Genomic DNA, 72,089 nt, shown 5'->3' with positions numbered 1-72,089 from the left:
TCCTTTGTTGTTCTAAATGTAAGCCGCAGGTGCTTCCGTGCTCTCTCATCTAGCACAGACCTGGTGTCTGACACAGAAGTCTCATTCTTTTCCTTTCCTTGGATGACCTCTGAAACTCTGGCATGCAAAAGCACACATGTCTATATGGCTCTTTCAGATACATCATTTACAGCGCTGTTAATAGTCACACTTGGACACATACACCTTTATTGTTTCTCAATTTTTTTTTTTTTTTTTTTGTGGAGACAGAGTTTCACTCTTGTTGTCCAGGCTGGAGTGCAGTGGTGCAATCTCAGCTCACTGCAACCTCCACCTCCCAGGTTCAAGCGATTCTCCTTCCTCATCCTCCTGAGGATTACAGCTGCATGCCACCATATCCAACTAATTTTTGTATTTTTAGTAGAGGCAGGGTTTCATCATGTTGGCCAGGCTGGTCTTGAACTCCTGACCACCTGCCTCAGTCTCCCAAAGTGCTGGAATTATAGGCGTGAGCCATCGCGCCTGGCCTATCTTTTCGATCTTAAAAGCCACGCATCTAGCTGCTGTTGTCCAGCATGCAGGCAGCATCCCCGATGCCGGTGCCGCACTTGCGGCTGCTGCCTTAGACCCCCAGGTGGACAGAGACTCGGATGATGGAAGCACCAGGGTGGAGGGGGCTCTGCATCAGGGGTGCTGGCAGGAGACTTTTCATGTTGCCCCCGAGGACAGCCACCACCATGGAGAGGACCAAGTGGCACTGAGGGACATGTGCTGTGCACATATGGATGGACCTTCATTGCTTTCCTGTCCCCCGCAGAGATGGATAGGCTTGTGGTCCTTTCTCTTTTCTTCTTCCTTAAGCCAGTGAATGTCTTCTAAATCTTTCTTCCTCCATAGTTCCTTTGTCTTTGGTTTCAGTTTTTCTACACTCTTTTCTGAGGTGTAAAATATTCTAGATAGAATCATAACGCTTTAATACCATCTTCTTCACCTCCGGAGCCTCATCACCTGGCACCTGGTGTGCATGTTAAAAACATGCGTGGTGAGTGAATAAACTACTGAATTTGTTTTTTGTCCACACACACGCACTATCCATGCATACCAAAGCCACAGCAATGACGACATTCATGAATAGAAAGCTGGAATATATTTCACCATGGGAAAAATGTTCTTATTGATTCAGAATCAAAATGGAGAAGCAAGTACAGGATGATGATCTTAATGAGCTCTTTTAGAGCCAAAGAAAGGTACTTATCTGGTTACTTTAAGTAAGGAGGGTTTATTAAAGGGACATGTGAGGAAATAAAGAAATGAGGAATGTGTCACCTGGCAGGGGTCAGGAGGATAGAGGGGAAGCTTTCTCATTCTGACTGCACAGCAGCTCTAGGGACGGGGCTGTGTGGTTCCCGGGGCAGCAGGAGCACTGACGTCCCTTCTGTGTGTCAGCGCCGCTCCCCTCTCTGGTGCTGGCACTCCCTCTCCACCCGGGCATGACTTATTTCTCCAGGGATCCTGTGTCCGCTGCTTCTTCGCCTCGATGCTTTCCCAGGCTGCGGGGCCTCCAGGGCTCTGCTCCTGCCTTCCCTTCCACTTTACCGCCCCTATTTTCTAACTCTCTGTATTTCACATTCAAACTCCCCAAGAGGAGGATCTGATTCATGTGTGACAGTGGTGAAAGTTAAATTCACCCCCGAGCCCAGAGCATGGATATTCAAACTAATGAAAACAAGCCACACTATAACGTGCTTCAGTGATCGTCAGAAACCAACTAGTTTAGAGACGCTCCTTCGTTGGGGCTCTCCCACCACAGGCCTCTTAACGTGGACGTAACCTCCCCCTAACTAACTTCCTTTCAGGAGAAAACAAAGAGAAGTCCAGCCTCTAAGACTGAACCTGCAAACCCAGAGGAAAGGACCCTTTTCCCCTCCCCATTCTGCCGTCCCTCGCCACCCTCTCTACCTCCACTCACCATTTTCTCTCCCTTCCTTCTGGATTCAACTCTCATCTCATTGCCCTCTGAGTCTGCTCCTCAGGGCTTCCTGGCAGCCGCATCTGCAGATGCTGTAGGCTCCTACACCCCTCGCTCACACTGTTCTGGCGGATTTTCACCTTACCTCCCCACTGCTCCTTGTACGTACGCTAAAGGCTGTTTGTGTTTTGTTGTTGTGTCACAGCCATGTTGGTCCTTTGTGAGTGCCACAACCCCCTACGCTTTCCCCTGCCCCGACTCCATCCATTCCCGCCTCCCTGGCTCAGCAGACCCAGGCTTCCATCTGGGGAAGTTGAGGCACAAGCAAAGCCAGGCTGGCAGTGTTCCCCAGTGAGGGGGCACTGCTGGAGCCCCGCCCTGCAGCTCCGGATCTCATGTCCTGGAGTAGCACCGGGCCTGTTTCCCACTCTTCATTCAGCTTGTTCGGCACGTCAGGGCACAGGAGGCAAGAACAAACCTCCTCACACTGGAGAACTCAGCTTCGTTCCTGTCACCGCAATCACGTGCGTGACTGGTTTCAACTCAGAAAGACTGGTGAATGCGGTCTTAGAACTTGCCTTGGGCAGGGCTACGAGGTGGAAGTAGGCGGTGTTTGTCTTTGGTGCCTGTGGTGACAGTGTGGTGGCTCACCAACAGCCAGTCCCCCCCTTTCCCTTCCTAACAAACTCCCAATTCTGTTCTGGAATAGGTTGACTGAGGGAAGATGGAAGCAGTTCCACAGGAAAAATCATGATGAGTCTAAACCCACCATGAGAATCCCAGTCCCCTTAGAGAGGGATTGGGTTGGAGCAGTGGGGAGTGGGGATATGGGGCCCCATTCTGGCCAATGAGATGTAAAGTCTGTTGGGGAATTTGGCGAAAGGTTTTCCATTCTGTTGAAAATAGAGTTCCATGAAGAGGATTTACCCTTTCCTTCCTGCCTTGGCATATTGTCGTGTGAGGATGTGATGCTTGGAACTGTGGCAGCCATCTTGTGACCAAGAGGGAAAAATACAGAGACAGCAGAGAAGCTGACACAGAGCCTGGATACCATCAAATCACTGGATCAATATGGAACTGTCTTCTTCTGTACTTAGTATATGGAAGTATATGGAATAACAACCCCCCTTGCTTTAGCCACTCTTAGTCACGTGTTCTGTTACTTGCTGCCAAAAGCTCCCTGACTGATGTAGCAGACACCAACATACCTCTGGACCTCCTGGGACAGGCCCACAGTGGTGGATTTAGCCTGGGGAAGCCTGCTGCACACAAGACTGAGAGGAAGGGTGGATAGGAGGGTGGATGGATTCCTCTACTGACAACCTTAGCCAAGAAATGGCACCAGTCCCCAGAAGGTGACAGGATCTGCTGTTGTCCCCACTTATGACGCCAGATGCCACCCCAGTCAAGTGTCCCTATTTGTATCTCTCAGGAGATGATTTGGAAAGGAAACAAATGAGGGGACTCAGAAGTCAATCTCATTGCTGAGCCATTGGGCTAGGATGAGGTGTGGTCCCCACGGAAGAGGGAACCCACCCAAAGCCATTGTAAACGGCCATCATCTGAGAAGGCCAGGCTGGAAACCCAAATGCGTGGGGCTGTGGGGTGGGGAGGGGGAGATAACCAGTGGCCAGCCAGAGGAGCTGATGCCCATGCTAAGAGACCTGTGGGTGGAAGAGCCCCAACAAAGGAGAGTCTCCACAAAATAAAGTAAAATCCACCCAACCCTGAAGGAAAAGGAGCTATGACCTCTCCCAGGCCCAGAAAACACCAACCTTTGATCACAAAGGCACCTGTTGGGTGAGGAAGTTCCTGTCCTTACTTTTCCTTTGGAACACTGGGCAAGGAAGAGATGGAAAGCTTAGGGAGAAACGGGAACCCCTCTTTTCCCTCTACACCTTCCAGCCCAAAGAAGAAGCAAGCTGTGAGAAGCTTTAACATTATAAAAAGTTTTTAAAATTATTATGAAGGTTTTCACATATATACAAAAAGACTACAGGAATGAACCCCCATTCACTCATCCCCTACTCTCAACGATTATCAGTATTCCGCCTTTTATGTTTTATCTATTCTGCCCTGACACTGTTTTTCCTAGAGTGTTTTAAAGCAAATCCCAGACATTGCATCACTTTACTGGTATGTACTTCAGTATATGTCTCTAACAGATAAGGATATTAAAAAAAAAACATGACCACAATAACATTATCACACCCAGCCGAACTAATACTATTCCTGTAATATCTAATATCTAATAGGCAGTCCATGTTCAATTTCCCTGCTGGACTCAGAAATGAATTTTTCAGCAGGTTTCTTCAAATCAGGGTCTAAACAGGACCCTTGCCTTTCATTCATGGGATAGGCCTCTTAGCACCTCGCTTTTCTCCTGATGGATTTTAGCAGCCACTAATGATTGCCGCGAAGCTCCACTATTTCTTTTGGGGGTTGCAAAATTGTGATTTTCTAACAATGTAATTACTTTGCTATCAATTAGGTGGGTTCTTCTTTTAAGCAGAATTTTCCCCTATTGACTGTTTGGTTACTCTGAAATGCAGTCTGTATATGAAAAGCAGAATAGGGCCGGGCGTGGTGGTTCATACATGGAATCCCAGCACTTTGGGAGGCTGAGGCAGGCAGATCACTTGAGGTCAGGAGTTCCAGACCAGCCTGGCCAATATGTTGAAACCCCGTCTTTACTAAAACTACAAAAATCAGCCAGGTGTGGTGGCAGGCGCCTGTAGTTCCACCTGCTCAGGAGCCTGAGGCAGGAGAATCACTTGAACCCGGGAGGCAGAGGTTGCAGTGAGCCGAGATGGTGCCACTGCACTCCAGCCTGGGTGACAGAGCGAGACTGTCTCAAAAACAAACAAACAAACAAACAAACAAAACAGCAGAATAATGCTGGATTCTTCTACGTTATAGACCGATTTTCAGAATAATGTGTAGGTGCCATAGCAGCCTCCAAAGGGAGCTGATAAGTTTGGTATTTTTGTTTGTTTGATTGATTTAGTGTTACTATAAGCCCATGAGTTTTTCCTATATTTGATTGCCACCATCTTTCTTTTTATGGTGGTCAGATTTTCCTCTTTGGTGAGCTGATGCACCTTCAGGTTGGGTCCTGTGTTGTTTTGAAGATGTGGTCTAATTATGTCCTTGCCTTCAGGATCAAGAAATCTTAGGCTCATCTTGTACATTTTCTGCTCCAACTCTGACACCAATCATTTCTCCAAGGAGCCCTGGTTTCTTTTAGTGGAAATTGGTACTTACAGACCAAATCTGTCTGGAGAAGCATTTCCCTTTAAATTAAGTTGGAGGTTCAACTATAACATGAAATTGGACATTTTTAATTACAGAAATGAGACTGTACTAAAGTGAATGGAAAGACTTCTGTTTTCTGAGGCTGATGAAAGTCTTGGGACCTGCCCTAACTCACGTCTAGCTCTGGGCAAGTGAATCACCATTTCTAGCCTCAGGTTTTCTCATTTGTAAATGGGAATAGCAACACCTACCTCAGTGGACTATGATGAGAATGAAGTAAGAGAGTTCATGTGTAAGGATCTTCGTCTAATACATATTCACCCAGCGGTGGTAGTCGTGATAGTTGTCATCTTTGAAGCCCAGAGCAGAGACCCACCCTGCCAGAACACCAGGGAATGCCTGGGTACTGGAAATTACCCAGAGGATGGAGGGTTCAAAAAGGATGGCCAGATGGGGACTGGCACAAGCCATCTCACAGCTGAACAAGGGTTCACTGTGCACATGTGCAGATGTGTAGATACACATGCATGGGCACAAACACTGCTCTGAAGCAGCATACCCCACACTGCAGGCTGGGGATCATACTGAGAGCACGTCAAGCATTCTGATGATGTGTGGGCTATTATTAATAGTAATTGCAGTAATCACATATGAACCCAGCATAGGAACTGCTACTATTGCCCTGAAAATGTGTGAGTTAGCAGCCAACTCTTTGGAATACTGAACACATGATTGTACCCGGCAATGAAAGAAAAGGGAGAAACGGCACGTGTCTGGCCTCACTCAGAGGCTTGGTGGTGATTTTACCCACTTCTTCATGTGCTGCTGCTGAACATAGCTGGTCAAGTGACCTACAACTGAGGAGACACAGGGCTTCAGATGACAAGATGAAGCCAAATTCCCAGCCTTTCCTAGGAGAGCACATCAGGTATGCAAAGTAGTTATGAGTGCCAGGAATATTTCCATGTAGAGAATGAAATAGAAAGGAGCATGGCCATGAGGGAAGGCGTGTGTCTGTGAGGGAGAACTGTTTTTGGTTCCTGCCCACTGAGATTTGGGGTTGTTGGTTATGAATCACTACTGCAGCAGAAGCTCACTGATACGTGGTAGTCTTTCAGAACGCCTGGCACTTCATGGTGAATAAATATTATTAATTAAAAAAGAGCCTAGATGCCAAACAAACTATGCTCTCTCTACTCACACAATTTTTCTCTGCTGAACAGATCCTCTGAGCACATTGGATGGGAGGCAGAGGGTGCATGCTCAGGGCAGGACCTCAGCAGGGTCCAGGCCCTCTGTCCCTCCAGCTCCCTCAGCCCCTCACTCAGGATGTGCATTGGACCTTTCTCTACATCGGTGCTGTTTCTTGCCAAGTCTGTTTTTACTCCTGCCTCTGGTGGAGCTTAGGGAGGACCACTTGGGGCCATGTCTCCAACTTCAGCTCCGTGAGCCTCCCGCCCACCCAGTTCTCCCACCTGGAGGGCACTGCAAGGCCCGCAGTAATTAGGGTTCTCCAGAGAAACAGAGCCACACATATCTGCAGCACCCTACACTGACAGGATGGGTGTAAATAGAGAGAGGGATATATTTTAAGAAATTGGGCTGGGTGCAGTGGCTCATGCTTGTAATTCTAGCACTTCAAGAGGCTGAGGCAGGTGGATTGCTTGAGCCCAGGAGTTTGAGACCAGCCTGGGAAACATGACAAAACCCTGTCTCTATGAAAAAAATACAAAAATTCGCTGGGTGTTGTGGCACACGTCTGTAGTCCCAGCTACTTAGAAGGCTGAGGAGGGAGGATTGTTGCTTGAACCTGGGAGGTCGAGGCTGCAGTGAGCTGTGATTGTGCCACTGCATTCCAGCTGAGATTGCACCACTGCATTCCAGCTTGGGAGACAGAGCAAGACCCTTTTCCACAACCCCCATCCCCACCCACATAAAAAGAAATTGGCTCATGTGATTGTGGGGGTTGGGAAGTCCAAATTTCATGGGGCAGGAGACCCAGGCAAGAGTTGATGTAGCTCAAGTCCGGGGACAGTCTGGAGGCAGCATTCCCTCTTCTTCAGGAGGCCTCCATTTTTTACTCCTTTAACAGACTGAATGAGGCCCAACCCCATTAGGGAGGGGCATCTGTTTTACTCAAGTCTACTGATTAACTATAAATCACATCTAAAAATGCCTTCATAGCAACATCAAAACTGGTGTTTGACTAAATATCTGGTGGCCTGGCCATCTTGACACGTAAAATGCACCATCCCAAGGCCTTCCTCAGCATGAGAGGAGGCAGCCACCAGAGTTGATCTCCATCGCACAGGTCTACTGAAGCAGCTGGAACACGGGTGACAAACACCGCAGCAGTGCTTCTCTGACTCAAAGGCATTCTGAGCTGGAAACAAACCTGGTGCCTAAGTCAGGTGGAATTGCCAGTCACCTGAAGAAGCAGTGGAGGCAGGAAGAAGTCGAGGTGTTTGTTCACTGCTAACTAACATGCTTCTGTGTTGGGCTCTGCAAAGGTCTGTTTGGTGAACTTCACTCAGGGCTCCTGAAAGCTGCCCCCAGCCTGAACGCAAGCACTTGAGGAGACACGAGGAACATCTGGTGAAGAAGCGCATGACACCAGAAAGGCGATCATTTTGTTTACACTTCGCCTTGGGTGAATGAGTTTGAGGGCAGAACTGTGGCACACTGTGGTGGATTAAGGATTCTTTGCCACTTCTATCACTGAGAGGTACAGGCGACTTCCCCTCCCCTTGAATCTGCACTGGCCTCGTGACTCACTTGGCTGATAGAATGCAGAATCACTGTGCCAGTTCTTGGGAAAGCCTGGAAGCTTCACGTTCGTGCTCGTGTTACCCAGCTGCCATGGTGTAAGGAAACCCAAACTGTCCTCCTGGAGACAGCAGCGACATGGGGGACCCTGGAGGATGAGACACTACACGGGGACAGTGGGACCTGGGGTGGGGAGCGAACCCACGATCTTCAGTGTACAGCCAGCACCCAGCCCTCAGATGTGCGAGACACCTTCATGGTCCTTCTGGCCAGCCCAGGCCCAAGACAGACACATTGGTGTGAGCAATGCATGGGGACACCCAGGAAGAGCCACCCATGCAGGTCACAGAACCATGGGAAATCATGAAGTGTTATTTTGAGTCACTGTTTCATGGTGATTTGTTATTCAGCAATAGGTCACTGAAACACATACACATAGAATGGCAAGATGAAAACAATTTATCCAGGAAAACATTCTGCTCTCAGAAGACAAAGGAAAACCAAGATTTGATACAAAGAAGTGACCCACTCATGACTTACTTTGATGGGAACTGTGCAAAGAATGCAAAAGAGTCTAATGATTAGAGAAACAGAGCAATTTGGTGGCACAAAAGTTTCTGGGTGCTGGAGAGAATCCCATCTTTGTCATAGCTGGCTGCAGACTTTGGGCTATAACTTTTCTGACTTGGGGCTTGGAAGGCACCCCTGGAGTTGTGGCTCTCAGAGCTCTGATGGAGGACAGTTTACCATGCGGGGGGCATGCAGAAGGAATGGTGTTGGTGGAAACCTGGAGGAATGGCGTTGGTAGAAACCTGGAAGAACATCTGAAATGAGAGCCCAGCCCCTCGATCCTCGTGGGCCTCTGAGTAGTGGTAGCAGGAAGTTTTGATGAACTAGGAAAGGATGAAAACAAAGGTGTTCTGACTGAACTTCATGCTCCTAGTGTGATGACTTTAGCAACCTGGAGCCCAGGTATAGAGAACTCAGGGCAAGGCATGGCGGCTCACGCCTGTAATCCCAGCACTTTGGGAGGCCGAGGTGGATCACCTGAGGTCAGGAGTTCAAGACCAGCCTGGCCAACATGGCAAAACCCCATCTCTACTAAAAATACAAAAATTAGCTGGGTGTGGTGGCGCACGCCTGTAATCCCAGCTAGTCAGGAGGCTGAGTTAGGAGAATCACTTGAACCTGGGAGGCGGAGGTTGTGGTGATCTGCAGAGATCACACCACTGCACTCCAGCCTGGGAGAGAGAGCAAGATTCCATCTTAAAAACAAACAAACCAGCAAAAACAGGAGGAAAGTAAACCCAGGTCTGGTTATTGTCAGAGCCACATGAAACCACAGCCAGTGATGTACCCTCCTCACAGGCAGCCTGGGCTTCCTGACCGGCTACTTTCTTCCCATCAGTAAGAGGTTAAACTCAGAGTGATGAAGGCAGATGGGAAACAAGTGAAGTTATTAGCTGCCTACAGTGAGAAGCAATACCTGCCCTGAATCAAAAACGAAAAAATGCCCAGAAAGCTCACTAATGCCATAACCAAAGGAAATACTTTGTAACAGGCCCTTCCAGCCAGGACAGGAAAACCAACGGATGCTCGGGCTACCACAGGGGAGAGGTGCTCTTCCTTCAGGATCCAGAGAACAGCATGAATGAGATCTGAATCCTGCTGAGTTTCTTAGCAGCCCTCTCTATGTGGACATGAAGACCAGTTGATGTTGATGGTTTGGGGAAAAGTTGTTTGTGTTGAAGCAAATGTTGTGGGATTGGGGAGATTACATTTGGAACAGTGAAAATAAATGTTATAATATTATAATTTCAACATATTATGTTTTAATGTGTTTCTATTTTTAAATGTTTAAAATGTAAATGTATTTTAAAGTGTTATACTTTTCATTTCATTTTATTTATGGTAATATTTACTGAATATAAATTATTAATTTTTATATAATCAGACTTATTAATCTTTTCCTTTCCTCACTATACATTTTTAGTAAACTATTTTTTTAGAGTAGCTTTAGGGTCACGGCAAAATTGAGTTGAAGGTACAGAGAGTTCCCATATATCTCCTGCCGCCCCACCCCCACAAACCTCCCCTTACTATCAACATCCCACAAGAAAATGGTACATTTTTTACCACCGATGAGCCTACAAGGACACATCATTATCCCCTAGAGTCCATAGTTGACATTAGTTCACCCTTGGTATTGAACATTCTATGGGGCTGGACAAATGTACAGTGACATGTACCCACCATTATAGTACCATACAGAGTAGTTTCACTGTCTTACCAATCCTGGGCTCTACCTATTCATTCCTTCCTCCTCCCATTTTTAAATTTTTTCATAGTTGTGACTGTTCCAGAGTATCGTATAGTTGGAAATCATGCATTATGCAGCTTTTTCAGGTTGGCTTCTTTCACTTAGTAATATGCATTTAAGGTTTCTCCATGTTTTTTCATGGCTTGATAGTTTAGTTCATTTCTTTTTAATCCTGGATAATATTCCATTGTCTGGAGGGACCACAATTTACTTGTCCCTTCACTTACTGAAGGACACCTTGGTTGCTTCCAAGTTTTAGCAGTTATGAATAGAGCTTCCATAAACATTTGTGTGCAAGTTTTTGTGTGGACATAAATGTATTGCTTTTAATGCATTGGGTAAATACTAAGAACTACAATTGCTGGATTGCATGGTAAGAACATGTTTAGTTTTGTAAGAAACTGTCCAATTGTCTCCCAACCTGGCTGTACCATTTTGCATTCCCACAGCAATGAATGAGAGTTCCTGTTGCTCCACATCCTTGTCAGCATTTAGTGTTGTCAGTATTCTGGATTTTAGCCATTCTAATAAATATGTAGTGGCATCTCACCATTGTTTTAATTTGCATTTCCTTGATGACCTATGATGTGGAGTATCTTTTCATATGCCTGTGGAGTAGCTGGGACTACAGGCGTGCATCATCATGCCTGGCCAATTTTTGTATGTTTTTGTAGAGATGGGGTTTTGTCATGTTTCCCAGGCTGGTCTTGAAATCCTGAGCTCAAGCGCTCTGCCCATGTTGGCCTCCCAAAGTCCTGGGATTACAGGTGTGAGCCAACTCACCTGGCTATAAATATTTGTTGACTGAATAAATGAATGAATGTGGTTATATGTTTGTCAATTAATTCACTCTGTTTTGTATGGATTTTTTTAAAGATTATATTTGTTTTCTTTATGAGATTGCACAATTTAAAGGCAGAGATCATGCCTCATATGAACTATGTCCATTCATATATTCATACATTGAACAAGTATTTATTGAGTGGCTACTATATGCTAGCTGGGCACCGTGCAAGGCATAAAGGATACAGACAGATTTGTTCCCTATTCCTGTGAAATTTTCAGCTGAGTCAGGAATGCAGATAACAAAATAAGGAATAAAATTAAATAGAGTGCTTATTTTACTAGGAGATCCCTATGTTAATTCTCTAAGATTAACGTAGTGCCTGACATACAATTGTTTTTGAGTCAAATAGTTCTTCAATATGAGCTCTACTGATATTGATGTCATATGACTACTGAGAGATTATAAAGAAATTAATTTCATGCTTGTTTTCGCAATTGTTCCCAGTTCAACCTCAAAATTAATATGGAAGTAAAAAATGTTATTCTAGTGACACACTTAAACCAAGCTAATATAAATCTTAAATCAGCTTAAGTAGTAATAAGATTCAAGCATCTGTTGTCTCCAGAAGACATTATTATGTGTTAACTGCCCAAGAACAAGCACTTGTTCTCAGCTCAGCAAATGACTCTGCCCACGGTGAAGTACTATGTCTCTCTTTGAACTCCAACCCAGTTCATCTCTCCAAGCTCAACTGCGTTCTCCTCTTCTCTGCCTAGAATCTCCCTTGTTGTGGATTTCAGACCTTGAGTGTACAGCTCCCCATCTGGACTCTCGTGAAGGTCGTGGTAAACAACACACAGAGCATCTCTTTGTCACGGGCTCAGCTGACACATCTCCCTCCTTCACCACTGCCCCGCCAGCCTCCAGCAGCACATCTGCGGTGGACAATGAGTCTCATTTCACATTTTGGCTCTGCGGTAGGCATCATCATGGGGACAGAATACACACCACAGGATAATAAACAAGGGACTGTTCAAGAACAAATATCAAAATAAAGACAAAAGGAAAGACGAGCTGTTTGTCTCTCTGTTCTTCCAGTTTCCCAGCATTTCTTCACAGGTCATGAAAACCTCCAGTTCCATCCACTGTAATGTTTTCCACCTTCAAAGGCTTCTCTGAAGAGAGACTGTAGTGTTTGTCTTGGGATAAAATTTGCTTTCTCCGGCATGTCTGTCCTGTTGAGCTTTATCCAATGGCCCGGGCAAGAGACAGCAGCGTATAGGGAGGACATTGCTGCTGGGATCACCAGCAGGAGGAGCCCAGAGTGGCAGGGGAGGCTGGAGTGGGGTCCAAGCAGAGCCGTGGCCCCTGCTGCCTGCTGTTGGGGGAGTCAAGTGTTGTGGGGTGACGCTTGGGAGTCAAGTGTTACGGGATGGTGGTGGGGAGTCCAGCAAGAGAGAGAAGGGAGAAGAGTCAAAGGGTGCTCCCAGGGGGTCCTCCCAAAGCACTGTCTCTCATGTGGGCAGCTCTCTTCTCCTCCCCACCCACAGGGCTTCTGGAAGGTCTCCTGCAGAGCCTACCTTTCCCTGAGTTGGTCCTTATTCACCTTATTCACCTGAGTCTTAGGGACTCAGAGCTCAAGGTATGCATCTTGAGCATGTTACTGAACCATGTAACTCATTCTGCCTCCATGTTCGTGGGGTGCACACAGAAAGGTCCACAAAAGCCATGTGTTTGTTCAGACAGAGGCCCCACAAACAGGGCTGTGTGTGCTGTATTTTCTTTCTTTCTTTGTTTACAGACAGAGTCTCACTCAAGTGACCCTCCTGCCTCAGCCTCCCAAAGCACCGATATTACAGGTGTGAGCCACCATGCCTGGCCCTGTGTACTGTATCTTCTTTTCCACATACACAGTAATGCTATTTACTTTTTAATTAGTAGAATAACCAACTCCTCCTGGTTTGCCAAGAACTTTCTTGATTTTGAAGCTGAAAGTCCCATATCTTGGGAAATCCCTCCGTTTCAGCAAATTGAGATGGTTGGTCACATCTTATCAAGGAAATTTGTAAATTACAAATTTACTCTCAAGAAAATTTGTAAATTACAAATTTACTCTCAAGAAAATTTGTAAAATGTCCATATGTCCTCTTTAAGTAGGGTCTGTATTTTGCTGATTTTTGTGTCCCCTGGCTGGAGCAGCCAGCCTTGGGCATGATAAATAGGTGTTCACCATTCACTTGAGAAGTTACTCCTTTCCGCTAGTAGAGGTGGAGTGTGCTGACTGTCCATGCACTCTCAGTGGTCGCTCTGAAATGAAAACCTTGCATTTAGTACTTAGCTGAGCTAGAGGTAAAGTGAGAGGCTGTAGGACAGAGATTTCTCCTGCATAAAAGAATCTGAGGGCTGGGTGTGGTGGCTCACGCCTGTAATCCCAACACTTTGAGAGGCCAAGGCCAGCAGATCACCTGAGGTCAGGAGTTCAAGACCAGCCTGGCCAACGTGGTGAAACCCCATCTCTACTAAAATCACAAAAAACTGCCGGGTATGGTGGTGCATTCCTGTAACCCAGCTACTCAGGAGGGTGAGGCATGAGAATTGCTTGAACCTGGGGAGCAGAGGTTGTAGTGAGCAGAGATTGAGTGCAGTCTCCAGGCTGGGCGACAGAGCGAGACTCCGTCAAAAAAAAAAAAAAGTAGCCTAATAGTTGGATTAATACGTAAAAGATTTGGTAAATAAATCAATAAACTCCAAAGGGGGTAAGAGTGACTTCATTTCAGTTATTTGAAAAGGAGGTAGAAATATTTAATAAAGAAAACTCTTGATGGGAAGAAAAATGGAAGGATTAAACAGAATGACCCTTTAGCTTTTGGATTTTATAGGCTTTTCCAACATTATGAAGATGTATGTGTCTCAGGGAAATAACATGATATAGTTTGAAGGCTAACCAGTGAAGTTTCCTCATTTGTAGAATGCGAGGCTAAAGGAGGGAGACAAGACTCGCTCTGCACTTCCCCAACCTCAGCCTCTTTAGGCGACATCTGTGTGGTAGCATTTATTATTCATGAGTGTTCTTTAAAGCAAGAAAAATTTGAGGATCAAATAGGATCTTTCAAGGGTAGGAACTATTGGGCATGACTTGTTTATGGCAGTCAGTAAAGGATGGTGAAATAGAAGTGTGATTGATTGTAAAAGCACTACAATTTCGCTTCATTTTAAACATTGCATTTGGCTAAGGAAAATCAGTTCCTTTCCCAAGCTTTTAAAAAAGGATATGAAGATGTTGCCTGGCTTACATATCACCAAAAAAAAAAAAAAAGAAAGAAAAAGAAAAACAAAAAACAACCAGCACACATTATTTTTTCTCAGCACACATATGCCACAAAGTCACAATTATCTATTTATTCTGGGATTAGACATAGGGCTGCACCAAGAACAGATTAAAATGCTCTGACTTCATTAGTTTAATTAGGGAGTTCCAAATTAGATTTTTGCAGCTAAATTCTTTGGCCATGCAGGGTGAGCAGCTGTTGCCCAGACACTATCCTCAAAGGTAAAGCTCCCAACGCCACGGTCTGCAGAGCACTTGCTCCTCCCAGGCTGGCCTCAGTTAGCCATCGTCGGGGAAGCCCATGGGACCACATCCTGCAGTCCCAGCTTGCAGGACCTATAGAGCCACTTCAAACATTATTTCCAAGAGAGATCCCATTGACCTCTTCTGTTATTATTCAGACATATGTTAAGCTCTGCAGCAGGACTGGCTAGATCATATGCAGTGCCCAGTGAAAATAAAAATTCAGGGCTCCTTGTTCAAAAAGTATTAAGAATTTCAAAACTCACCAGCGGGGCATTAGCCCAGCATGGGCCTGGTGCAACTGATGCCACATGCCATGAAGCAGTCCTGCTTTGCAGTCTGAATCATGCGTATGATCTGAGCTGGGGTTCTTTCTCTCCGTCCCTCTCTCCTCTCAGGTTCTACCATACTCTTCTACACAGGAAGCCAGGCTGAGGTCAAGAGTCATTGTGTTCTGTACACAATGCATACATGATGGATTATTTACCAGGTGAGGGTCTCTTTATTTGTACCTCATGATATAATCCCTAAAAGCTGCTATTCATGAAAGGAAGTGTGCTATTCCTGACTGAAGAATACCAAAATGTCCTCCAGCCTAAGATTCAAATATTGTTGAATGTCTTTGAGATCCTCAGCCAGGAAGACAAATGCTATTTACAGAGATCTGAAAGACTCACAATGCAGAACTATGGTCTGATTTAAAAAAAAAAAAAAAAAAAAAACCTAAAATGAACAAGCTCTAATTGCATAACAGAGATTTTGTAAAAGATCTTTCTCAGCAACAGTATTCTGTTACTTGGGCATCATAATGTCCAGAAAAGTAGAGACAAGCAAGCTGGAGGTCATTTGGAACATTAGCAAGCCAGCTACGATGTCAGGGTGGCACCAAGTTCCAAACAAATTAAAGGTCTACAGAGCAGAGCTATCAACCAACCTCTTGATCACTCCCCTGCTTAACCTTCTCCTTCTTGACCCTTAGCTGTGGGTTTTCTACAAGATGATTCCTTTACCCCCTTTCCTTTCCTCCTCTCTGGTTCTTCATTATTTTTTCTCGTCAATTGCATGCAATCCCATTGCTTTGACTGCTGCCTCTAAGGAGAAGGCTCAGAGAATTATTCCAGTCTGGTTTCCCCCAGCGTTAGCTGTGCATCTCCATGTGCGTGCTGGCCACCTTGACCCTCCTGTGCCAGATGTACCTGAAATTCAATCGGAGAGAAATGAACAGCAACTCCCAACTCCCCTAGTCATTAAACTTCAGCATCCTTCAGTTCTCTTTTCTCTCCTCTGTTCACCCTTCACGTTCAGCCAGGTAATTACAATGTGGCTCTATGCCCACAATGTTTCTAGAATTTACTCTTTCTTCCTGTCTAGCAGCAGATGGGCGACTGAACTCCATGCTCATGTCCCGGTTTGCCCCCTGTAATCTGCCTGCCTACAGACGATGATAAACTCCCACCTGCCCCAAAACTTCAATATTTCCCTCTGCCCACAGAATAAACCCTTTAATTTAGCATTTACAGCCTTCCTTAAACTAATCTTAATCTACCTTCAAGCTTCCCCTCCCAAAAACTACTCCTTTGTGAATTGTACCCTCCAGCTCAAATCAGCATTCACACCTTTTGAGGACGCTGCACGCTTCCCTATCCCCAGCCGTTCCTGTCCTGCCCCATAGGCCTCTGCTATGTTAGGAAGGCCTCCTCTCCACATTTTCTCACCCACACCAGGGAAGCACCCCTGGTTACCCCTGTCAGGAGTCATTGTCCTCGTTTGGAGGGTCTGAATCCCACTGAATTGTGCCTTTCAAATGGCACTTGTTTCATCTGGTCATAGGCAAAATTTCTGTCCTAGATTCTGTAAGCTACTTGAGGATAGGACTTGTGTCTTATTTTGCTTTCCTGAGCTCAGTAAATAACTTTGAATATGATTGACTAGATGCAGATGTAGTTATCACAGCTGTCACATCCAACTATATAAGTGGCTCTATCAACATCGTGTTTAATGTTAACATCATGTTTAATGTCACTGACGATGATGTCTGAGAATGTGGTCTGTTAACACACGTCACCACCACCACCTCTTGCTGTCTCTGTTGCTACCACCTTAGCCCAAACCACCAGGAACCTTCCTAATTGGCCTCCCCATGCCACCTTGCCCCTAGATCCAATCTCCACATGGCAGCCAGGTGAGATTCTTCAAACGTAAGCTAGTTCTCACCAGCCCATGTTTAGAACCTTCTAGAATTTCTGTAGAGAAAAGGCTCAGAGTCCTAACCTTATAAGAAAAGATAACTAGAAGAATTGTTTTGATGCTGTATTTGTACACCAAATGCACAATGTCATTATACATTTAGAGGGTATAAAAGTCAGGGCTGCTTTGGGATGCTGGTGGAGAAGCTCAAGTATTTCCCAAACCACCTAAGCTGCTGGTACCTGGGTTCCAGCTGGAGCGTGTTCATGTGGGAAGAATCAGAAAGGAGTTGGGGATCCCTGCATGTCTGGGTCCTGCTTTGGTTTGGAATCTACTAGACAGCCAGTTCTTTGTCTCACGCCCTCTTCCACCCTAGCCACTAATCCCTTCCACACTCTCCGGTCCTGCCTTCTCCCCACTTCCCCGCAGGGCAGGCTGCAGGTCTAAATGGAGCCATGGCCCTTTCCTTCCAGGAGAACTTTCCTGTCTCTTTAAGGACAGAGAATTCTTGCCTGGTTTCCTCGGGCTTCGTTCCTGCCTGAGAGCAGAGAGTGGGAGACAGGGAAACATGCACTGGGGTGCCTGTTGTCTCCAGCCATCTGTGTACGAAGTGAGAGGACAAGAGGCTTGTACTCAATGTGAATACAATGCTTCACAAGGGCATGAGAAAAATTCTGTTTAGTTAGAATGACAAACATCATTTTCACAGGTGTGAGAAGAAATTGTCAGCATACAGGCCAGGCGCCATGGCTCACACCTGTAATCCCAGCACTTTGGGAGGCCGAGGCAGGCCGATCGCCTGAGGTCAAGGGTTTGAGACCAGCATGGCCAGCATGGCAAAACCCCGTCTCTACTAAAAATACAAAAATTAACTGGGTGTGGTGGCAGGTGCCTGTAATCCCAGCTACTCGGGAGGCTGAGGCAGGAGAACCGCTTGAACTCAGGAGGTGGAGGTTGCAGTGAGACGAGATTGCACCATTGCACTCCTGTCTGGGCAACAGAGCAAGACCCAGTTAAAAAAAAAAAAGAAAGAGAGAGATAGAAAGAAAAGAGGGGGCCGGGCGCGGTGGCTCACACCTGTAATCCCAGGACTTTGGGAGTCTGAGGCAGGCGGATCATGAGGTCAGGAGATCGAGACCATCCTGGCTAACACAATGAAACCCCATCTCTACTAAAAATACAAAAAAAAAAAAAAAAAAATTAGGTGTGATGGTGGGTGCCTGTAGTCCCAGCTACTCGGGAGGCTGAGGCAGGAGAATGGTGTGAACCCAGGACGCGTAGCTTGCAGTGAGCCGAGATTGTGCCCTGCACTCCAGCCTGGGCGACAGAGCAAGACTCTGTCCAAAAAAAAAAAAAAGAAAGAAAGAAAAGGAGGGAGGGAGGGAGGGAGGAAGGGAGGAAGGAAGGAAAGAAGGAAGGGAGGAAGGAAGGAAGGGAGGAAGGAAGGAAGGAAGGAAGGAAGGAAGGAAGGAAGGAATTGCAATGAAAGAATAGTGTCGCGTTGACCACCTACAAGAAACTTCTCGCACATTAGTAACAGGGAGTTATTCTGGTGCTTCATGTTGTTGGAGGGAGGAAGGGAAGAAAGAAGCTTATTCAAGTACAACCCACCTGCAAGCCCCTTGTCTGTTCTCAGAGAAGCTGTGAATAGCTGTTGTGCTTCTGAGACCTTGGAAAGATGTGTGCGTGACCGCATGTCTATGAAATTTCAGAGATACCGCTTCAGATGGAAATATTAGGAGCCCTTCCCGGTCTTCATGAATTCACGTGTGTCAGCTGCAGAAAGGCTGCAGTGGGGTGATGGTTTCGGATTGATTAGTCAGAAGCTAAATGTTTAACAGAGGTAGCAAGATGAGCACTTTCTGTGGGTAGCCCCCCGAGTTTTGCTAGTCTGCCAAAAAGGGAACCATCTGTATTGGAAAGTGTGGTTCACGGTGCAGGTCGTTGCTGAAGGTGAGTTAGGAATCTGTAGGGCGGCCCAAAACCAGCACGTGCACCAGGTGCGCACTCGCAGGCCACAGAGTCCTCACCCACCCTCCTGGTGCCTTCTGTGCCCTTATAGAAATCCTGCCGGCATATCACGGAGGCAGTCTACCAACAGGACGAGGAGAAGTCAGAACACCGAGATCTGCCTTTTACAAACGTTTGAACTGTCCAGCTTCCACTTTGAGGTGGTAGTTACCAGCGCAGGGTAGGGAGGGCAGAAGCACCCATTGGCAGGTGCGCCGCCTGCGCCTGGAGGGAAAAGGAAACCGCAGCTGTCTTTCCCACACTGGCTGCTCCCTGCTTTTTGATTTTTTAAAATTTTTCCAAACAGTAAAATTTCCATTTTCCCAGGCACCTGGGCTCCAAATATGCGTTATCTTTGAAGACTTGGTAAAGACAGCAGATTCATATAGAAGAATACAAATCACCCAGCGTCCTAATCCAGAGCTGGCCACTGCTATTGTTGATTAAATTTCCCTTGATGCATATTGTTTTACATGGTTGACACTATCCTGGGTGTAGTTTCAAGATTGTGTGTTGCTTTTTCCTTGCTCCGAAGGGAGTGGGGAGAAATGTTATCATAAGCATTTTCCCATGTCATGAAAAAATTCTTCATACAATAATGCGAGGGGAAATGTATATTATTAGCAACTGATATGAGAATTCCTTTTAGGGGAAAACTTGCCTTTTTAAAGAAAAAAAGCTCTGAGGAGAAGCGTGGGGAATCATTTGTCAGTTGCTCCACGGAGTAAAGGAAGCAAGAGTGAGTAAGAGACAGAGCCGGACTGTGCAATCCCAGCCCCGTCCAGGAGCCGCACAACCATGGCCAATCACCCAAATCGTGAAATACTCGAGGGACATAGGAGCTGAATTAAAGCAGCCCTGGGCAGGGCATAGCCAGAAAAAAGCACTTGAAAAGAAGCTCTTGGTAATCTACAAAGTTAATGGGAAAGATTTGCATTTCATAAATTGTGGAAGGGAGAATCAGGGCATATTAATCAGACATCTGAGAGACTACAGGGAGGGCCCCTCTGGTCCCTCAGCTGGCATCAGGTTGATGTTCACAAAGTCTTGGTGGTTGCTCTGTGTTCCATTAAACAGCAATATCATTTAACTAACACTTTGAATAAGTTTATGTTCAGATTATTTACTTGAACTTTGAAATCACAAGGTTGAAAGGCACAAGCATTTTAAATGAATACCTGGTCATTTTGAAGAATGTCTATGAATTTCCAGATCCACAGGCAGCGGTATGAGAGCCATTTCTCTGCATCCTCGCCATCACCTACCTGCTATTTAGAATCTACTCCATACGCCACTGCCTCCATGAAGCCTTTTGTGACCTGCCCAAGTGTAAATAATGTGTCTTATAAACCCTATAATGTCTCATGTTCCCTGCACCCAGGCAGTGAGTGATTCTATTTTGTTTCATATTCTGACTATTAGCATGTATACCTCCTCCTTGAGCTATGCTGTAAGCAGCTTGAAGGTAGACTCTTGAGGCTTTCTTTTGCTTATTGTAAAATAAATAGTGAAGGGGAGCAGAAGCCCATGTTTCTTAAAGAGTGGGAAGCCCTTGCTGCTCTGATTTCATGTCTCCTGACCCAGATTCATAAAAGGATCAGGTTCTAAGATCCTGCTGTTATAACTGATTTGGTGCCTGCATCAGTGAGGTTATCTCTGGAGAACTCTGGAGAATAGAAAGCTGCAAATGGGTGAACAATGTTGAGGCAGAAAGGGCATGAGGTGGGGTGAGATTCCAGCATGGAGTGTTAAAGAAATTATTTGAGAAGGGAAGTTGTGATTGCCAAGAGTCAGCAGGGCCTCAGTAAGAACATCCTGGCCAGACACAGTGGCTCACGTCTGTAATCCCAACACTTTGGGAGGCTGAGGCAGGAAGATGACTTGAGCCCAGGAGTTTGAGGTCAGCCTGGGCAACATAGCGAGACTCTGCCTGTACAAAAACACAAATTTAAAAATTAGCTAGGCATGGTATTGCATGCCTATAGTCCCTGCTACCTGGGAAGCTGAGACAGGAGGATCACTTGACTTCAGGAGCTGAAGGCTGCAGTGAACCATGATCTTGCCATTGCACTTCAGCCTGGGTGACAGAGTGAGACCCTGTCTCTAAAACAAACCAAGACACATCCAGACTGACCTAATTTCTTTTGCTGCCAAGATCATGGGTGAGCACAGTGCTGGTGATGGTTCTTTTGGCTCCTGAGTCAAGAAGTAAAAATGTGTGCCCAGACAAGTTGGTGGATCCAGAATTATCTGAACAACTCTGCCTTAGCAGTTTGCACAGGTTGCAGATCAGTGTCTGGATTTTAATATGGACAGAGGTTTTCCATGACGTTCCTCAGAGCTCCTTCTTGTATCTGAACAGGCCAACAGTTTTATCGATGACTTTGAAGAAGTTGTGGAAGGAGGAGGGAAGTCATGAGTCAAATGCAGGTTTGACTGAAAGCTGAGTGGACCATGACTGCAGTGGAAGATGAAATCAATAAGTAAGACTGCTAGGCCAAATTTCATAAAATATAATTTAACTTTGGTCTTTCAAAGCAATTGCACAATTACAGGGTGGGGGGGCATCACAGTTTCAAGTAACAGGATTTCTATGTGTTGGTCAAGAATTCCTGTTGATTCAATCTCCATATTTAAAGACAGGAGATGATGGGCCTTCTGTTCTCACCAGGCCAGACATACCTTGGAGTATGACATTTAGTTCTGCAACACATCAGAAGAGAGGGACAGTACCATTCCACATTTTATAAGAAACACTTGAAGAAAGAAGAAGCTTGAAGAGCAGGAGACTTGGAGATACTTGATAGCTAGTTTCAAATACCTAGAGAGATGTCATTTTGTGTATGCATGAATTAGTTTTCTAGAGGGGCAGTATGGTGTTGAATTTTCTGGTTCTTGGAGTTTCTGCACATGGATGCAATAATATATGCCACCTGACATGCTCTTTTTTGTTCTCCAATAAAGAGGCAGAACTTAATTACCCTCTGCTTGAATCTGGTCTGGCTCTGTGACTTATTTTGACTGACAGAATAAATATGTGAATGTAATGTGTATAAAATCTGAGGCTAGGTCTGAACAGATATGCAGTATTCACCTTTTCTGATTAAAATGCTTGCTTTTGGGGTCCAACTGTCAAGAAAAGAAGCCCAAGCTAGTTCTTTGGTGTGAGCCACATGGAACCTCCCAACTGTCCTTGCCAGATGTGTGAGTGACACCATCCTGGACAACCTGGTCCTAGTGGCCATCATACTGCAATCCATGAAAGACCTCAGTTGATGCTGTGTGGAGCAGAAGATTCGCCCAGCTTAGCCCTGACAAAATATCTGACCCACAGAATTGTGAGCAAATAAAATGATTACCATTTAAAGCCATTAAGTTTTGGAGTAGTATGTTACTCAGTAGTAGACAATCAAAACAGTGATTAAGAAGATATATTATGAGGCTGGGTGCAATGGCTCACACCTGTAATCTCAGCACTTTGGGAGGCTGAGGAGTGCAGATCACTCGAGGCCAGGAGTTCAAGACCAGCTTGGCCAATACGGTGAAACCCCATCTCTACTAAAAATTTAAAAATTAGCAAGGTGTGGTGACATGCATGTGTAATCCCAGCTACTCAGGAGGCTGAGGCATAAGAATCACTTGAACCTGGGAGGCAGAGGCTACAGTGAGCTGAGATCACACCACTGCACTCCAGCCGGGGCGACAGAGTGAGACACAATCTCAAAAAAAAAAAAAAAAAAGAAAAGAAAAGAAGAAGGTATACTAATGGAGACAGAGTGCTTTGCCACTCAGTAGTTACTGACCTTGAGCAAATCACTTAATTTCTTTGTGCCAGTTGCCTGATCTGTAAAACGGGAGACCCCACCTCATGTGATGACTGTGGGGTTAAATGACTGAATGCATGAAAATCACCTGAAACTGCATCTGGCCTATAAAAGCTGCTCAATACAGGAGTATAACTAGAACTAAGGCAAGAAGCTGTGAAGATTAAAAAAAAAATCAGCTCTAAAAAGAAAACTCTAGTGGGATTGTCAGGACATGGAGTAAACTGCCTCTGGATGCAGTGAAGTGCTTTCCCTGGAAGCATTCCAATCGTGACTGGCTGGCTGCTTATACAATTTTGGGATTGAGGACCCTGCTGACCTTGAGATTCTATGTTTCCGTGGTGCTGGGGATGAGGTAGGCATTCTATGTGCTCAATAGGCTTTTCTCGAATTGACTTAAGTTAGATATATAAGAAAGAAGTACTCACCCAGCTAAATCATGACAATTTCAAGATTACCCAACATATTTTATTTGGCATAATGTTTTCTCATCAACCATTAATGTTCCTGAACACATCCTTTATCTGTAAGATAAAGGACTTGAAGCAGACCTAAGTGGCTTATTAATTATTGAATGGACTGCTTATACTACCTTCCTGCCTGCGAATTCAAAGCTGGAACATGAGGCAAAGCCACTCTGCCTCCCTGCCCAGAGAGGGACTGTCCCAACCTCCCCAGTGCAGGGGCGAAAAGGCACAAAGACACAGATCTCACTTCACTCCTCTGCAGCTTCTGAGAACACTTAAAACAAAACAGCCCCATTGTAGCCCCTGAAATGCAGAGGTTCAAGAAAGGAGAGGTACCGATTTCTTCAGTAGTTCACAAAGGAATAGGGAGGTCTGAAATGGAAATCTTTCTGCCTGTGACAGTCTCATAAAGTGTCCCCAGACCGTTCCCAAGGGCCCTGGGCAATAACAACCCTAAAATCACTTGTAATTCAGCTGAATATTTCTTACCAGGTCAGTCTAGGGCAGGGCTCCAGATAGGGACAGAGACTCAGGAGAGCAGTGCTTCTGGGCCAGACAGGGGTGGGGCCCCAGCTTGCTTCCTGTGCTATTCAGTTTCTCCACACTCAGACATCAAAGACAGTGATGTTCAGACTCTAAATGAGGGCAGACTGACCCAAGAAACAGGGACAGGTGGTTACTTTGCTACTCACTCCGAAACCCCACATGGGGTATTTTAATAGTGTTCTCCATCTGTCCAACCTCAGGGGTTAATCCCTTCCTAATCTGAGCTGTAATAATTGGGTAATCAGACAAGACACTCCAAAAAGCCCAGGCCATAGTTTTGCTGTTCTTTTTGGCTAGACTTTTCTTTTATTAGAGTGAAGTATAGCTGACCTAGAAATTTCCTGTTTCAGCTTCAGTCTTCCACTAAACAAAAGCAGACACTGCTAAGAAGGATGCATGTTTAGAAAGCACAGCCCTCCTTCTTGGGGGGAATTTCAGTCACTGCTCACTGAACACACAGGAAGGAGAGCTGCTATGCGCAAATCACATGATCCTGCTTTTTGCTACAAACTGAAAAAAAAAAAAAAAAAAAAAGGAAAGAACAGAAAAAGCCCCCAAAGGCCCATAGTTAGCCTGGGCTAATGAGCTCACTGGTGTGAGTCCAGGAAACATCCCAGAATGAATACATCTGCTGAGATTTCTGTCTTCTGAAAAAAGTAACCTTGCTGTGGTGGATAGCAAATGAAACATCAATGAAACCTGCATGAAACCGGATCAGGGACTTAACCTAAAACCCACGAAGAAAACCTGGTAGGTGGTTAGGATCCGGGACAGAAGTAAGCCTGACTATTTGAGGATTAACCATCATGGAGGAAAACATAGATTTTTTTTTTTTTTTCAAAGAAGAAGAAGAAAAAACTAACACCCAAGCTGCTGAGGCCTGATCACATTGACCTACAACCCGGGATGGAACAATGGTACTGTCGGCCTGATGAGCTGGAGAGTTCACACCAAACCAAGTCTCACACTGACGAGCCTCCTGGTCACCGTGCAGGGCAGGCATTATGATTTATTCATGGTAGCACCCAGCACATGGGAGAGACTCTATAAATGCTCACGGAATGGAATGGACACCATGGGGGTCCTTTCTAAGCTACTCTGGAGGTGGGAAAAACCACAATCAGGTTTTTAATCTAGGGTATTTCAAACATTTTCTAGACGTGTTTGCTTTAACCAAAAAATACATTCCCCCAAGGGAAGGCTGAAGGGTAGGGAGAGAGCTGGGAGCAGGCGATAGAGATTGGTACAGGGAGGTCTTGAGAGGGAATGCACTGTCTTGCGGGAGGGGGAAGCGTGGAGGAAAGTGAACCCACTAGGGAGATGGAATGCTTCCTTTCCCCAGCACAGCTACTGAGTAGGTTGATTTGTAGCACATTCTGCCAGCTGCCTGCTCTAATCTGTTCTCTCCTTCTGTAGTAATACGAATGTGGCCAGGCACGTGGTTAGACCATGTTTCCCACTCTCTAGTAGCCAGATGTGGCCATGTGACTAGATGTCACCCACAGAAGTGAGAGGAAGTGATTTGTTCCACGTCGGAGTCAAGCTTCTTAGAAATGGATGTGCTTCTTCCGGGATCTCTTTCTCCTTCCACCAGCTAAATGCAGATAGCAACAACCACACAGTGGGGACACAGAGAAGTGAAGCCTGGGGCCCTGAATGATCACATGGAAGAGACTCACCCTTCTGGTTTCAATATTTGACTTATAGGTGAGTGCTATGATCTGAATGTTTGTGCCCTCCCCAAATTCATATGTTGAAATCCTAATCTCCCAGGTGGTGGTATCAGGAGGTGAGGTTTTTGGGGAAAGGATTAAGTCACAAGGGTGATGCCTTCATGAATGGGATTAGTGCTTTTATAAAATAGGGCCAAGGGAGCTCATTCCCCCTTCTACTATGTGATGACACAGGTAGAAGGCACCATCTGTGAACCAAAAAGCAAGCCCTCACCAGATAGCTAATCTGCTGGTGCCCTTGACCTTGGACTTTTCAGCCTCAAGAACAGTGAGAAATAAATTTCTATTCTTTATAAGGCATTCAATCTATGGTATTTTGTTATGGATGCCCAAATGGACTAAAACAGTGAGTAAGAATAGACCTCTATTGAGTTGACCTGTTTTATTTTGGGATCTATTTGCTACACAAACTAGCATGATCTTAAGTAGCATATTTGACTACCAAGGGAAGTAACCCACCCTGCCATGTGACTCAAAGGGGGAAAGGAGGTCATGACCCAAGAAAAGGAGTCATCCGCCTCTGATTGAGATGATTGAGCCACTCAAGTGCAGCTCTGCTGGTTGGCTGATGTGCCTGTCACAGAGGGGAAGAACTGTACTTCTCACTCTCATCACAACCCTCTTTCGGTAAAAGTCAGAGCCAACTTATGGGAAGTCAGCCCTGGGGCACCATGATGACTGACACTGTATAGAAATTGGCCTGAGCATTTTTGTGATGTATCATGGGAATATGCTGGGCCTCTGACGGAAACAGAGGATCTGGGGTCCCAGTCTTACATGAGAAATGCATAGGAATTCATTAGCTGCACAGAGAGGGTAACAGCATCTCAGATGATAGCTGCAATGTTTAGAAAAGCAAGAGGACAATAACATATTCAGGAAACATGCTCAAAATTGTTGGAGCATAGACTGTGAGAGCAAGTATATTTGTGTATTGTTTGTAGGAGGTTAGGGATGGGGCAGGGCTGAGCAATTAAACTGGAATAGGTAGGCAAAGATACAGAAAAAATGGTAAGACTCAGCTTTCAGAGTTCAAAATATGCTTTTGAAGTCCATTATATCCTTGGGGAAAAAAAGGGTTTTTTGTTTGCCAAAGCTACGGTCATTTGAACTTCAGGAGCCGAGATCTTGACCTAAGCGATAAGTTTAAACAAATATGTAATTGCTCTGAATGTGGTTTTGTCTGCTATCTAGACGAGTTAAGATCCCAAGACTTTAGGAAATGGAAGAAAAGAAGTTGCAGAGGAGGAAAGTGCAGGACAAGTCCCCAGATGGCCTTGGATAACCAGCTCTTCCCCCATTACTTGCCTGTGGTTCTCAGAGTAACTGTAGAATGTGCTGGGAATGCAACATCCTGAGAAAAGGAGGAATTGGCTGGGATAGCCTGGGCTCTGTTCCCATCACCCCTAGAACAGGATGGCCTGCAATACTTTATCCCAGCGATCCCTGGGTCCCCTGGCCATAAAACCTAAGGCAGAGTGTGCTTTCACGGTCCCTCAGCTGTGGTGCAACATAGGGCACATGCAAATGGGCTCCATGGGGCCCGGGCAGAACTACTGAGCCTTGGAAGATTGCTTCACTTAACTTGCTGTGTGAGTTCTCTGTCTCACTGCACTTGTGCAAGTGGATTGCTACTGGTGCATAGTTACCGGTGAAGTGTTTAGAGTCCTCCCCTGGGATTGATACCTGTGCACTGTGAAACTGCTCCACAGAAAGAATGCAAGAGCCTGCTGAGGGTCTTTAGGAAGGGGCTCTGCTCCCTGCACCCTCCATCCAGATTAGCTCCTAAGGAGTGGGGATAAGACACCCCTCCCCTCATGAGCTTAGGGACCTGAGAGTAGAGAGGACCCTGCTACTGTCTGAAACGCTCGTGTATGTCCTCGGTGCTGCCATGGCAGGGCCAGTGGAGGGGATCTTAAGATAAGGGGCAGGGGCAGACCTGGAGCGGCATGAGAAAGCTAGAGAACGTTCCCATGTCTTTTTGATAGAAGTGGAAGTAGCTGGGAAAAGGGGCCATGATTCAGAAGGGTCGCACAGTTGTGATGTGGGGATGCCATGGCAGAAAGCAGCTTGCTCATATGGCTGGAGACTGGGGGCAATGAGAAACCCGGGCAGAAGGCCTACCTTAGCTACACAGGGTGGTTCATGCTGTGTGTACGTGCTGGGTGGGCTGGACCAAGGCCTGAGTGTGAGGCCAGCTTTGTGTCAAGAAGCAGATGCAGAGTAGGGTTTCTTTAAGACGAGCAAAAGTACACCCAAGGGGCAGGGACTTGGGCTTCCTATCGGTGTCCCACTGTGGTGCAGATCATTTCTGCAGCCCCCCTGCAGCTTCCCAGTCTCGAATCTCTGAGCCTGGCCTCCTCATTAACAACAGAGGGCCCTCATCTTGGGCTCTGGTTCTGGTTTGCATTCCTGCTGGTTAGATGATTCCCACTGTTTATTTGGCTGCTCTCTAACAGGGCATCTATCCATGCCCAAAGCCCTGGCATCCAGTCCATGCACCCTCTGCTATCTGACCTCATTCTGCCCTGTTTTTGGCTGCACTGCACCCACCTTGGTGCCAACAGCTGAAGAAATCCCACCCCCTGTGCAATCTGAGATACAATGTTTTCTAAGAGTAGCTCTAGCTAAATGGCAGAGCCAGAGAAAAGGGAATTATTGGGAGGAGCAGTTATGGTGTGACATGTTTCCCAGCCCATTCTGGCTTCCATGCAGGGACTAGAGAACAGGAAGAGCAACAGTAGTCCTCTTGTTCTACCCTATCCACTACATGGGAACTTTGATACCCGTCTTAGTTTCCTCCTAGAAAATCCTGAGAGACCCCAGGGTGTCACGTGTGTACGCCAAGATCTACCCTTCTTGGTCAACACTGTTTTCCTTCTTGCTTCCTCTGGCTGGCAGTGGTACTGTCCCACACTGCTGGCAACCCCAGAAGTGCCATCAGTGACCCCGAACCCCGCTGAAGGCCTACACCTGCTGAAGAAGCTCATGCCCAGTTTGAACCCACTCATGACTGAGCCCAAGGACAGTCTTGTCTGTGCCAAGGGTCTGGCGGCTGCGTTGAAGGACTGAAGGTGAGGCGGATGCTGTCACCGTTGCTGGTGATGTCGTTTGCTGTAGGTTGCATTGTGTCTTCCAAAAGATCTGCTGGAGTCGTAACCCCAAGTCCCTGTGAATGTGACCTTATTTGGAAATGGGGTCTTTGCAAATGTAACCAAGGTGTAAGTTAAGATGAGGTCATACTAGAGTAGGGTGGGCCTTTAATCAATGTGACTAGTGTCACTCTAAGAAGAGGTGAAGAGACACAGACAGGCACGCAGAGGGAACATAACATCTCTGCCTCAGACCGAGGCAGAGATTGGAAAAATGTGTCTCGAAGCTAATGGATTCCAAAGATTAAACAATTGGAAGCCTGGGGGGGACATGGAAACTGCCCAAATACCAGTGCTGTCAGCTGCCACATGGCCTGTGCCCCCTTGGTGCCTACCAGCATTACAGGGAAAAGCTCATTTTGCCGTTTTTGGTCTTCTGTGGCACTCCCCTTGCCTAGAATCCAGGTACAAACCCATGGGAGGTGGGCAAAGGTAATGTCCTATGAACTTGGAACACCTCCCCTCTGAGCTGCTCCTTTACTCTGCAGGCTACATGGGGTTGTAGCTCCTCCTGGGATGGGCTCTTTCTCCTAGCAGCCTTGACTGTGCACTAGGGTTAATGTGGAAAATCATGAGTTGCAGTGGGCTTTTCGATCGCATATTACTAATTAGAAATAAATTTATCCTCTTAATAAGCATATATCCAGAACAGCTATTAACTCATAGTGAAAGCTGATGTTTGGGGAAATCAGGAATCAAAATATGCTAAAGAAAACACAAGAACTTCAATTTAGCTCAGGGCCTAGTATTCTCAGACCTGTAGCCCTCATGCTGCTCATCCTAGCCTCCAGCCTCAGCTTCCCAGGCAAGGGGGTCACGGGAACATGCCGGCAGCATTGCATCTGGGGCCAGGCTTTCTGCAAGGAGCATCCACACATTTCTCTCCTGGCACCTGTGCACTTCACATTGTGGTCTCAGCTTCCATGAGGCCCACGGAGAGCAAGGACAGGCCTCAGATACAGGAAGAGAGTGGACAGCAGGGGACTTTAAGACCAGTGGCTCTGAGCTTTTTTCTGTTCATCTCATAAAGAGGAACTTGGGCTGGACATTTGGGGGTTCTCACTGGCAGCACAGCTTCTCAAGTCCACCTTGGAGGATAATCCCAGGTGGGAATGGGCATGAGCAGGGAGGTAGACATTTCAGCCTGGGGTGAGGTCAGGAGCTGGCCAAGTGGTCTGCAGATGGGAGGTGGTAGTCTCAACTCAGGTATTATTTCCAAACCGTATTGATGAACCATTATGCCTTTAAAGACCCACAGCAAGTTTAAGGTAAAGCTAGCAGCCTCCTTAAGCAGCAATGCTATGACATATGAGAAGTCCTTTAGCAGCAGCCACACAGCAGCTCAAAGGGAAGCTCCTCGGTGGCTCCCCTAGGATAGAAAATTCCACCCAGTGCTGGGTGCGGTGGCTTATGCTTGTAATCCCAGCACTTCGGGAGGCCGAGATGGCCAGATCACTTGAGGTCAGGAATTTGAGACCAGCTTGGCAAACATGGTGAAACCCTGTTTCTACTTAAAAAAAAAAAAAATTAGCTGGGTTTGTTGGCGTACACCTGTGATCCCAGTTACAGGTGAGGCAGAAGCAGGAGAATTGCTTAAGCCTGGCAGGCGGAGGCTGCAGTGAGCCCCGAGATCACGCCACTGCACTCCAGTCTGGGTGACAGAGCAAGACTCTGGGAAAAAAGAAAGAAGGAAGGAAGGAAGGAAGGAAGGAAGGAAGGAAAGGAAGGAAGGAAGGAAGGAAGGAAGGAAGGAAGGAAGGAAGGAAAGAGAAAGAAACAGAAAGAGAAGGAAGGAAGGGAGGGAGGGAGGAAGGGAGGGTGGGAGCGAGGGAGGGAGGGAGAAGAAGGGAAGGAAGGGAAGGAAGGAAAGCAAGGAAAGGAAAGGAGAAAGGAAAGGAGAGGAGAAAGAAAGAGAAAGAAAGGAAAGAAAAGGAGAGAAAGAAAAAGAAAAGAGAAGAAAGAAAGAGAAAGAAAGAAATTCCACCCAGTAAGCTTTGGGCAAAGGGCTGGACTGCTTTGAAGGCACCCTAAAAAAGGAAATGATGATGTGATGATGATGTGATGATGATGATGATGATGACGACGTTAAGTTCTCAAATGGTTCTTCCTGTGTTTCTCTTGTTTTTTTTTTTCCTTTGGAGTACCATCCTCCAGAGAAGCTCACTACCTAGAGAAAAAAGCCTCAACAAAACGACAAATACTTCCTGGTGCCAACAAAGAAAAGCCCACACATGTCTTCCAGCAAAATCCACTTGCTGTTTGCATTTGTGATACGTCTTATTGTTTTGGAACGGCTTTTCCCTGAAATGTTTCCCCTCGGTCCTGTTCTCTATTCCTTTCTACTCTAATTTTCTGTTCACTCCCAAGCTGGGGCAGGATGGGGGAAAAGAATGAAAGAAGAAACTATAAACAAAAATGGGAGTGCTTACGGTAAAATTATCTTCACTGTCATGTTCTGTCTCTCAGGGAAAAAAAAATCACCATTTTGCTTTCTCCACTCTTGACTGTGAAGTTTAATATAAGGTATGGCTCAGTCTTTGTGATGATTCATAACCTGGCTCTAACCATCAAACCATTGGACCGTCCTGCGCCTCATCTCTCTCCCCTACAGAGTCTCTCCTTACCTGTCTGGCTTTTGGGGTAAGTTCCTTTCAGCTGACTTCACCCTCGTTTTTCCCACTGTCTCTGTAACAAGGACTTTGAGTAGGACGCTGGAGGGTCCTCACTCACACCGCAGCCTCTACAGCTCCCACGCCCAGTGCCTTCAGATTGTTCCAGGGGTCCCTGCTTTCTTCTATCTCAGGGCCAGTAACTCACAGTGAGGGCACCTTCCGCAGGCTGAAGACAGCTTTGTCTCTTTCTCTTTGTTTGAGTGTTGATGTCCCAAAAGAATGATATCCATCCCGAAGTCCTCTATCAGATTTCTCCCAGGAGGCCCAAAGATTCTCATGTAAATTAGAGTCACATTTGACCTGTCCTGATGGGTGAATAAGCAGACCACTTTCTGCCAATGGAGAAAGGGAGATTTTTTAATAGGCGACTTACTTTTCCTTGATCCCAGTCACAAACTCTTCCAAACTGACAGAGCTACATAGTAATCCACAAATCTAAGCAACTGTATGGGTGTGTGTGTGTGCGTGTGTGTGTGTATGTGTGTAAAATTGAGAGACTTTCTATTGTTCTTCAAAAGGTTGTAAAGACATAACAAATGGGTTTCTCTTTACAGTTCCTTACACGTGGTCTCCCCAGAAAGCACTGAGGACTCTGATTCATCATGCCAAGCGGTCAATTAGAATCCGGGAAAGCCTCTCTCTGGCCTCACCTTACTTCCTGTCCCAGGAGAGATGCTCATTAATAGTGAGAAAGAGTTGATGGGATTAGAGTCTGGAAGTGACAACCTCTCCTGAACCTGAACTCATTGATTTCTTCGTTTTACAAAACAGTGTTCTTGAGAAAAATAAACAAAAAAAGGAAATAATACAACTAATAACTCCAAGGTCTAAATTTAAACCAGCTGTATCTCATAACAACAGAAGCTGCAATGGCCAACATACGTCATTTATAAAACGCCAACTTATGTGGATGGGGATTGGGATTTCTTGGCATAATGCAAAGAGCATATAAAAAATGAGTAGGGAAAAGACTACTGTTTGTGTATATATGTAATTATTACATATATTCTTAAATGATATTTAATAAACAATCAAATGATTAAATAATATATACTGTATATACATGTTATATTAATATATGTATATGCTTCTCCAAATTTCTTCTTTTTGCTAAAAAGCACTCAGCTGGGATTATGAAATCAGATGTCAAGATTAGAATATTAGCAGTCACTTTTTAAATCAGAACACAGAACAGATCCCTAGACTGAGCTGTTCCCAGAAAAAAGGTTTTCCCTCTCCCCAGACCAGGCAGGTGGGAATGTCTGCAGAGATCCCTGGACACACAGGGACCCCTGCCAAGCTTTTCCTGCTCTGTACATTGGGGAAGGGGACTACAAGTCAGCCCTGGTGGTATGGGGGAGGGGAGTGGTACAGCAGTGACAGGAATAATGCCACTGTCCTGCTGAGTGGGAAAGGAGAGGGCAGAACCCGGACTCGAAGGCCCACCTGTGGAGTGGGTCTGAGATTCCCAGCCTGTGTTCTCGGTCAGCTTGTCTATTGTTATCAGATGTGGGCTGGGCCGCAGCATCTGTGACTTTATCCCGTGGTGGCTGGAGTCTGGGATAAAAGTCATGGTTGTCCCAAAGGTGCAGGCAAACTCCACCCCGGGGAGCTGTTGTGCTTGCATTGCTGGGCTGCTGATAGACTGATTGAGTGGTGGCGTGTACTTTTGTCACAAGAACCATAACCACAATGACAGCCACACAGCATGGACCTAGCGTGTGCTCAGCTCTGGACAAGACATGGATGTAGGCAGACATGCTTCCTGCCTGCTGGGCTTAGTGCACCAATGCTAAGGACAGACATGAAGGGCTTGGGAAAGGCATGAAGATGCATGGAGTCTAGGAGAGAGGATAAGAAAAACAAGCATTTTGTGGTGGGTTGAATTGCGTTGTCGTTTGTAGAGGCATTTCGTGATCCATGGTTGCGCTCCGGTGAAGAGCGAGTCTAGAGAAGGAATCGGAAGGTGGGTGAGAGTTGAGGGAATTTGAATTCCATAATTACGACTCGAATTTCTGCAATCAGCTCGCGGCTGTGTTGCCTGCTCCTGCCACAAAAACGCCATGCAGCGCCGAGCCAAGTCGGATGGAAGTGGGTTAGGGTATTATATAAGCCCTTGCGGGAGGGAAGATGGTCTTTTATGTGTGTTTCTTTTGCAGCGGCGGCGGCGAGCGCGGCTCAGGTTGATTTAGAATACGGGTGACAGTGGCCTGGCGCGAGCCCACTGCTGACGAAAGCGGCTTATCCCGCGCGGTTTCCATGGAGACGAGCCGGAGCCGCGGCGGCGGCGGGGCTGTCAGCGAGCGCGGCGGAGCTGGCGCGTCCGTGGGGGTCTGCAGGAGGAAGGCGGAGGCCGGGGCTGGGACCGGGACCCTCGCGGCAGACATGGACTTGCATTGTGACTGTGCCGCCGAAACGCCGGCCGCCGAGCCGCCGTCGGGGAAGATTAATAAAGCTGCCTTCAAATTATTCAAGAAGAGGAAATCGGGTGGCACCATGCCCAGCATTTTTGGGGTCAAAAACAAAGGGGACGGGAAAAGCTCGGGTCCGACGGGGCTGGTGAGGAGCAGGACCCACGACGGACTCGCCGAGGTGCTGGTGCTGGAGAGCGGCAGGAAGGAGGAGCCGCGCAGCGGGGGCGACAGCGGCGGGGGCGGCGGGGGGCGGCCGAACCCGGGGCCCCCCAGAGCCGCAGGGCCCGGCGGGGGCTCCCTCGCCAGCAGCTCGGTGGCCAAGTCGCACAGCTTCTTCTCGCTGCTGAAGAAGAACGGGCGCTCGGAAAACGGCAAGGGAGAGCCTGCGGACGCGAGCAAGGCCGGCGGCAAACAAAAGCGGGGGCTGCGGGGGCTGTTCAGCGGCATGCGCTGGCACAGGAAAGACAAGCGGGCCAAGGCGGAGGCCGCGGAGGGGCGCGCGCCCGGGGGCGGCTTGATCCTGCCCGGCTCGCTCACCGCCAGCCTGGAGTGCGTCAAGGAGGAGACGCCCAGAGCCGCGCGCGAGCCGGAGGAGCCCAGCCAGGACGCCCCGCGAGACCCAGCAGGTGAGCCCGCAGGGGGAGAGGAGGTGCCCGCCCCCGCCGACCGCGCCCCAGCGCGGAGCTGCCGAGAGGCCGAGGGCCTCGCGCACCCCGGCGACACCGGCGCCCGGGGAGAGGACGCCGCGGGGCATCGGCGCGCCGAGAAGCCCCGGGCACCCCCCGAGCCGGGGCCCGGGGAGGTCCGCACGGCAGAGGACGCTTCCAGGACGGGGGCCGTTCCCGTAAAGACGGTCCCCCTTGTCGACTCCGAAGGCGGCAGCGGCCGGGCGCCCGCCGCCCCAGACCCTGCCTCTGTCGATCCACCCTCAGACCCGTCGGCAGATCGTATTTGTTTGATGTTTTCTGACGTGACTTCACTGAAAAGCTTTGACTCTCTTACAGGCTGTGGAGATATTATTGCAGACCAAGAGGAAGAGGCAGGTCCCAGCTGTGACAAGCATGTCCCCGGGCCAGGCAAGCCGGCTCTGTCTAAAAAGAACCCCGGCGTGGTGGCCTACCAAGGAGGCGGGGAAGAGATGGCCAGCCCGGACGAGGTGGACGACACCTATCTACAGGAGTTCTGGGACATGCTCTCCCAGACCGAGGAGCAGGGACCCGAGCCCCAGGAGGGCGCGGCTAAGGTGGCAGCTGCGCTGGAAACCAAGGTGGTGCCCGAGACCCCCAAAGACACCAGGTGTGTAGAAGCGGCCAAGGACGCGTCCTCGGTCAAGCGCAGGAGGCTCAACCGGATTCCCATCGAGCCCCATCCTAAGGAGGAGCCCAAGCACCCGGAGAAGGAGCAGCAGGAAGGCGTCCCCAACAGCGACGAGGGCTACTGGGACTCCACCACGCCAGGCCCAGAGGAAGACAGCTCGAGCAGCGGGAAGAAGGCGGGCATCCCCCGGGATAGCTACAGCGGGGACGCGCTCTATGATCTCTATGCTGACCCGGACGGAAGTCCAGCAACCCTTCCTGGAGGGAAGGACAACGAGGAGACGTCCTCCCTGTCCCGGTTAAAGCCCGTATCTCCAGGCACCATCACCTGTCCACTGCGAACACCAGGCAGCTTGCTGAAGGACTCTAAGATCCCTATTAGCATCAAGCACCTGACCAACCTTCCATCTAGCCATCCCGTGGTGCACCAGCAACCCTCCAGGAGTGAGATGCCCAGAACAAAAATCCCGGTTTCCAAAGTGCTGGTCCGCAGAGTCAGCAACCGGGGCTTGGCTGGGACCACCATCAGGGCAACGGCCTGCCACGACAGTGCCAAAAAGTTGTGAGGTCTTCCAGGCCAAGGTGGATGGGCCACATATCAAGGAATACAACTTTTCCCTGGAAACCACTAAAGTAAGTTTTGCTTTTCCTAAAGAAAGTCTTTTAGGACACCACCCGTCCCCCGCCCTGCTCCAGAGCGTGCACCGAGGAGGTCTTTGTGCCCTGAGCAGGGACAGGATAACACCAGAAAGAGGGATGCTACACTGGGGATTCTCCTCTCAAGATAAGTCCCTGAGAATTATTTTCAAGCACTTTTTTCTTTTTTACCTTTAAGTTTTTCTTCCTTTTTCTTTAATATACTGAACACTTGGAAGTCACCTTTACTTGCCTTTGCAGAAAACAGAACTTAGCCAAACCTAAGTAAGAGTCATGCCTGGATATTGGGATAAGCCAGTGTCCAGAGGCCTGAAGGAACCGCTGAAGAACCAGAGGAGATCTCCTCTTCCAAGACACATTTCCTTCCTTCCCTTCTTTCCTCTTTCCTTTCCAGTTAAAAAAAAACAAAAACAAAAACAAAACCCTTTGCTGTATCACTGTGTGGAAAATACCTCCAAAGCTGAAAGAGCCAGGTATTTACCTGATGAGCAGAGGGGACCACTGATTGGCAGAAAACTTCCCTACGTTCAGTTGTTAGATATGCAAATTGATAAGGATCTAACACTAGGAAAATAAAGGCGAGTTTTGGTTTGGTTGGTTTCAATCATTTGTTTGGGGAGATATAAAAGGCTCAGGAGAGCAGGCTTTTGCTTTTGCTTTTGTTTGTTTCTTCCCCCACCCAGTGCAGAAATCAGGATCAGGGAAAGATTTTATTAAATGCCAATAGATACAGTATTTAAGCATTTATAAACTGAAACCTTCTCATGTGAAGATAATGCATATTTTACCGTTTATCCAGCTGTTAACATTTTGTAATCAGTCAATTCAATAGAATTATTCTGGATAATTCTATATCTAGAATATAAAATCTGGTCTTATAGCTAGACATGATGACGGTCCCCAAACCGTTGATGTTCTGTTATGTACTGTAATGGGAAGCGATCCTGATTTTGTTTTATATGGGTTCTCTGGTTCTCAAAAAAAAAAAAAAAAAAAAAATCTATTGTGCTGGTGTCCCAGAGGAATGGCTCTGCCTTGTTTTGGGTAAGAGTCTGTTTCTCACCCCAAACCCTGTTTTCAGATTTTTTTTTACCTTGATTGTAAAATTTCAGATCCAACCATTCCTCAATATAGTGAGTGCAAAATGAGGAACACATAAAGAAAAACAATAGAAAGATACAGTTTTTCACATCATTTGCCTTTTGCTTTATAGACTTATGACGAAGACAAGTGTGTTCAGAATATGACACTGGCAAGCTTATGTATTGTAAACACTTTATGCCAAGTTTTTTTTGAAAAGTGGTTTGCTTCTATGTATGTTTTCTAATATTTCAGAGGAAACATTTATTTCAGAAAGGGTTATTATATGCCTAGTTTGAATGATAAACTGAAGCAGTTCCTAGAATGCTATTAGTGTCTAATGATGAAATTAATATCCTTTTTGAAATACACTTCAGTGTATTTAATCAAAAGACCAGAGCTTCTACTAGGAGGTGATTCATCATACCAGGAAGATTATGCATATTCACGTGAAACTGCACATATGTAAATGACATGAACACTTCTGTATAAGTCTCATTTCCAGAGAGATTGCATTAGTAATGAACTGTTATTACATGCTTTTTAAGTTTGTTTTCTGTTTCATAAATGAAAGAACAAGGCAAGTTAAATATATGAAAACCTATTTTAATAATATGAAGAAAGTAACAAAATAAATGGACATCAAAGGAAAGCAAATTGAGCCAGTAGCAGAAAGTAGGCCATTCCCCATTTCAAATTTGCAGTGATTCAATTAGGAGAGGTTTGCTGAATTTCTTCATTAGTCATATGACTGGCTTTTATTGCATTGTCTCAGATCCATAATGTTATTTCAAAGTAATCTTTTAATATTTAATTTCTTTATGTGTGTAAATGAGGCCCTATATGCAGTCATAGCCTTAAGCATTCTGAACACACTACCAAGAATTCATATAAGCATCTCACACTCACGTGCTCATGCACTCAACTGTGTACAGACTAACAGACAAAAGACATCTACTCTAGATCTGGAAATTATTTTTGAAATTATTTCTGTATTAAACAAGGGATTTACATTTGATTTCATGCCGCTGGTACTATTTAGGCTCAAAATACATTTATCTTCCCCTAGTGAATGGAGAAAATATAAATTTTATTCCTAGCTGTAAAACAAAGGATCTTGATTTCCTTGTTGTACATTTTCCTGCAAGGGTTATATTCTCCTTTGCATGAATCCATGGCAAAGTTATGTTGGTTCATTTGTTCAATTGTACAGGAAAGTTAAGAATACCTGAAAAACTTATGAGAATATTGTAATAGTAAAGGCAATCTATTTCTTAAGCAGTAGAAGAAAAGTTTTTGCTTTCATAATTTTAGGACTTAATTTTCCATTTACACCGTTATGCTGTGTCTCCTCTTTATAAGAAAAGGAACACGTGAGCAAAGTTTATCTTAATTTCCACTGACCTGTCAATTAACCAGTTATCAAAGATATAAAATATTTTCTTTTAAAATTTATATTTTCCACTTTTTTTTTTACCTTATTTTTTAAGAATTGCACCCACACAAATCAAATAAAGGATTTGGGCAATGAATTAAACAGCCTCAGTCACTTGATGGGAAATCCCTGGAGCGGCATGAAGAGTACATTCTCGACTTTTTCCAACCATAGAAAAGGGATCATAGTTGCTTTCTTGTGCCAAGGGCTACTTTCTCTCATTTGTGTTCATGGAGATTGTTTTTTCAAGAATTTTCCTAGATTTACATTCCAATTTTTATTAATACATTATATCTAATGACCTTGTGAAGATTATTCAGGCCCATATTTGCTGACTTTTTAAGGGAAGGATTGGATAGAGGCTAATTATATCGTTCCCATGTATGTATATTCTAAGACACTTGGTTGATTGACTTCCTTTAGTTGAAAGGCTGCCCAAATTAGACAGGAAAAAGTCAAATCAATTGTTGGGCGAAAATTTATCGGTTGGTTTAATAGCTCTGCACAAAGACAGCCTGACTTGAATGTCTATATTACACATACACTGTTATTTGAAACACTCTGCTTTAGTACAGATGGTGGTTGATGCGTTTATCCTGCCATTAGCACCAATTGGGAGAAATTTTACTACAGCATTTTAAATAATCACAAGAGGAAATAGATTTTTATTATTTTATCTAATAACAACAATAGAATATAGAATACAAAGGACTTCCTCTAGATACATTTTATTTTATCTAATAACAACAATGGAATGTAGAATACAAAGGACTTCCTTTAGGTACATTTTCCACAAATTATCTGCTTATTTAAATACAAAGGGTTTAATATCTATGAAGGTAATAACTTACCGTGTTTAAAGGATTTATTTCTTCATCTCAGAGGTAGTCTTCAAGTATTTGCAGTTAAACAGTATGCAAATAGCCCTTTGCTTACACAATTATCCGGGTAAAAAGACTATGTCAGGTGTTGAGATTTCTTTGAATTTTCTAAGAGTTTTCCTTATTTACGCCTTTGTCAGATTAATTTTAAAGGCAACTCTTGACTGTTAGCTTGGTGTGAAGAGATCCACTCAGGCAGCTCATGTCTCCTAAGTGCCCTCAGACAGCAGTGACGGGACACTTCACATGACGCTAGCATGTTGGCTCCGTCCGCATGGCGGAATGCATTCCCTGGTGTTAGTTATCTGAATTTTTCTCCTGAATTACAAATATATGGATTTGGCTCCCCTGATGCTGGGCTTCTACTGAGACCTGTTCCAGTACATTCACATATGCTTTGCTCCCCTTCATTGTTAAGAAATTAATTCAAGAAGTTTTTTGCTGTTAAACATAAGGAATAAGCATCACAATTGCCTCATCTCATCACTGAGGAAAGCTGGTTTAAAGTATCTGAGTGAAATAAGAGGAAAACCCCAAATACTTCACCTAACCCAGTTTCCCTTTCCCCTCCTCCAGGCAGAGCAAGGAAAAGAACAGTTCTAATTTGTGTAAACTCAGCCTTAGAAAATTTCAATTCATTACACACAAAAATATTTATGAAGCAGTTTGGGACCAAAGGGGTAGTATAGTAGACGAGTGTCTTACAGAGCCTGTGTGGGGAAGCAAAAGGCAAGGGTGTAGTTCACAGGCAGAAGCGAGCTGTGACATTGTCAGTGCAGCGTGTACGTGTGGCTCCTCACAGGCGGCCATTGATTGTGAGACCTCATCTTGCTCTGAAGATTTCCCGGTGGCTGTCATGCATTGCTTCTCAAAAGCCTTGCACTGTGATAAGGTTTAAGGAGACAGATTGTTGCAACAATAGCCACTTCTAAGGAATGTTATTATGTCACTGCAGATGATGTTTTTAAGCGGTGATTCAGAATGATAGTTTCGTGATTACGGAAAGGAGTTCCTTCTCAAACTGCAAAAGGAAAGATGAAGATAGTCATGAAGCCTCCAGAACTGAAATTGGGCCCCTTTTATGATGGATATTTACTTTAATTCAATGCAACACATATTTATGGGGCATAGACTGTATCAAATACTTAATAAAACCCATTCAGTTTGGAGCTCACACCTAAGCTGCGCTGTAATTGGATTTTCTTAATATTCATTAAAAACACAAAACAATATTATTTTACTTTTTCTTGGTATTTGCATTTGTTATAGTTTGTGGGGTGAAGCAAAGTGGTGTGAAGTTGAAGAAGGGCACTATGAATTAAGCCACACAAATGCCTCTAAAAAAATAGTAAATATAACAATGGTTAACATTTGTTGAATACTTACTATGTGTCAGGCACTGCTAGGAGATTTAGAAATAATTACTTAGTCCTCTTAACAGCCATATGGGGTAGGTAATATTATCTCCCCAGTATGACAGCTTTAATTCATCCTTTTTGTTTCTATCCCTTTCCATCTCTGTCTGTCTCTCTCTCTCTCTTTTCCCCTAGTCTCTAGGACAGGGATATAAACTCTTTAGTGATTTTCAGTAATAGAGAGCTAAGTACTGCTTAGTGTCATTGTCAGCTCACTTCTAATAGAAAGAGCTAACCCATGTCCACGCAGCTGAAAATTAGTTTTGTGTCTGAGATGATGGTGCTCACAATCATATACAGGGAACCCTGCCACTGTGCTACGCTGAGTAGGCAAACATTGGCCTTCCCTTGGAGGGATCCTCTTCTCTTAGGATTAATCTGGGAAGTACAGACAGAAATCTCTTCTGTTGTCATGGCGATACTTCTTCCCTGACAGGGTATCATTCATTCAAAGCATATTTGTTTCATTTGTTTTTATTCCTACCTTAAGCCATCTTGGTGGGTTCTGGGTGGTCTATGCATATGTGTGTGTGTTTTAATTGCAGTAAGAATATTGAATATGAGATCTACCCTCTTTAATTTTTTTTTTTTTTTTTTTTTTTGAGATGGAGTCTTACTCTGTCACCCAGGCTGGAGTGCAGTGGCTTGATCTCGGCTCACTATAACCTCCACCTCCCAGGTTCAAGTGATTCTCCTGCCTCAGCCTCCCAAGTAGCTGAGACTACAGGCGTGCACTCACCATGCCCGTTAGTTTTTGTATTTTTAGTAGAGACAGGGTTTCACCATGTTGGCCAGGCTGGTCTCAAACTCCTGACCTCAAGTGATCTGCCCACCTCTACCTCCAAAGTGTTGGGATTACAGGCATGAGCCACCACACCCGGGTTATCTTCTTTAATTTTTAAGTACACAATACAGTATTGTTAACTATAGCCACAGTGTTGTACAGCAAATCTCTCTCACCTATGCATCCTGCGTAACTGAAACTCTGTGCCCATTGAACAGCAGCTCCTCATTTCCTCCCCCATCAGCCCCTGGCAGCCATCATTCTACTCTCTGCTTCTGTGAGCCTGGCTATTTTAGATCCCTTATAGAAGTGGAAACGCGCAGTATTTGTCCTTCTGTGACTGGCTTATTTCATTGAGCATAACGACCCCCAAGTTTAGCCATGTTGTTGCTTATGGCAGGATTTCCTTCTTTTTTCAGGCTGAATAATATTTCCTTATATGTATATGCTGCATTTTTAAAAACCCTTTCATCTACTGACAGACGTTTAGATTATTTCCACACCTTGGCTATTATGAGTAATGCTACAACGAACGAGGGAGTGAAAATATCTCTTTAAGATCCTGATTTCAGTTTTTTTGAATAAATACCCAGAAGTGGAATGACTGGGTCATTCATATGGTAAATCTAATTAAACACAGAATTATTTTTAATTTTTGAGAAACTTCTGTGCTGCTTTCCACAGTGGTTGCATCTGTTTACATACTTACCAATGGTGCACAAGGGTTCCAATTTCTCCACATCTTTGCCAACTTGTTATCTGTGTTTGTTTAAATGACAGCTGTATGAGTTGTCCCTTGCCTCCATGCAATTCTGAACTTCAGAAATAAGCACCTGGCTCCTTTAAAAGCTGTCCATCGTATGTTGTGTCTACAGCCACTGAATCCTGTCCTACATTTTCCGATTCATTAACTCATTCAACCAATAGCTATTGAACACCTTCAATAAGTCAGCCACCATGAAGATGAGTATTTTATATTGAATTCTACTAACATATCCTGTATGTTTACTATGTTGCCAGAGAGGATGCTGTGTGCTTTTTTTACATTGTTATCTTTACTGTTCACAAGAACCATGTAAGGTAGGTATTGGTAAAATGGGTAATTTTGGAAATGCTTCAATAATCGAGTAGAATAACTTTTGCTCTATGTGAGAAGATACGTTTTAAATAAGATATGGCTTAGGTTTCTGGTTACTTGAGACATACTATACCTTCTCAGATACTCTCAGACCTGAATCATTTAACAAACTAAGGCAGAAATACTAAAAATATCTGGTTCAATAGCATAGGGGCATGGAGTAGACATGCAGAAAATGCTTGTTCACTTGCCTTGAAATGGCTCCAGGTGGCCTGAAGGAATCAATGAAACTTCTCAAATATCTACATTACAACCATTGGTCCCCACTACACATTTATTTCTAAATAAAGGAGGAGAAACTGTAGCAAAATAATATTTAATATTTTCATTGCTTCCAGGATAAATCTTATTGAATATGGAGGATCTGATAGTGGTAGGTCTATCAGGAATATCAGGGAAAATGCTTTTGATGTTGTTGGCAAAGTCAATTCCTATCATTTGTACTTGACACCAGCTACCTAGCAGGCTCATTGTGAACTTCAGGTTTCGCCCACGTTATTTATATAAAGTATCTCAGTGTAATATAGGGAGTTGCTGGTTATTTGAAAATAGTAACAAAGATAACCCAAACGAGAAACTCCATTTCCATAATTAGCTTTCCTGAAAGTCAGGCATGTCTTTGAGGACAGGTTTTGGCAGTATTATTTTTGTGCACAGGAGGAAAATTGTTAGTAGGTTTATAGATATTATTTTTATAATAGAATGTTAAACCCCTGAAAAACATCAAAAATTGTCTCCTAGAACTAATTCTATGTTTTAAAAACTTGTTTTAAAAAGGGATTCTAAATAGCAATAGGGTCTTTCCTCCTTTCTCCACTCCAATGGTTTAATGGGATAGAGGAATCAATGTTTATATTTTTAAACCTGTAAATATTTTATTTTGGGTATTTTGTATATTTGTTGATATAATTCCATTTTGTGCATATGTACCATTGTGCATGTTGCTGTTTTTGATAGTCACTCTTTTAATGAATGTAAGAAGCTTGGGCTAATAGCACTTTTCTTGTTCCATTCAAACATCTGAAAATGAAACTACAACACTGCCATTTTACTGTTGTGTTTAATTCAGTCAATAAATTTTGTTGCTCCTTTGCATTTAAAGTGAATTCTGTTGGTTGTTATTTCTCCAGGATCAATTTTATTTCCGGTCTTTTCAATTTTTATAAATTATACTAATGATGGTGATGATGAGAAGGTGATGTGTGTGTGACTATCTCGTGGAAAGACCAATGGGAGGCCCATATTTCTCTCCACACTTCGTAAACAAGTGAAAAATTCCTTGTTTGGTTTGGGCAGCTGTCTTTTGAAAAGCTCATTTGTTATTCCGACTCTGATCTGAATTCTGAGCCTTTTACTCAGAAAATCTCCATTCCTTATCATCTCTCATGAGGCCGGCTAATCCGTGCTGACTGTCAGGTAGTGGCAACATAAGGGCCACTGGAGTCTTTCTAAAGAGTTGCTTTCTGGTTTTTGTTTATTTTGGTTCTGGTGGTATGTTTTCATTTTCTATGTGTAACAGGTAGGGAAGCCTCTCAAGGAAAGGAGGCCGGAAACCACAAGATGTAGCTACTGATCCCTGGAGGCCAACAGCTTTCCATTCCTTGGTCCAAGAATGAGCTGAGAACCATAAGGGGAGGTGGATGCATCCACAGTAGGGTGGCAAGGACTGTTTCCTAGACCTTTTTTGGTAGCTGATGGTCAAGCACAGAAAATCAGTCAGGATAAAGAGATTTGAGCAATACCTTTGGCCACATATTATAAACCTGGACCAAACAGTTAGAGAATCCACGTTCTTTTCTTTTTTTTTTTTTTTTTTTTTTTTTTTGAGACGGAGTCTCGCTCTGTCGCCCAGGCTGGAGTGCAGTGGCGCGATCTCGGCTCACTGCAAGCTCCGCCTCCCGGGTTCACGCCATTCTCCTGCCTCAGCCTCCCGAGTAGCTGGGACTACAGGCGCCCGCTACCACGCCCGGCTAATTTTTTGTATTTTTAGTAGAGACGGGGTTTCACCGTGTTAGCCAGGATGGTCTCGATCTCCTGACCTCGTGATCCGCCCGCCTCGGCCTCCCAAAGTGCTGGGATTACAGGCGTGAGCCACCGCGCCGGGCCCCACGTTCTTTTCAAAACCAAATGAAACATTTGTGAATGTTGATTACATCCTAGACCATGAAGTAAGTCATGACACATTTCAAAAAATAGTTCCTCACAGAATGTGTTCTCTTACCACAACACAGCTGCAGTAGAAATTAGTATTAAAAAGATAATTAAAATCACTCCATACATTTGGACATTTGAAAAATGCACCTTTCAATAGCTCATGGATCAGAGAATAAATGAGTAAGGATATTAAAAAACAATTAGATGTGCATAATTATGAAAAGGATCTATATTAAGACATGAAATATAACCAGATCTGTACTTAGGAGAATTCTATAGCTTCAAATAGGTTATAAAAGATAAGGAGCTGAGGATTAACAAGCTGAGAATCCATTTTAATTAAATGTAAGAAGTTAAGAAAAGAATAAAAGAATAAACACATAGGAATTTTAATTAAGAACTGGCCAGGTGCGGTGGCTCACACCTGTAATCCCATCACTTTTGGAGGCTGAAGCAGGTGGATCACTTCAGGTCAGGATTTCAAGACCAAGCTGACCCACATGGTAAAACCCCATCTCTACTAAAAATCCCAATTAGCTGGGCATGGTGGCTGAGGCCTGTAAATCCCAGCTACTTGGGAGGCTGAGGCAAGAGAGTCGCTTGAACCCAGGAGGCGGAGGTTGCAGTGAGCTGAGATCGGGCCATTGCACTCCAGCCTGGGTAACAAGAGTGAAACTCCATCTCAAAAAAAAAAAAAAAGAAAAAGGAAAGAAAAGAGAATTAATATTAATAAGAGCAGAAAGCAATAATACAGAAAACAAAGATACCCTAAAGTAGATCAATAAAGATAAAAATTTTTTGAAAACCATCTAACAATCTTTTTAAAGAAAAAAAAGAAAAGATAAAAAGTATGGTTCAAAATTAGATGGGCATAACTACAGTTGCAGTAGAGATAAAAAGTATAATGAAAGAATGTTATAAATATTATGGCAATAATTTTTTTTTGAGACAGGGTCTAGCTCTGTTGCCCAGTCTGGAGCACAGTGGCATGATCATGGCTCACTGCAGCCTGGACCCCTTGGGCTTAAACGAGTCTCCTGCCTCAGCCTCCCAATTAGCTGGGACTGCAGGCCCACACCACCATGCCCAGCTAAGTATTTCATTTTTTGTAGAGGTGGGTTTTCACAATGTTGTCCAGGCTGGTCTCAAACTCCTGGGATCAAGCAATTTCCTGCCTCAGCCTCCCAAAGTGCTAGGATTACAGGTACGAACCACCATGTCTGGCATATTATGACAATAGATTTTAAAAACTAATGTAGAATATACAAATTCGTGTGTGTGTGTGTGTGTATAAAACATAGGAATATATGTGTATATATATATTATATATATGAGAATATATATATTATATATGAGAATATATATATTATATATGAGAATATATATAATATATATGAGACTATATATAATATATATGAGAATATATATAATATATATGAGACTATACATAATATATATTATATATGAGGATATATATAATATATATTATATGAGAATATATAATATATATTATATATGAGAATATATATGATATACTATATATTATATATGAGAATATATATAAGATATACTATATATTATATATGAGAATATATAATATATATTATATATGAGAATATATAATATATATTATATATGAGAATATATAATATATATTATATATGAGAATATATAATATATATTATATATGAGAATATAATATATATTATATATGAGAATATATAATGTATATTATATATGAGAATATAATATATATTATATATGAGAATATATAATGTATATTATATATGAGAATATAATATATATTATATATGAGAATATATAATGTATATTATATATGAGAATATATAATGTATTATATATGAGAATATATAATATATAATATATGATAATATATAATATATGAGAATATATAATATATATTATATGTGAGCATATGTAATATATATTATATGAGCATATATAATATATTATAAATGCTCATATATAACGTATAATATATATGCTCATATATACTATATATTATATATGCTCACATATAATATATATTATATATTATATATGAGAATATATAATATGTTATATATGAGCATATATAATATATTATATATGAGAATATATAATATATTATATATGATAATATATTGTATATGATAATATATTATATATTATATATGATAATATATTGTATATGAGAATATATATTATATATGAGAATATATAATATATATGGGAATATATAATATATTATATATGGGAATATATAATATATATGGGAATATATAATATATATGGGAATATATAATATATATGGGAATATATAATATATTATATATGGGAATATATAATATATATGGGAATATATAATATATTATATATGGGAATATAGAATATATATGGGAATATATAATATATTATATATGGGAATATAGAATATATATGGGAATATATAATATATTATATATGGGAATATAGAATATATATGGGAATATATAATATATTATATATGGGAATATAGAATATATATGGGAATATATAATATATTATATATGGGAATATATAATATATTATATATGGGAATATATAATATATTATATATGGGAATATATAATATATTATATATGGGAATATATAATATTTTATATATGGGAATATATAATATTTTATATATGGGAATATATAATATTTTATATATGGGAATATATAATATTTTATATATGGGAATATATAATATTTTATATATGGGAATATATAATATTTTATATATGGGAATATATAATACTTTATATATGGGAATATATAATACATTATATATGGGAATATATAATACATTATATATGGGAATATATAATGTATTATATATGAGAATATATAATGTATTATATATGAGAATATATAATGTATTATATATGAGAATATATAAAATATTATATATGAGCATATATATTATATATGAGAATATATATTATATATGAGCATTTATATTATATATAATATATGAGAATATATAATATATATTTGCTCATATATAATATATATTATATATGAGAATATATTATATATGATATATGAGCATATATAATATATATGAGCATATATATGTATTATATATGAGAATATATAATATTATATATGAGAATATATAAAATATTATATATGAGAATATATATTATATATGAGAATATATATTATATATGAGAATATATATTATATATGAGCATATATAATATATGAGCATATATATTATATATATTATATATGAGAATATATATTATATATATGCTCATATATAATATATATTATATATGCGCATATACAATATATTATATATGAGCATATATAATATATTATATATGAGCATATATAATATATTATATATGAGCATATATAATATATTGTATATGAGCATATATAATATATTATATGAGAATATATAATATATTATATGAGAATATACAATATATTATATATGAGACTATATAATATATTATATGAGAATATATATTATATATCATATATGAGAATATATATTATATATGAGAATATATATTATATATTATATATGAGAATATATATTATATATGAGAATATATATTATATAAATGAGAAAATATATATTATATATTAGAATATATACATTATGAGTATATATAATATATGAGAATATATATTATATATGAGTATATATTATATATGAGAATATATATATTATATATGAGAATATATATTACATATATGAGAATATATATTATATGTATATAATATATAATATATAACATATAATATATACATATATACATATAATATATAAACATATAATATATAATATATACATGTAATATATATTATATATATAACCAAAAGTGACTTGAGAAGAAATAGATAACCTAAAGAGTCCTGGAACAATGAGAGACAGTGAATTGGTAGTTAAACTCTTTTTCTCCCCCTCCAGACAAAACAAAACAAAGCAAAGCAGTAAAACCAGATAGCAGAACCAATGTTTCAGCAAAATCTAGTGATCAGGCAATTCCAAATTTATAGAAATTTATAGAATTTATAGAAATGTATATAATTATTAAAAATTATAGACACATCTCTATTGTGAAATTCAACATTTCTATATAAACTATTAGAAAAAATTGAATCTAGTAGTCTGTAAAATCAACCATACATCATGATTACGTTGAGTTTATTCCAGGAATACAAATATGGATTCCTGTTAAAATGAAATCCCTATAAATATTATTTACTTCTTTAAGAGATTGAAGGAGAAACATATGATATCTCAAAGTGATAGATTCACATGACTGAAGCAGTTCTTAGTGTCCTCTAACAATTCCAGAATTTGGATACCTAATTCCTGTGGTATTCCTGAAGAGTACTTAAGTTCTTCAGGACAGTGGGTTTCTTTAAACTTTAAACACTTTGTCTAGCAACATTATTTTAAGCAATTGCTCACATTTCATTCAATTTAAGGTACTATAGATGTGCTCTTCTTTCATGTGTCGCAAAAAAAGACTGCCAATTGTAAGATGCACCCAATTTCAGAGACGTAAAATTGTGAAAATGTGGATCTTAGAATGGATGAAATATTGATGTATTTGTTAAAAGTTTTAACAATAGTATTTTTCCACTTCCCTTAGAGAAAGGAAGGTTTTCTGTTTTTTATTTCTTTTTGAAAAAGACAATTATCTACAGATACCAAATGTCCAGACATTTGGACGCAATTAATATTTAGTGAAGAATGTATGAGGCAGACACAATCAAGAACTCAGACTTTAGGAAAATTGTATATTCCTTTTTGTGTAGAATTTTACATACTTGTTGTGAAATGAGCATGGAAAAAACTCACTTGTACTCAGGGTTATTTTACAAACTTCTCACTTTGAAGAAAGTGAAGGCCTGCATGCCTGACATTTTTACCTCTTATCTTTCTTCATCAAGAAAATCTCCCAAGTTGGCAGGAAGAATACAGTGATCATTATTTTATCTTTCCCCGTCAGCTGCTGGCACCTCAGTGTTTCCCAGAAGACACCAATTTCTCACAGATATATGTCTGGTACTTCTTTCCAGATGGTAATGTGTTTCTTAACAAGCTTCTAATTCTTTCTTTTGCCCATGGGACTGCATTTCAGAAGACTCGCATCACATCTTGTTTTCTCAGTCTTTCAGAAATGCACCACCAGGTCTGATGCAAGCCTACAACCAATAATAGTGGCTGCCTGGTAGATGTCAGGTGGATTTCTTCTCTCCTAAGTGGAGTGCCCCATCCATTGGTAAGTCTAAGCCCAACATTTGGTTCAAGGAGTGATGGTCCACCAAGATTGATATCCCAACCTGTAGGTCTTTAAATAGCAATAAAAGATGACACTGTACTTGGCTGCACTCTTGCAGATGGTCTGTGGTGCCACCCGCCCAAGGACTTGCACCTTTTAATTGATCATTTCTTTTCAGATTTTTGGTTGTAATCTTTCCTTCTCATTAACATCATTATTTTTTATTCTCTTAACTGCCTTTCTTCATACTGACCTTTAGTCCAACATTATCTTCCCAATAATTCACTTGTTTTTCCTTGGGGGAAAATCCATACAATTGTTGCTTTTGGGGGAAATTTGTTCTGAGAATCATGTTGTGAAGAACTGGTGTTCTTTGGGATTTTTGTAGAATAAGTAATTTGTCTGGTCTTTGTTCCTCTTCCTGGGAGATAACCTCTAAATCCTTGGAAATTCCTGAGTGATAAACTTGTCTTCATTATTCATGGGGGGCTCCTGGACCACACCTGAGTTTATGCTAATGAGATGACTTAGGATGGGGGCTAGTCACACCAGAAATACCAACCTTGTGATTAAAGGGCTGGGGCTCTGAGCCATGGCTTCCTGACTCCTGGATTCCAGAATGGGGAAGAGGGCTGGAGATTGAATTCAAGTACATGGCCAGTGATTCATGGAATTAAACCCTAATAGAATCTCTGGATGCTGGGGCTTCTTGGATGAGCTTCTTGGTTGGTGAACACATTGATGTGCCAAGAGGGTGACTTGTCCCAATTGCAAGGACAGAGAGCATGAAGCTCTGTGTTCGGCACCCTCCCAGACTTTGCCCCATGTGTTTCTGCATTTGACTGGCCCTGAGTTGTGTCCTTTATAATAATTGTAACAGTAAGTTTAGCGCTTTCCTAAGTTCTCTGAGTGGTTATAATGAGTTATCAAACCTAAGGGGGTCATGGGAACCCCCAAATTGTGCAAGTGACCTGGGACCTCTGAATATGTGGCTGCCATCTGAAATGAGGACATTCTTGTTCCCTTCATCTCATGGAATCTATGCTAACCTGAGTGGCCAACATCAGAAACGAATTGCAGTATTGCAGAATACAGTGAAAAGAAAGGCTTAACTTCATCAGCTCCACATCAAGTATTTAAAAAAATCATTTTCATTATATTTTCTATAAATAAAGAAGTAAAAATTGATAGTATGTTCTTATAGCTTGTATGTCCAATTGCTCTGCCAGCTACACTTGTTTCCCAGCTATTTCATGAAACTTTGTCTCCCTGAAGAGATCCTTTTCCCCTCCCAGCGTATGGCTTTCACCGGGTACTCCTCAGAGGCGTGCTTTGAGGAACTGATCTCAGCCTTCAGGGCAGCCTGGCAGGGCCTGGATGGGCTGGCCAGCATGCTGGCTTGGCGTTCCTCTGAGACTGGCTGGAAAGGAGGTGGAGGACCCAACACTGTCCCATGGTTCCCCCAGGACTGAGCACGGATGAGGAACACTGGGACTCCCTGCAGCATTAGGAGGGGCAACCAAGGTGACCCAGCACCTGGAGATGGACTTCAGCCACCTGCTCCTTATTTAGTGGACAAGCAGGTGGAGCTGCTGCTGGAGTTTATGTTGGAAATGTCCAAGGAGCAGATCTCCATGGCTCAATGTGTAGCCTTTTTTGGGGTGGGAGTGCCAGGTAGGCCAGGCCCCAATCTCTGCCTTCCCGTTCACCAGGCTTGTCTGTTTCTGGCTGATGGGCACTTTGAGTGGAGTCTCTGTCCTCAAATGACTGTTCTAAAGCAAGTAAGATAAACATGAAAAAGGGAGAGCTTTTTCTTTGCAAAATGTTTGATGCCAAAAAGTCCAATTGGAGTCAAAATCTATTTGCCACTATTGTAAGACCTTTCATCATGAAAGAAAAGAAAGTGTTGTTAGATTCTTTAAATCTAATTTCAAGTGTTATAAATGTTTGGAAGATTTGCAAAATGGTTTCCAACTTATCACCCGTTCGCGTGAACACGTTTTCTCCTGGATGGCGACTATGGAGATTTAGGAAAAAAATGCAGAGCCACTTTTGGCTCAAAACCCAAGAGACAAGCTACGCCCAAGACAGCAAGCCCACATTTCTCAGTAAAGTCCTCAAAAAGATTTTATTGGAAAATTTTAAGAAAGTTAATATTAAATATTTCCCTGGATACTTATTTTTCTTGACATAATTATGATATGAAGAAAATGTAATGCGGTTTACCAAGTCCCATACGGTTGTCCCCAGATCCCCACTGTGCTGTATAAATATTGTCATTTTCTATGAGCGCCATGACAGGAAAAGCTTGGGAGGGCCCTGCCCTTCTCAATGTCGTGAGGTCTCCAAGCTCATGTGAGATTCACTCAACTTTTAGGGAAACTCCAGACTGCAGTCAGTCATTTCAGTTATTCTCCCCGTTTTACATCAGAAGAAAATGACTTTCTATTTCTCCCTCTCCCAGTAGCTGTTAAATAAGAGCAGCAATAGCACCAATGAATAACATAATGAATCTCAGTGGATTCCAGTATGAAATTCAATTACAAACTTATATATACACGTTTGATAAATTTTTCATTTTAAAATATCAGAAAGCAATAGAAATGATAACCTGGTCCTTTAAATTTAAATGCAGTCCTTCAAATGGTGGATGTCTGAGTCCATTTTCTGTTGCTTAAAACAGAATATCAGAAACTGGGTCATTTATAAAGAAAAGAAATTTATTTCCTACAGTTATGGAGGCTGAGAAGTCAAAGGTCAAGGGGCCACATCTGGTGAGGGCCTTGCTGGTGGGGATTCTCTGTGGAGTCCTGAGGTGGCACAGGGCCTCACATGGCCAGGGGCCTGATTGTGCCCACGTGCTAGCTCAGGTCTCTCTTCCTCTTCTTATAAAGCCATCAGTCCCACTCCCACGGTAACCCATCAATCCATTAACCCATCAATCCATGAATCCATGAATGGACTAAGCCATCATGAGGGCTCTGCCAATCACCTCGAGTACTGCCATGTTGGGGATGAAGTTTCAACATGAGTTTTGGAGGGGACAAATATTCAAACCACAGGAGTGGGCAATTCAGTTGAGCAAAACTGTGGGTTCAGAGGAGCTCTGGAGCATATATTTCACCACAAACCCCGAGCCACCTTGACACAAGTGAGTGGGCCTTTTCTTCTCTGTGCCAGCCAGCTTTTAGCTTTTAGACTGAGCATCTTTTTCTATATTTACTGGCCATTTGGGTTTCTTTTTCTGAGCACCACCTGCTCATAGTTTTCACTTTGTTTCCTCATCTCCCTAAAGCCTCTGCTCTCAACCTGCCCAGATAACAGGACAATACAAGTGTTTCCCTAAACAGGTGTTTCCTTAGTAGCAAGTCTGATGCCAGCTTTAAAAATAATTTCTCCACCCTTGCTACCTAGGTAATTACATTAAAGAGAAGACAGTGAAGGCAAATGGAGTGGAAAGAAGGAGGAATTCTGCTGCAGACACTAGGGGAGCTCTGCCCAGGTCTCCAGGGAGGCTCAGGTGCTGGTGCTAATAATAACTTGAAGGAAACAAAAACATTTCACCCCAAAATATCCTTTGGTGTATTTTGAGATGGCCGTTCAGAGGACCAGTGAACAGAACTAGCCTTGCAAAGCTGCCTTTTGTGAGGCAGATTTGCATCTGTAGAGAAAACCCGGCTTGAGGCCATCCCGGTTTCTCTGAGGCCTTCCCTTGTCTGCATCTAAGAACAATGAACTGAGAGGCTGACAGTTGAACACTGCATGTTCTCACTCATGTGTAGAAGCCAAAAAAGTTGATCTCATAGAAGTAAGAAGTAGAACAGAGGATACTAGAGGCTGGGCAGCCTAGGGGGAAGGGAGGACAGGAAAAGGTTTGTTAAAGGATACAAAATTATAGCCAAACAGGAGGAATAGCTCTAGTGTTCTGTAGCACTGTAGGGTTACTATAGTTCACAATAATACATCAGATAGTTTCAAATAGCTAGAAGGATGATGCTGAATGTTTCCAACACAAAGAAATGATTAATGTCTGAGATGATGGATATGCTAATTGCCCTTTTCTGATTGCCGTACATTATATGTATTGATACATCACTGTGTGCCCCGTGAATATAATTATTGGTTGTCAATTTAAAAAATAAGAAATAAATAAAAGGTGAATCTAAAGAAATAAAAATAGAGGTCTAAAAAAAACATTTACCGTTTGTTCTCTCTGAAGGCTGCTTTCACCTATGTAACAAGACCACCTTTGCTGGCCAGGCCTCCTCTTCGCCCTGCTCCCATAACCTGCTTTGCCACAATTCAAGCCCCCATTCTTTCTGTAACCTCAGGATGGTATATAAGCTTCTGAACCCCACTGGAGGTGGGGGCTATGGCTCTCTGGTTCTCCCCTGTGTGTATTTAATAAATCTGTGTTCCTTTTGTGAGTTGATTTTTCAGTGAACCTTCAGAGGGTGAAGGGGAAGCTTTCCTTTGGCCCCTACAGACTCATCTCTGCGACCTTCTCTTGGCTGGAACTCCCTCTCCAGGTGTGTCTGCAAGCTGCCCTCATCCCACTTTGTGCCTGGAAAGGGAAGACAGAGGCCCTGCTCCCTGGACTGAAAGCAGGTCAGGCTCTCAGGTGAAATCTCTGCTCCAGGCGCCCATGGGGTCTGACAGAGGGTAGATCTCCCCAGAAACCGCATCCTTTCTCACGCTTCCTCTTGCCTTTCCTCACTCTTTCAAGATGCTCCTAGGAGCCCTTCTGGAATAAAACACAGGCCGAGGGGTCCCACCTGGCCATGCTTTTGGGGAACCCAGCCTGACATGGAAGGGGAAGATGGATTTTTCCTGAGGTTGAGATTTCCCGAGTAAGATTTGGAATTGGAGGACACGGAGAGAGGGAGTGGTGAGGACAAGAGAATCAATATGAGTACACATGAATGAGAGAGGGGCAGTCTAGCTGAAAAGCAGCAATGTGGGCGGAGAAAGGAGAGCAAAAAGGAAAGTAGGAGAGGCACACATTCTGTGTCTCTTACGGGGAGGAATAAAATTGCCGAGAAACTGTGGTTTCCCGAGCCCAAGGAGGTGGCCGGAAAGACCTCTGATGGAGCCTGAGACGTTTGTGGCTACGTCCTTGGTCATCTGTGGGTGGGGCACTAGTTTCGACCCCCGGGGACCTGGTTTCTGAAGGTTGCACACCAGGTAGGGTGCCTGCTCCACTTGTCCCTGACAGTATGTGGTCCTGCTGCTGTACGGACATTCTCCTGGCAGTTTTTGTTTCATCTGCTCTGACTTCCTCGCTCTGCTCACCTAGGGATCTAGTGCAGTGAATGTGGCTTATCTGATAACAGGTAGACCACATTCTAAGACCTGGTAAGTGATGACAGAGTTCCCTTTTTATGTGAGTTAACTGAATAAGATAATGAGTGCAAAAGGCTTCACAAAACACCAGGCACACAGTAAGTGCTCAATACATGTTAGCTATTATCATACCTTTCGCACCAGGTGGAGATGACAGTGATGAATTAAGGGTAATTAATCACACGCCTAGAGATTTAAAACCTAATAAGTCGGAGGTTTCCAGCAGGCTCATGCATATGACCTCTTGATTTTCACAATAACCCAGTGAGATGGGTAGGACAGAACTGTTGGAACTAGAATTCCAGGAGTTTTGAGCTGAAAAGGGCCTCAGACATTATGTCTCCCAACTCTTTTATTTTACAAATGAAGAAACTCAAGTCCAAGGAGGAGAAATGACTTTTCTCAAGATTCCATGGGGAGTGAGGGGCGATTCTAAAGTCAGTTATGTGTCTGCTTCTCTTTTCTAGCAAGGGGTGGAATGCAGAAGGGCCAGACTGGAGGGGAGAAACCTGTTCTCAAGCTTTTGCTGCACCTCCAGGCCTTGTGAATTAAGGAAGGTAGAGAAGAGGAGGGGAAGACACAGATTTGAGAGAGATTAGAAGCTAGTAACAGTACTTGGCGAAGAACTTGGTATGAAAGAAGAGAGAGAGAGAGAGAGAAATGGCAGACGACTCCAAAGTTTCTAATTTGGGTAAAGGGTAGAAGGTGATTAATTGAAACAGGAAAAATTTTGAATGAAAAGCAAATATTGGAAGGAAAATTGGTTAATTAGGACATGTTGGGTTGTGAACCTTCCTTACATGAGATGAAAGAGTAATGGAATCGTCTGATTTGGAGGTCATAAGGATTCACAGTTCTGTTCCTGGGGAAGCAATAATATGTATATATGTTTTAAAAAATCTTCTGTGGACAGAAATGTCTATGCCCGTCATTCTGACAAAGTGAGCTGGATTATTCAACAGTAAACAATTCCATTTCCAGTGGAAAAACAGAAGGAATGTGAGTCACTTCAGAATATTGTTTGCCATTCTGAAGGAATGGATGAGGAATAAAAAGAGAGTGCCTCTCCTTCTAGAAATTTCCTTTCAGCTGGATCATGTCTTCAGGTGACCTTAAATTTCTGTTTCACTGAATGGAAATAATCAAAGTAAGATTTATCTCCAATAAGTCAAGGGGTAGGTCAAGGCAGTAGCTGAAATCACACACTTGTTGTGAGTATCCTGGTATAATGGATGGTCTTTTTTTCTTTTTGGTAGAAACAGGATCTCCCTGTGTTGCCCAGGCTGCTCTTGAACTCCTGGCCTCAAGTGAACCTCCTGCCTCGTCCTCCCAAAGTGCTGGGATGACAGTGTGAGCCACCGCACCCGGCCTATAACGGACAGTCTTGATTTGCCTTCGCAGCATTGAGCCTCCGCCTTTTGGTATCTCTTGGCCCCCAGTCCCTGCAGGGAGATCCTGCCTGAGAGAAAAGCGGTGGCAAACAGAGTGGAGAGCTGGAAAGAGAGCCAGGGAGTGGGAAGCAGATCCTGATGCCCATGCTCACCTGACATGAATGTGACCAAGCTCTGCTCTTGAACTTTTTGACTATCTGAGCCAATTAATTCCCTTTCCTACTGTAGGTGATTTGAAGTGTAATTTCCAACACTTGTAACAACAACAGAAATCCTTACTAAAGCACTTAGGAGCATTAACCTTTAAAATGTGATCCTTGAACTTCAGTCCCTGGATTCTGTGTTTGTGGGTAGGTGGTGATACAGTAGATGGGTTAGTAGCTCTTATTCCAGCCCTTCCTAGAGTGCAGAAGTTGGAAAGTGGGAAACTACATTCCCACCCCCTTTGAAGCTGGGACTCTGGACAAGGTTTAGATTCTGCCAGTAAGATGAGCTTGTGCGAGACCTTGATTAGAAACAGGGTCACCTGGAGACAGTGAACCTCAGGTGAGATTTGATCTGGGATGGAGTTACATAGGAGGAGAGAAGAGTGGGGTGTGGGGCTCCCGTTTTGCTGGCAGAGATCCTGGTGGAGGCAGATCGCTTTTGTGCCAGTAGCTGGTGGTGGCTTTTGATTTGGAAGCTTCCTCGCTGGGCAGAGGCAGACCAGTTCTACTGTAGGGCTGCAGGCTCCCAACCGTTGTGTGAGCTATCTGTTCTCTGAGCAAAGCTCCTTCTACTTAAACTGCTGTACTGTATTGTGCAGTTTGTTACTAAGAGCCTTGAACAGTGATATGCAAAGTACATGTTTCTAGGGAAACAAACTGGACTTTGTCACATTTTCAACAAGTTTTGTCATCCAAAAAAACTGGTTGGGTTCAGGGATGGAAAGGGGTGGAAGGGCCACTGAAAAGGAGCATAAGATCCATGAGGGAGCCCTCACGGATGCTGAGGATAAATCAGCAGAACCAATTGTGAGAGAGGAGTGAAATGCTGAAAGTAGGCCACTGCACTTGGCAGATTCCGGAGCTCTCCAATTAGGATGCAGAGGGGCAGCATCCTAATTGCCGTGAATGATGGGAGAGTAGAGGGAGGACAGGAGATGTTTGAACAAAACATGTTCTGAAGCAAAGAAAAGAAAAGAATGAGAGATTGATTTTCTGGAAGAAGAAAAGTTGTTTTTTCCGCCCTCCCTTCCTCCCTTTCTTTCTTCTATTTTATTTTTATTTATTTTAGAGATAGGATCTCACTCTGTCATCCAGGCTGGAGTGTAGTGGCACAAACATAGCTCACTGCAGCCTCAGCTTCCTGGGCTCAAGAGACCCTCCCACTTCAGCCTCCTGAATAGCTAGGACCACAGGCGTGTGCCACCATGCCCAGCAAATTTTTGTTTTTATTTTTTAGAGGCATAGTCTTACTGTGTTTCCCAGCCTGGTCTAGAACTCCTGGGCTCAAAGCAATCCGCCTGCCTTGGCCTCCCAAAGTGCTGAGATTATGGGTGTGAACCACCACGCTGGGCCTTTTTCTTCTTCTGACAGTGAGAGACATGTGTAAGTTCATGTGCTGAAGATCAAGAGCCATGCGGCAGGAGAGACTGAAGCTACACAAAGAAAAGGGAGTAACTGATAAAGCTAGGTGTAAGAGGAGGGCAGGCAGGCGGGGCAGGAGCAGAGGTGGCAGGCTTTCCTTGGACAGGACGCCTTTTCTGATATTGCAACAGTGGCGGAGGTGCAGATAGATGAGAAGTCAGAAGAGAGAAGCTGGGGGCTATGTCCCTGATGGCTTCTCTTTTCTCAGTGGCATAAGAGGCAGGCCATCTGTGGAGGGTGTGAGGACAAGGTCTGCCTGTAGCCTGGAGAGGGAATGCAGAGGCTGCTTTGGAGAACGGAACAGGGCACTGGGTTAGTCAGGACTTCCCAATAGCACGTGACAGAAAACCCTGCTCAGACTGACTGAAACAAAGAGGGCAGTCACTGGTTCATGGAAAGGCCAAGGGCAGGGCTGGTTTCAGCGAGGTATGTATCTAGGAATTCAAACAGTGCCATCAGATCTTGGTTTCTTTTCCTCTCTGTTTCATTGGTTCCAATTCTCAGGGGCCACTGCTTAGTCCCTGGCTCATCCTCTTAGGATCCAGCACAAGGAAAGAAAAAGGAGGTTTCCTCCTGGAGGTCAAGTGCAAATTTTGGCATTGACCTGGATTCCACTCATTGGGGTCTTAATCTCATCTTCGAACCAATTTTCGTGGCCAGGGATTTGTCTGACTGTGATTGGTCAGCCTCTGGGACATGTGATCACCTCTGATCCAATCATTGCTGGGTGCTGAAGAGCCACATGTGGGTCACCTGTTCCATCCCTTAGCACAGGGCAGGAGCCACACTGAAATTAAATTTCCCCCAAGTGGAAAGAAGATGAGGAAATCCACATAGGACAAGCAAGGGCGATCAGTGTGAACGACAGGCATTGCTTCAGGTCCAGGAGGGCTCACGTTCTTAAAGTGGAAAAGGGAAGCCAGAAAGTGGGAGGGACTTAAGGTGACTGCCAAAGTCTGAAACAGCACCGTGGGGACTGAGAAGAGATAGTTTACCCATGAATACAAGATTATAAGCACCACTCCACCCCTAGGTTAGATAGCACAAATACATAGATGAGTCAATCAGCACAATTCTGAGTGTTTTTGTTTTGTTTTGTTTTGTTTTTAAGCAGCACTTGGTAGCCAGCCCTACAGTGTGAAAGCAGAAATGTCCATAGACATATACCCAACGTAGACAGAGTTATAACTAGAATGGAAAGTGCTCTAAATCAGTCACAATGTACTGATTTGTGGAAAATTCCTGGGGCATGCACAGATCATGCAAGTTGACAAGTTATGGCTAGGGAGCAAGTGTGGGTCTTCAGCTTCTCCTATAGGTGAATTTACTCTTGGGAAAAATGTAACTACACGCTTTGGAATGATCCCTCAGTGGCATAAACACGGTGCATTGCTGTGAGGACTGTGAGTTGTGTTGTGTGCCTTCTTGGATTTGATGTACTCATGTTAATCACATGTAACTAAGCCAGTACTTAAAATAGATGGGCCACCAGTGAATTAGCATGTGATTTGCACAAAATCTGCTTTCAGTTTTAATTTTATGTTGCTCCCCTTAGGGTATTCTTAATAGAAGCAATAATCTTTTTTGATTCCTGATTCCCTCCCTACCCCTAGTCTCAGTTTTTCTCATTCACTCTTTATAGTAATCAAAATATTTCCACAAATCTACAGTTGAGTCAGAAAAAACGTTGAGCCTGATGGTGAGATGGGACAGTAAGGGCTCCAATAATCCCTATAGGACAACTTTTGAGAATATGACCTTCAAGTACAGAGATGGAGTTAATTATGTATCACAGGAATTTAAAAGCAAGAGATTTGCTTATATATTTTAAGCAAATATTTGTATATTTTCCAAGTAATATAGGTTGAACCATTTTTCTTATAATAGAAATTTCACAACAACTTCCTAATACACCTCTTTGCTTCCAACTCTTCTGTGTATCTATTCTATGTGGCTGGGAGAGTCATCTTTCTCCAGAACAGCTCTGACAAGGCTTTGCCTTGATCAAACAGCCTTATTGCTTTGAGAATAAAGGTTGCATCTTTATGGTCTTCTAGATCCTTTAAAATCTGTCCTCAAACTTCCCTTTTATTATTTTAATTTTTTATGTTTAAATATTAAATGTTCCAATACACTGAAAAGTTGACAGAAAGAATAAGAGACATCCAAGTGCCCACAACCAAGATTAGACTGTTAATTGGTTTGCCATATTTATTTCCTATTTTTGTTTAAAGAAAGTCTTACAGATAATCTTAGAGATGGGGGGAAAATCCCAACCAAGATGTTTGGTGGAGTTTCATATTAAAATATTTGATAGTTTTCCTAATCTCACACACCACTCAGCACAACACTCCTGATACAAGGTGTGTGGGGATTTTTTCCCAGACACCAAACAATTCTAGAGTGGACACCAGCTGGGTATCCTGTAATTCAATTCAATTCAGTTCTGACACTATCTCCTTGGAGATAGCCTCAGATGCCACAGGTTAAAGGCTCAGTTCCATAAGACTGCCGCCGCCCTCCCCGCCCCCCCACCCCCGTTTCAGATGCCAATCATAAGGCTCATCTGTGACCCGTGCTTCTGTACAAGCAGCTATAAATTGGGGTTCCCATGGCTCCTCCTCGTATTAGACTAATTTGGTAAAGTGGCTCACAGAACTTAGGAAATACTTTACTTACCATTGCCTATTTATTATGAAGGCTATTACAAAGGGTACACATGAACAGCCAGATGGAGAGATGCATAGGGTAAAGTATGGGAGAAGGGCCCTGAAGCTTCCATGCCCTTTCTTGGGGCACCATCCTTTAGGAACTTCCATGTGTTCTGCAACCCAGAAGCTGCCCAAACCCAGTCCTTTAGGGGTTTTTATGGAGCTGTCATTATGTGGACATGACTGATTGACTCATTGGCCATTGGTGATCAACTTAACCTTTAGCCCCTCTCCCCTCCCTGGAGATTGGGGGATGGGGCTGAAAGTCTCAACCCTCTAATCATGCCTTGGTCTTTCCTTTGACCAGTCCCCACCCTGAAGCTATCTACAGGCCCCTAGCTACCAGTCATCTCATTAGTGTAGCGTACAAAAGACATTCTTTTTTTCTTTTTTTTTTTGAGACAGAGTTATCGCTTTTGTTGCCCAGGCTGGTGTGCAAGGGCAGGATCTTGGCCCACCACAACCTCCACCTCCCAGGTTCAAGTGATTCTCCTGCCTCAGCCTCCCGAGTAGCTGAGATTACAGGCATGTGCCACCACACCCAGCTAATTTTGTTTTTTTAGTAGAGACAGGGTTTCTCCATGTTGGTCAGGTTCGTCTTGAACTCCCGACCTCAGGTGATCAGCCTGTCTCGGCCTCCCAAAGTGCTGGGATTACAGGCATGAGCCACCACGCCTGGCCAAAAGCCACTCTTGTCACTGGAAATTCCAAAGGTTTTAGGAGCTTTTATCAGGAAGTAGGAACCAAGTATATATTTCATAGTATCACAGATCTGGTGGAGGGTCTCTGCGGCTCTCCATCCCCATCTGGCATTCACAATATGGCTGCCACCAAATTCCTCTCTTTGCTGCCCTGGAGAGAATCGCTGTCCTGAAGTTATGTATCCTTTTTATCCATGTTTATATATTTTTGTTAATCATATGTGGATGTATACATATGTAAAAATATGTATATATTTTTGTTATATAATCTCCTTCACTGACCTATTTTCTTACTGTTATAATTTTTGCAAAGGTGGTCTCACTTTTTATTTAATGTTTTTGAGATTTATCTATACAGGTCTAATTTATTTATTTTAACCTGCCATATTATATCCCAATGTATGGATATTTCAAAATTTATGGAGCTATTTTCGCTCTCTCTTTTTTTTTTTTTTTTTTTTTTTTTTTGAGCCAGGATCTTGCTCTACTGCCCAGGCTGGAGTGCAGTGGCATTATCACGGCTCACTGCAGCCTCGACCTCCCAAAGCTCAGATGATGCTCCTGCCTCAGCCCCGCTGGTAGCCAGGACTACGCACCACCATGCTCAGCTAATTTTTATATATTTTTAAATTAGAGATGGGGTTTTGTCATATTGTGCATGCTGGGAGCCATTCTTCTACTGATGAAAATCTAGTCTGTAATAAAACAATGCTGTACAAATGTCTTTATGCATGTTTCCTTACGCCTGTAATACGAGTTTCTTTAGGGTAGTGTTTTTTCAAAATTGTGTTCTATTTACATATTTCAAAAATGATATAGATAAGTGCAGAAAGTAATGAAACAGAAAACAAAATTTACTGTTATTTAACAAATCTTTTGAGAACTTGCTGTCATGAGACACAATAGAAAATTTTCCAAGTCTCACAGTCAAGAAATGCTCTACTTCTGAAAAATTTTGTTTTCTGTGAACCTTGCAATAATTGGGGTGCACTTTTTGCTTTGGCTGCTAAGAAGCTTGGCACCAAATTTGTAGCTCACTCTGGGAACCGTAGCTCTGCATGGCTTGAATTTTGTGTGATAGTCTCTCCCTGGCTTAATTCTTTGTTATCTCAACTATTCTCTATGTGTGTGTATTTTATGTATGTGTGTGTGCTTCCTAGAATCATTTGTGGAGTGCAGCATAAGTGTATCAGTGAGTAAATAAACAGATTAGTACAGCAAGACTACACAGGGTAGAATGGGCTGATCAAATAAGCTGTACCCATTACAGAATTCTGCCTTTAAATTAATTTCTGTCAGGACACATTTCTCTTTCATAAATAATGTAGTTTATAATTTTATAACTTTGGCATTTCTCCCAGGGAACTAAGCCCAACCCCATACTATATAACCATTTCAAAGGTTAGATTGTCATGCTTTCTTGTCTTGATCAGAGTGTTAATATGTAAATCAAAAGGACAATTTATGAGCTTGCTAATATTCAGTGGTTAGAGGCAGGAACAACAAAAGCTGGAAAACTCTAACATTATCTAAAAGAAATCCATTAGTCAATGGCTCCTTCTCTTTGAAAAAAAAAAAAAGATTAGACTTGTGAACGCTGTAATCTGCCTGCAAAAAGATTATATGTAAATCATATGCAAATTATCTCCACTGTGCTGACAGTGACTAAAAGCATTTATTGTATCTCACATGTTCGGCTCACAAGAAATATGGTGAGTAACTCATTCTTTAAGAGTACAGTATTTTGGGATCTAAGCCATTCTCTGGCCTCAAATGAACAGGACTTTACGCATCTTGCCGTGATGAACCTTTAGGGTTACGTATTGGGGTCTTTTTCCTCCTCATTTTAATTACATCTTCTGATGTTCAGCCACTTCATTTAATTATAAATGTCATATTTTTTCCTTCATTATGATGGAAGCTATAGATCCTACAATAATATAAAAGGTATTTTAAGTGCCTGCTTTTTTCTCTGTGCCCCACTGTTCTGCCTTGGCTCTATTTGTACACACAGATTGGCTTGGAAGTTGTTAATGACTTGGCAGGTCAAAATAGTTTCTGGCAAAAAATAATAATGATAGTAATAATTTAAAGAAACAACCAGTCACACCAGAAATTTTTTGTCTCGACTGACCTAACCAGTCATGACAATTGCTGTCATTTTCTGGTTTAATGAACAGTGAAGTAAAAATTAAATGAATGTAAAAGCCCTACTTAAATTATTTTAACGTGGATGGTTTTCTTACCCCTCCCAAGGCTGATTTTGCTCAGTTGGATTCTATCTTAGGTGTTTTCAAAGTGCACTGGTTGTGGACCAATTGGCTCATTGGGTGAATAGGGTTTGAAGGTTGTTGAGTCTTTAAGTGCTGGTTTGCTTGTTTAAATTACCAGCTGAATCTTGTGCCACATCCTAGAATGATTTTTTTTTCTTTGTTTGTTGCCTGAATAACATTAGAGGAAGATTAAAAATACAAGAAAAATCATCTGAGATCTTACCCTCTTGATAACAATTCTTATTGTCCTTTTCAAAGGATTTGTCCACAAATGTATTTTTTACATGGTTACCTCCAACCGCTTATTCCCCTACTTAAGAAAAAAATGTTCTTGTATTATATATTCTGGACACAGATGAAACCAAATGATCCGTTTGGCCTACTTCAGGGTTTTCCACCTCAGCACTGTCAGCCCGCGGGGCTGCATGGTTTTTGCTGTGGGGCCGTCCTGTTCATCGCAGGATGATCTGCAGCACTCCTGGCCTTTGCCCACCAATGCCAGTAGCACCCTTACTCCGGCTGTGATGGCCAAAAATGTCTACAAACATTGCCAAATGTCTCCTGGGGGTGGGAGACGTGGCAAAATTGCCCCAGTTGAGGACCACTGGTCTATTTTTTCTTATCTGAGGAAAATAAATAATAAGAATGAAATCCCCATGGTCTAGGCAGGAAGGCAGAATGTGGGTCCAAGTGGCAAGGCAGCTGGCCCCTGAGGTCAGCATCCCAGCCTCCTTGGGCCGATGCTTACCATGAAGCCAGCCGCATGGGCTCAGAAACGCCAGACCCAGCTCTGCCAACGTTAGAAACAAATCACAACTCTCTGCTGGGAATGTGTGTTGTGCCAGGCTCTGGGTCTTAACCATAATCTTCTGAGGAAGATAATATTATCTGTGTTCTGTAGATGGGGAAATTGAGGCCCAGAGAGGGTAAGTAACTTATGCACCATTAAGTGGGGAAATCCCAGATTCAAATTCCGAGCTGCAGGATGGTAAAGCTTATATTCTACCTCCTATCACTACACAGAGATGGGTGATGTGTGATCCAGGCCTCCGGGTGGAAGCAGGGTAGGGCCCTGCAGAGGTAAGCTGCCCACCCATTTCTGGGAAGGAAGAAGGCTAGAAGGTTTCTATTATGCCAGGAAACCATGTCTTTTGTTCAATTCCTGAAAGGATGTCAAGGGTTTTGTACTCTGGTTCGCTTCATTTCATGGCTGATGAAGGAGTGGAGGTGGGCATCTCCGATATTCTTGTTAAACTGCACCAAGGTAAGTTGAGACAGTAACATCTTTCATCTGCGTAAGGCCCAGGAGAAACACATGTGGAGGATGGAGAAGGATAAAGCCTTGGAGTCAGAAGTTCTTAAATCCCCCTGGCTGTGCAAACTGGAGCATCCCAGAGAAACAGTAAAGGAATGAAACTTGACATTGTTCACACTGGGGTTGACTTGTCTTGTTTCCTTCCCCAAGGACAGGGGAGAGGAGAACCCCTGAGAGAGATGATTAGGCCAAAGTTGTGGAGCTTCAGAACCACACCAGCTGTCAGGCCAGGCAGGCATTTGCTGACCCCAGCCCTGTGTTTTTCAGTATGGGGTTTGAAGCTGAAGGTGTGGACTGGACTGCTCAGAGCATCAAGCAAGATATTTAGATTCTGTATTGTGGGGAGATAAGGAGGAGGTGTGCGGTTGACAGGCAAGGAACATGTTGGAAGAGAGAAGTAGGTGTTTAAAGGGGAATTTTGTTGTTTCCACTGTGGGTTAGGTGTTGTGAGTCCTCTCTATGGAATCCTCATGAAATCTTGAATAAAGTATGGATTTCCCATCATTGCATCATGGAGTTGGTTAGCCACAGATGGGAGTTGGGTCCAAATGCTAAGCCTGCTCAGGGTGGGCACAGGAGAAAACAGAGGCTGCTCATGTGGGGTTGTTTTGATGATCACAAGAGTGGGAACAGAGTCACCAGGGGCTTCCTAAGCACCAGACACTCCAGGCTCACCAGCAACCAGTCCTCATCACAACTTACGAGGTATGTGACTGCTTCCGCCATGTTACAGTTACGGGAATTGAAGCTTAGAGAAGTTATGCAACTTTCCCAAGATCAAGCGGGTAGTAAGTAGCAGAGCAGAGATTGAAGTCCCTGTGTGATGGGCTCTAAGCTGGCACTCTGACCTACTCCATCAAACTGCCTACTGAGAAAGAGCAGACTCTCAAATATCTCTGTTCTTAGGTTTCTTCGCTGGACAGAAGTGAATACTCTATTGAGGCAGAGGAGCGAGGGTCCTCACAGGGGGTCCACACCAGCCGGGTCCTATCAGCCTCACTTTGTGGGAGATAGGGCAGGTTTTGGGAGAGACAGGCATCGCCATCCACCCACGTCTCATGGAGTTTCTTGTTGCAATTTCTTTGTTTTTTTTTTTTTTTTTTTTTTTTGAGATGGCGTCTCGCTCTGTCCCCAGGCTGGAGTGCAGTGGCGTGGTCTTGGCTCACTGCAAGCTCTGCCTCCCGGGTTCACGCCATTCTCCTGCCTCAGTCTCCTGAGTAGCTGGGACTACAGGCGCCTGCCACCACACCCAGCTAATTTTTTGTATTTTTAGTAGAGATGGGGTTTCACTGTGTTAGCCAGGATGGTCTTGATCTCCTGACCTCGTGATCCACCCACCTCGGCCTCCCAAAGTGCTGGGATCACAGGCGCCTTGTTGCAATTTCTGTAGTGTCTTCTCAGCCTCTCTACTCCAAGGTCCCAGCAAACACATAATTGTGCTCAGGCCTGATAATCTCAGGGAGGTATGTAATTCTTTCAAAGAGAAAAAAGCAGGGTTTAGTGACTGCCTCCAGGGGTCATCTGTCTGGGAGCTACTACGTCAGCAAGCCCGTCACTTTAGCCCATCCCCAGCCTTGTGGCCAGTCTTGCCTTTGCTGCCCATGCCTTGGTGTGCAAAGGGACTTCTCCAGCAGCTGATTTTGTTCTCTGAGAGCTGTGGGTGGCATATGGTCGAATATCAACCATTGGCACCAAGGAAAAGCTAGTAAGGATGCTGCCATGCTTGGAAGAGATCAGAAGTCAGTGATGTCCCTGTCAGCTACTATTTGGAGGCTGAAAGGAATATATCGAGGTGAAGCAAAGAAGAATCAGGCACTCTTTCCTAGTTGGGCTTGGGGACACAGGATCAGGGACAGAAGCAGTGCATAGGGCCGGGCCACGAACCTGGTAGACCAGAGTCAAACTGGAGAAGCCAAGTGCAGCAAGCTGGGGAGCACTTGTCAAATGTCAGGAGGCTCAGAGCCCACAGAACTGTGACCATGCTCACCACCTAACTGGAGCACTGGTGACATATGGACTCCAACAAAGAAAGCTCACGAAGAAGATCAATGAAAACCTTTTTGAAGTCTGAGAGGGAGAGAGTCTTCATATTCATTCGTGTGTGTGTGTGTGTGTGTGTGTGTATCTGCAGACTATATAGATATTAGAAGACTAGACCTGGTGCAGTGACTAGGCCAGGCACAGTGGCTCACGCCTATAATCCCAGCTCTTTGGGAGGCCAAGGCAGGTGGATCACCTGAGGTCAGGAGGTTGAGACCAGCCTGGCAAGCATGGTGAAACCCCGTCTCTGCTAAAAATACAAAAATTAGCCGGGCATGGTGGTGCGTACCTGTAATCCCAGCTGCTCGGGGGGCTGAGGCAGGAGAATTTCTTGGGCCCGGGAGGTGGAATTTGCAGTGAGCCGAGATCGCACCATTGCACTTCAGCCTGGGTGACAAGAGTGAGACTCTGTCTCAAAAAAAAAAAAAAAAAAAAAAAAGGCTATACCTGTATATAATCTTATATGTGGCTATCACTTTTCTAGGTGCTTGGGATAGAACAATGAATAATGTAAACAAAACACCCTGCTCATATGGAGATTCCATTACATCTACAGATCTATATTACATCTACAAGTATATGTATGTGTATGAATGTGCATATGTATGTATTTGTCAAATCATGTCCACTTGAACCCATACTGTGGCTAAAAAAGTATTAATAAACTGCTATTCTTTCTTTAAAGAATAGATGACAAATATGAAATCTAGAACATTTTCATTAGCTTTGCAAATTATGTTGCAAAACACAAAAACACTTTATTGTTGTAATTAGATCAGATATTCTCTACTATTATTTTGTTTATACCACTAATTGATTTAACAACCTTTTTATGAAGAGCTTATGGTGGGGAAGGTAAATGTCAGTTCATTATCTGCTCCAATGCTCGTGACTTAGACATTAGTTTTGAATAACAAGTTTTACTATAGTCATTTTCAGCAGAATTTGCCAAGTTCGAACTAGAGTTTATTGAAAGTACCATGGCAAGGTGGGTGGATCACTTGAGGTCAGGAGTTCAAGACCAGCTTGGCTGACATGGTGAAACCCCATCTCTACTAAAAACACAGAGATTGGCCCACTGTGGTGGTGGACGCCTGTAATCCCAGCTGCCCGGGAGGCTGAGGTGAAAGATTTGCTTGAACCCGGGAGGCAGAGGTTGCAGTGAACTGAGATCACGCCGTTGCACTACAGCCTGGGCAACAGGGCAAGACCCTGTCTCAAAAATAAAAATAAAAATACAGAAAGTACCATGGATTACCTTAAGGTATTGACAGTCTTTAAACAGGATAAAATATGTACAGAAATGACCCATCCACTCAGGCAGAACTTTCTCATGGGTGTTAATCTATTTTCCTATTTCAAAACTTGGGAAATCATCCACTGCAGTTGAAAATAAAAACTGTGTGTCATTTAACAGCAAAACTTCTTTATTCCTATCGTTTTGTTGTTGTTGTTGTTGTTATTTTTGACTTAGAGTCTTGCTCTATCACCCAGGCTGCAATGCAATGGCGCAGTCTCGACTCACTGCAACCTCCACCTTCCAGATTCAAGCGATTCTCCTGCCTCAGCCTCCCAAGTACCTGAGGTTACAGGCATGCGCCACCACGCCTGGCTAATTTTTGTATTTTTTGTAGAGGTAGGGTTTCACCATGTTGACCAGACTGGTCTCTAACTCCCGGCCTCAAGTGATCCACCCGCTTCGGCCTCTCAAAATGCTGGGATTACAGGCGTGAGCCATCGCGCCCGGCTTTTATTCCTATCTTGTTTCCAAGAAGCAAGAGCGCTGGGCTATACTAATCCATTACTATAATATACTGCATTTTTTCAAGAACCTTTGCAAATCTCACTAACGGGTTTAATGAACCAGAACTTGATCATGCAGATATTACCAATCAGCCAGATCTTGCTCTAAAATTGCCAGTGGGACAGGTAATAAACTTGTATGGAAATGTCTGCTGGGGGGACTTCAGCAAGCTCCCTGGGCTTGAGTGTTGTTTTTTGCCCTCAGCAAGATTTGCTGGTGCAGCAATGGTGCATCCCCTGTTTTTATGCCCAGAAAGCAGCATTGTGTAAGTTCAGCCTCCGTGCTGTTGGCAATTTTCACAAATTGTTTACAGTGCTCTAATTTTTACACTCTCTTTAAAGGATCTTTGTGTATGCTGATTGCAGAAGGTAATATTTCTGGCATCAGTAACCATGGTAATGAATCATTCTCCTCTCCGAATTGGTGCCAGCTGCACTAGTGTCTAGATAGTAGCACCCTGGTGTTTTGCTAATGAGCGACTTTTCATTTGCTGTAGGAGGACATTTCTACTTCACATCTTTGCTTGTGTCTTGTTAAAGGCTCTTCCTTGAGACCAACATCTGAAAAAATAAATGCCATTTGGTAAAATCTTAATCTCAAAAGAAAAACATTCTTAGTTCCAGAAAGCAGAGCAGGCTGAACGAAATCCTTTGAAGATTCTATGGGGAGGCCATTCCCCTGCCTGCTGCGGTCCCTTTCCTATGCCCCCAGGATCGATCTTGTCTCTTTCAGTAACGCGCAGAGAGCTTGCCATCAGCATTCTCCTTTGACTGCTAGGGAAAGGAGTTTCAATATTTTAAAGATTTATGGTATGAATAATTTAAGAGAAATAAAGAAAGCTTCTAAACTCTCTTTGAATTATGTAATGGGAGCTTTGAAATATGTTAGCATTTTGCCTTATCAGATTTAATTTTTTTGTGTGGGAAGGCTGAAGTGGAAATGTAAGCCACTGCTGCCCTTTATCCCTTGCTAATGATGAGACCAGGAGAGACAGAGGGCTCCTTACCCTCGCAGGAGATAAGGGCCTGCAGTGACGGATGCTCTTTCCAGCTGTGCGCTATTTCCACAAACAATTGGCAGGAGATCCTCCGCCGCTTTTTAAACATTTGAATCTCAAACCACTGCTACTTCCAGCCTGGGTGGCATTTAAAAGAGAGTGAAGGGAAACTGATATCCAGAATCACTGCTGAGTTTTCTTTTTTCCTAGTCATTTTGATACGGACCCCCGATCATATGACTTTCTGGTGTGGCCACTGACTTTTATGCCAAACACTGACTGGCAGTCACAGGTCATCAGGACATTCACAACATGGCGACATTCACAACAAGGCAAATGTATGGTGCTTTCCGTGCAGGCTTACACACTTCACATGTGTTCACTTACCTTATTCTTACAATGACTCTGTGATGTCGCTATTATTATTTCTATTTTACAAATGAGAAAACTAAGATCCAGAAAGGTTAGGTAACTGGTCCAAGGCTACCTAGGTGGTAAATTCAGGGCCAGCATTCATATCCAGGAGGGCTGAGTAAAGAGATTCATTTTTCTCCTCCCAGAAATGATAATCTGAGTCTGATTTTCCCCTTGAATATTTCCCAGTAGATAAAAGGATCACGAGAATATAAAATATACTTACATGATTCTCTCAAGTGGACTAAAATAATCACTGCCATTAAATGGAGATTTGTTTTTTGAACCTAGTTACTTGTAGCCAAAAATGGTAAATCTTTCATTGTCACGGCTGTATTCCAGAGTTGAATTGACAAGTGCAAAATATGGAGGCTTTGGTTTTTTCAACAGTCAGTCACAGTCAGCGGCCTTATTGCTTCTGTCCTTTAAGAGAGCACAACTATATGCTCTTAAAAAGTGAATTTCAGTGTTGCGTTGATGAGTCACAAATGCTTACACTTCTGAGAAGCAGAGCACAGGGAAGAACATCTTTATTGGCACCAGTGAGGGTGGGGAACAGAACAGCCTTCCTGGCAATGGAGCATTTTTGCACACATTTATCCCACATCAGAACCTGCGAATGTCTTGGAAGGGATCCATTAATATAAATTCAAAAGGACAGATGGTGAATGAAGGCGAGAGAATGCTACTGTAGAAAAGGAGATGAATTCACTTATTAAGAAATCAGCTACTTGATATAACATGGCAAGTTTCCACGGAATACTACAATTTTCAATGAGAAATGGGATTTCCCGACAGCGTGCTTTGAAGGAAAGATTTGTCCTTGGATCACCATGAACCACAATGATTGTACAAAAGCCTTCTTCATCGAGTCTAGGATACTCAGGCTAACTCCCCTGTTCTCACTTCCACAGTCATTCCTCTGGGGCATTGCTTCCCACCTGCTCTGCATTTTGCTCCTCCTCAAGAACACACAATGTGATAAGCATGGATCAACAATCCAGCTGATTATTTCAGGCACAGTGCTGGGTTCAGGGGGACACTCATGACTAGAAGACATGCATTCTTTATTTTTTGGTTTTTTTTTTTTGAGGCGGAGTTTCACTCTTGTTGCCCAGGCTGGAGCACAATGGTTTGATCTTGGCTCACCATAACCTCCGCCTCCTGGGTTCAAGCGATTCTCCTGCCTCAGCCTCCTGAGTAGCTGGGATTACAGGCGTGCTCCACCACGCCTGGCTAATTTTGTGTTTTTAGTAGAGACAGAGTTTCTCCATGTTGGTCAGGCTGGTCTCGAACTCCTGACCTCAGGTGATCCGCTCGCCTTAGCCTCCCAAAGTGCTGGGATTACAGACGTGAGCCACCGTGCCCGGCCGAAGACATGCATTCTTGTGGAGCTGATAGTTTATAGGAGAAGACAAATGGGAGAAAGACATCATTTTGTGATGGAGGCAGAGTGTGAACAAATGTAGCTGCCAGCAATAAGACCTCAGAATGTGGTGGGCACTGTGGCAAGCCAGAGAGAGCAAATGGGATTATATAGATTTTTGTGTAAAAATTTCTGATTTTTAAAACATCTACAGTGAAGCAAAACACACCGTGGGCTGAATTCAGCCCCTGGGCTGCCAGTTTGCATGCTCTGGTGAAAGGTGACAGGACAGGAGACCAGAGGAAGGGACAGCCTAGG

The 72,089-nt window shown here is 43.4% G+C and overlaps 1 protein-coding gene and 1 long non-coding RNA gene across 4 annotated transcripts; both read left to right on the top strand.

The window, feature by feature from the left end:
* Positions 1-25,163: 25,163 nt before the first annotated feature.
* On the top strand, positions 25,164-32,291 carry LOC104001788 (uncharacterized). The gene is made up of 4 exons (XR_673750.4): positions 25,164-25,388; positions 28,316-28,488; positions 31,033-31,206; positions 31,793-32,291. It is a non-coding gene; the product is annotated as an uncharacterized LOC104001788 (long non-coding RNA).
* Positions 32,292-32,815: 524 nt separating this feature from the next.
* On the top strand, positions 32,816-43,464 carry AMER2 (APC membrane recruitment protein 2). Of its 3 annotated transcripts, XM_009426754.5 has the most exons (3): positions 32,818-33,204; positions 33,398-34,278; positions 34,657-43,464. In XM_009426754.5, the coding sequence occupies exons 2-3, from the start codon at positions 33,498-33,500 to the stop codon at positions 35,532-35,534; spliced, it is 1,659 nt and encodes a 552-aa protein (XP_009425029.2). In that variant the 5' UTR covers positions 32,818-33,204; positions 33,398-33,497; the 3' UTR covers positions 35,535-43,464. The 3 variants fall into 3 exon arrangements, with proteins under 3 accessions (XP_009425028.2, XP_009425027.2, XP_009425029.2); XM_009426753.5 differs by having other exon boundaries at positions 32,816-33,114; positions 33,398-43,464; XM_009426752.5 differs by having other exon boundaries at positions 32,816-33,204; positions 33,398-43,464.
* The last annotated feature ends 28,625 nt before the right edge of the window (positions 43,465-72,089 follow it).

This window comes from Pan troglodytes, chromosome 14, assembly GCF_028858775.2.
Source record: "Pan troglodytes isolate AG18354 chromosome 14, NHGRI_mPanTro3-v2.0_pri, whole genome shotgun sequence".
NCBI lineage: Eukaryota > Metazoa > Chordata > Mammalia > Primates > Hominidae > Pan > Pan troglodytes.
This window is presented reverse-complemented; position numbering and strand designations above follow the sequence as displayed.

Bases quoted from the DNA above. Each gene is read 5' to 3' on its own strand.
- AMER2 (XM_009426753.5), top strand. From the start codon at position 33,498: ATGGAGACGAGCCGGAGCCGCGGCGGCGGCGGGGCTGTCAGCGAGCGC.